Source organism: Chinchilla lanigera, unplaced genomic scaffold, assembly GCF_000276665.1.
Source record: "Chinchilla lanigera isolate Chin_1 unplaced genomic scaffold, ChiLan1.0 scaffold00088, whole genome shotgun sequence".
NCBI classification, from domain to species: domain Eukaryota; kingdom Metazoa; phylum Chordata; class Mammalia; order Rodentia; family Chinchillidae; genus Chinchilla; species Chinchilla lanigera.
In genome coordinates this window covers 8,948,030-9,020,118 of record NW_004955489.1, presented here as the reverse complement: position 1 = coordinate 9,020,118, position 72,089 = coordinate 8,948,030, and the positions used below count along the sequence as shown (strand labels likewise).

The 72,089-nt window shown below is 40.5% G+C and overlaps 1 long non-coding RNA gene across 1 annotated transcript; it reads right to left on the bottom strand.

Annotated features, from left to right (window-relative positions):
* Positions 1-21,386: 21,386 nt before the first annotated feature.
* On the bottom strand, positions 21,387-53,287 carry LOC102015854. Its single transcript, XR_264026.1, has 4 exons — positions 53,219-53,287; positions 34,466-34,565; positions 33,168-33,267; positions 21,387-22,252 (listed from the first exon to the last, which is right to left on the bottom strand). It is a non-coding gene; the product is annotated as an uncharacterized LOC102015854 (long non-coding RNA).
* Positions 53,288-72,089: the final 18,802 nt, after the last annotated feature.

Genomic DNA, 72,089 nt, shown 5'->3' with positions numbered 1-72,089 from the left:
ACTTTATGAAACTGGCTGTAAATACTTAGCATGACAAATTCTGTAACTCTTCTGTTTCAGCATGCATTAGGAAAACTGATAAAGCTTGAGTCCACTAAATCTGCCTTTAGTACTTTATCAAAGGGGAACCAAGCCTGCTGTGCTTATAGCAGCATCTGGAAGATTCTCTTCTGCTCAAATCAATGTACACATTTCCGTGCAAAGAAGAGAAAACCATCTCTGCTCAGACACCTATCCGATTGAGACACCTGAATGAACTTTGATGAAGTACAGCCTGAGTTACCATCCTGCACAAGTAGAACTGCTCTTGGACCTGTTTTCTGTTGATTGCAGAACCTACATGTTTGATTGACTTGAATGTTGCATCTTTTGAGGTTATTTTTAAGGTCTCTTGGCCTTTATCCTAGTTGTCTGTGTTTGACAATGTGCTGTTGAAGTAATAGACTTTTAATCTTTATGTATTTTTTGTTTTTCCTTGGAGTACTTGGACAGATGTTATAGTGGTTTCTTTTAGGAAAAGCTGTCATTAAAATTATAGCCTTGCAAATAACCACTCACCATACTGAGTCTCAGCTTATTCTAGACACACATAAAGAGCGCTGACTTCATTTATTTTTCTACCTGTATACCTACTGGAAAAGGGGAAGGCTGATGTTTTATAAAGAAACAGAAACCTCACAGAAATGAACTTATGGGGTGGCAAAGTTTTGCTGCTTATAGGCAAGGTTGGATATATTTACTTAGGGTCACAATTGGACCATTTAAGAAATATAGGTAAAAGCAGTTGAATTCCATTACATTGATTTGTAGCCTGTTAGCTCAGAAGCAGAGAATGTCATGAACATGTTAATTCCATTATATGGGTGACTCTGGTTCTGTACCCAGTTTGAGAGACAGGTCAATGTGTGCTTGAAAGCAAGCATGATTGCCCAAATAATCCTTCCTCCGAGTTAAAGGTACATCTCCCTTTTTGTACATGAGATGTTCTGTAGGTTAATTTGGTGACAGGAACTTTCTCTAGTCCGGTTAATGGCACCAGCCAATCTCTGTGTTCTGTTTTGTCACCATCCACTCCAGCATCCTTACCCACAGCCCAGGGAGAGCCACAGGTGGGAGCGTATATGCAGCAGGCTCTTTGCTTGAACTAACTCAGATTTTCTCACCACACAAAGCCCTACCTTAGATTGGAGTGAGCGCATTAGTTAACCTGACACAGTGCCGGAATGCAGGGACGCGAAAGTATAGTTGTTCTTTTGACTTTTAGCTGAAGGCTCTTGGCAAGAAGTACACCATCAAGAGAATGCAAGGCAAGGCTTCGAGATGAATTGGAAATGATAACAATGGTTCCCCCTCCCTTTTCTTTTCAGTGCTAGGGATTGAACCCAAGCCTTGCACACTGAACTACATCCCCAGGCCCTTTTTTATTTCAAGACAGGGTCAGGCTAAATTGCCCAGGTTGGGCATGAATTTGTGATCTTCCTACCTCAGCCTGTCAGAGCACTGGGATTATAGGTGTGCACCATCACACCATGCTTTGCTTCCCATGTTTGAGCCCCTCTTAGGTTCAGGCAATGTGTATAGAAGGTATTTTTTAATGTATGTTTTAATTCAGTCTTAACCGTGCCAGGAGAGTACATTCTATTTTCCTTTCACAGAGGAAGAAACAGGTTCAGAGGTACTGTCACGTGTAGTTAGTCACAGAGCCAAGACCCAAACCCAGTCTGAATCCGAAGTACAGATTCCCCACCTCCTACCCAATACTAAGGGTTGAACCTAGGACCTTTGTCCTGAGCTGCACGCCAGCCTTTTTTATTTTATATCTTAAATTTTGAGACAGGGTCTCACTAAGTCACTAAGTTGCCAAGGCTGGACTCCAACTTGCAGTCCAGCTGCCTCAGCCTCCCAGAGTGCTGGGATTGCAAGTGGGAGCCACCATGCCCAGCCAAAGCCCAAATTCTTAACCTGTTACTCTGCCATCTCTACCGGCAGGCTCCATACTCAGTAATCCGTCTGGACAACAACCAGGACAGCGAAGGGAATTGCAGATGTCAAGCCTGCTTGTCTTTTTTTTTTTTTTTAATTTTTGAGACAGGGTCTCACTATGTAGTTCAGCTTGAGCACACTTTATAGCCCAGGCTGGTCTCAAACTTGCAATCCTCCTGCCTCAGCCTCCTGAGTGCTGAAACTACAGGCATGTGCCACCACACCTGGCCAAGCCTGCTTGTCATCAGGACAGGGTAAGGCACAAAGTCTCAGCTCTGTCCCTCCATTAGGTACCCTGTTGGCTGCGGGACAAGGGTTCCCCTGGTTAGGAAGGTTCTCACATTCTCAGCCAACGGTCTGGACCATGGGTAAGGCAACCTGGCTAACAGCATTCCTTCACACTCTACCTCCCAACCTTTCCACCAACAGGGCCGTCTCCTATGGCAGAGTTTGCAATCGTGAACAATGGATTTATATCTGCATCATTTAGTAAAAAACCCTAGACTTTGGAGTTACACAGTCAGGAGTTCAAACCCGGGCTGTGCTGCTTGCTTATTGTGCAGCGCTGGCCAGTGACTTGACTTTAGCCTCTAGGCTTAAGCCCATCCAAGAGCTACCTGAGAACTTACTTTGTGTTAACACAGTGCAGATAGCAGCACACAACTGCACGACGGTCCTGGCTCACTGGGAGAGTATTCCATAGGAGTTCAGACAGCCATTCCATGGGGTTCTTGGGAGTCATTCAGCCAAAGAGGACCAACTGTCTTCTGATAGGACAACCGATCTTAAGTAGTCAAGTAACCTCAAATACAGTAATCATAGCTCCTTTGATGGAAAAGTCTAGGGCTTTTCTAGGAGAGAATACTGTAATCTGGTGGTACAAGAACTGGAGGTGATTTTCCTGATAAAGTGATATTTAAGCTTAGATTTCAGGATAAGTCAAAGGGAAGAGAAATGATGAGGAGCATTCGGAGTAGAGAGGACAGTGACCTATAGTTAATGTTCCATGCGGCAGTCCCTCAGTCAGGTTAGCTATGGAGTGACAAAAGCCATGTGCTGTGCTACACACATATATGACGAATGAAATCGACGTGCGACCTCACTCACAGCATCTGTATATGAGCATGGAAGGCAGTAATTATAATGGTATGAGCATACTGAGTACCTTGAACAAAATCTGCTCCCTGAAGTTCCCTCCCCTTGCCCTCCTCCTGCTGGATCACCAAGAGGACAAGTCCACCTCTCTGTGTTGTCGCCATCTGACATTTGAAAAGGGGAGCTGGTGCGTCTGCCCTCGGTCTTTCTGCCCCCAGGATAAACAACCCCGTTCCTTTATATCTTCCAAACATCCTTGCCAAAACTCCACTCTTCTGTGTCTCTCAACACACTGAGACCATTCTGGCTTGGTGTCACAGCTGCACCACCACACCCTCATCTTGCAGTCAGCACAAAGTCGGGGCCAGCACCCTGCCATTGGGGAGCTCACATTCCGGTGTGGCCAAGCTGACCGTAACACGCACACCACAGAGGAGAGACAGACAGACAGACACGGAGAGAGAGGCCCACGCAAAGTAGTGTAAAATGCAAATGGGAAGACATTCGGAATGGGAACTGTGGCAGTGGGTAACGGGCATGAGGAGGTGGGGCAGGTTTGGACGTGGCAGTCAAGAGTTCTTGCCTAGGAGGGCCCACTGAAGCCAAGGCTTGAAAGAGCCAGATGCCGGGCAGAGAGCAGAAGAGAGGTGGAAGGTTCTGGTTTAGGGTATATGCTCAGTGAATGCTTGTTGACAAGGACAGAAAGGTCCTCCTGACCTTGATTCATCCAGAGCTTGAAGGCCAGCACATCAGAATGGGAGAGTCAACAGGCTAACAGCTGGGAAGCCGGAGTCCTAGCCCTGCCTGCCGCTGGGCACTTTTAGGAAACCACCTAAATTTTTCTGTGCCTGTTTCTTCCTTTATAAAATCATAACAGTTCACAGACTCAGTAAACATTTACTGAGCTATTACCGTGTGCCAGGCACTGTGGTAGGTACTGGATTATGATTTCGGCCCCAAGTAGCTGCCAAGCCTGTTAAGGGATCAGATGATATGATGGCCATTGAAATATTCTGCCTGGGATTCAGAAGACTTTTGAAATCAGGGTTGAGTGTTCCGTATGGTTTTGCTGATGAGGTGCTATTTGAATAAAATGTGGAAAACTCTGCAGACCGTGCAGCTCCTCTGGGCTGCTTTCCTTCAGAATCTCCAGTTCGGCAAGCTGGAGGCGGCCCAAGTGGTTGTCACAGTGAAGAGGGAACTCAGAACTGGCTTAGCTGTAGCTGTCATGGTGGAGCCTGAACTGGCTTAGCTGTAGCTGTCATGGTGGAGCCTGAACTCCATGAGACCTGAAAATTTCTGGCCAATTCTGCCGAGTGAAAGAACTCTCCTTTCCTGTGAACCCATACTGTGATTGCAGTGTGGGAGAGTCCTGCTTTCTGTGTCCTGCTTAGGCACTGGGTCTGCTCCTTTTCTACTCGGTGCTGTGCGGCGGGCACTGGGTCTCACCACAGAGACGCAGTTATTTGGTTGTGCAAGTTATTTCTTTGCAGTGATGGGAGAATCTATCTAAAGCTCTGTGAGCACTTCTCAGAAACAAGGTTTAATTTCTCCAGATTTGTTGGAACTGAAGTGGTTCTCTGTGTGTTTCAATACCAACCCTAGAAAAATTACTTGAGAAGGTTCAATTCTTGTTTGCTTTGAGAGTCACGAGGTTTTATTGCGTGATTTTGTTTTATTGTTCATTTGAATTTCCTATACAGCTGTGTTCCCATGTGGACTAGACCGAAAGCATATGAGCTGTTTTGTTCATCTGAAAAATCTGGAAGACTTCTGTTTCAGATAATGGAAATTGCCTGTTTTTTTCCATCTCAGAGCTGCTTTAGTGTAAGAAAGGAAGATAATAGCAATTGGACCCCCCAATTGGGCTACAAAATTGGTTTTTTAACACTTTCTCAAAACTCAACAAAATCTCATTTTCTAAGATGAACCAGAAGGTTGATACTTAAAACCTTCTGCCAACTATTATATTATTTACTGACTTGCAGTTAATAGGCACTGGGCCCCTCACCTGGGCTGACTCCCGGGCCAGCCCCTGGGGACAGGGAGGTGACTAAGTCATGATTTCAGTGTAAGGAGAATGCAGCTGGCTACCACGCTTCCTTGAAAATAAGACCTAACCAGAAAATAGGTCTCGCATGATTTTAGAAGAGACATGCCCTGAAAATGAACACTATTGCATCTTTTGGAGCAAAACTTATTACATTTTATGAGTTTAATTAGCAATAGGGCTCATTTTTGAGGGGATTTCTGAATTGTAAGAAGTTACAAAATATGACAATTGTGTGGGCAGCATTAGAATGGGCTGCTATGTGAAATTCAGTTCCCTCACGTTGCTGCCCATGGTAGGCCAAATATGGTCCTCCAATAATGCCCACACCTTCGACCCTGGAACTCATGAATATGTTAGGTTACACGGCAAAGAGAATTGAGTTATTAAGACTGCTAATCAGATTATCTTAAAGTGGGGAGTGTGTCCTAATCATCCAGACGGGCCCAATCTAATCACACAGGGCTTTAAAACTGGAGGCCCTGGGGCTGGGGATTTAGCTCAGCAGCACAGCACCTGCCTGGTAAGCGCGAGGTCGTGAGTTCGATTCCTGGTACCGGAAAAAAAACCAAAAACCAAAAAAAAAAACCCCAAACCCCCCCCCCAAAACTGGAGGCCCTTTCTTGGCTGCAGTCAGAGGAGAACTGACAACACAAGCAAAGTGAGAGAGATGCCACAGTTCTGGTTTTCAAGCCTGCTAGAAGCTGGAAGAGGCAAGGGGAATACATTCAGCGCTAGATCCTCCAAAAGGAATGCAGCCCTGCAGATACATATAATTACCCCTCGGAGATCCTTGTCAGACTCTTGTTCTACAGAGCTGTCAGATGACAAGTAGGTGTTGTTTCAAGTTATTGGGTTTGTGGTAATTTGTTATGGCAGCAATAGAAAATGAACACTTGGCCTTCGAGGGAGAGGGTCGTGGCTCTGTCACTATGCAGTCTGCCAAAAAAAAAAAAAAAAAAGTATACATCAGGAAAAGAAAAGCATAAATATTTTTATACTCAACTTATTGAGACACCATGAGATCAATACAAGTAACCTTTGGCCTCTCCAATCCCAAGAGGTGCTCAAAGTGGTGGCCACTAGTTTCCAGACATTTATTAGCATGGTAAAGGGCTGAAGTGTGTATTCATTTTTCTGGCAGACTGTATTTCGTTCAGAATGACCGTTTTGCAACAGGCACTGTGTATGGTGCCTTGCATAAAGAACTGAGAAAGTCCCACAGTTCCCAGCCTGGTGGGGAGACTAGCAAGTATACCGACAACTGTGATAGGCACCGTGATGTGAAAGGTGCCATGATGGAGAAAAGTCCAGGAAATACGTCCCCAGCCCGGCGAAGGATGGGGAAGCTGGAGAGGGCCGGGCTGTTTCTCTGACACGAACGTAGCTTTAGCTAGCACTTACACATTAATCACTCGTGTAAGGAGTTCCTCCAGGCTGCCGCCATACACACTACATTAGCAGGCAGTGGCAATGCACGGGAGACATGATCAGATCCGGGTTTTAGAAAGATCACTGTCATTATGGCTGTAGTGCAAAGGACGGATTATTTGTGTAGGCGCAAGAGTGGATGCCAAGATGATGATTAGAAAACTTAGTCAAGTGAGACTGTGGTGACGTGGAGAAATGTCAGTGGAGACAAAGAGGAGAGAATATTTCATAGAGGGCCTCAACAGGCCTTGGAGACAATGTAGTGAATGAATGGGAAACTGAGGGGTTTCCAGTGATTCTCAGCAGTCTGGATTGGGTACGTGGGTAAAAATATAATTTTAGAAAATCCTATTAAGACCAAGAGGTTAAGAGATGTAGCGGCAAAGGCACAAATCTAAATGTGCTTCTAAGCCAGACACACACAGACAAATACCCCATATTCTCTATCATAGGTAAAAGCTGAGAAAAATGATCTCAAAGCAGAAGAGACTAGAATAATAATTGCTAGAGGCTAGGAAGGAGAGGGAGATAGGAGAAAAGGGAGGTTGGCCCACAGGTATGAAAACACAGTTAGATGGGGGAACAAACGCTTGTGCTCCGCAGCACAGTGGGAGGACTATAGTTTGCAGTAACCTGTTGTACATTTTATGAAGATCTAGAAAAGAGGAACTTGCTGCAAAGATGGCTCAGTGGCACAGCACCTGCCTGGCAAGCACAAGGTCCTGAGTTCAATTCCCGGTACCCCCCCCAAAAAAAGAAAAGAAGAACTTGAAGGCTCTGACACAAAGAAGTGATTAGAACATAGAAATGCTAATTAACCTGATTTGGTCAGTGTACATTATATACATGCAATGAAATATTGCACTGTATCACATAAACAGGTACAATTATTATGTGCTAATTAAATTTTAAAATATTTCTTTTTATTTCATGGTAAAATAAAACAAAATTTTATAATCAAATAATAAGAATAACAATAATCACTACACTGTATCATTATCTTCAAAGTAGTAACTCAGATTACAAAACATAGACCAAAAGATTCTTACAAAGAAGAAACAGATAACATAAATCTTTATTTTCAATGAACTAACTTAAACTAGGAGTATAAATGAAACTAAGAAGCATATATATATTAAAATATTTTTAAAACAATGAAATTTGCAATTTGGGGAAATAACTGAACTTCTATTTCATACTTATTTCATATATACAGTGTTTCTCATATAAGAGGAACTATGTAATTTTGTATGTATGTATATACAGGATAGATAACATGGTTGTTCTTCTATCTGCTGTTTCTATGCTGAAAGAAACTGTCAATGAGTCTTTGGTTGACCAGTATTGCATGTCTATATCTGTTTTCATGAGAAGCCACTTTGAAGATATCAATATGTAATACAACCACCATTGTTAATTCCCTACCACTTTGTTTGTAACTCTGTATTGTCTGTATTGTGCTTGTGATATGTTGTAAAATGTTGTATGTCTGTTAATGTTTCCCTCCTTTTATCCTTAAAATAAAAAAAAAAAGAGGAACTATGTGATATTTGAGCTGTGTATCTGACTTATTTCACTTAACATACATTCTCCATTGCATCCATGTACCTATGAATGCCTCAGGTTTCTCTTTCTTCATGGTAGCATAGTACTCCATTTTATATAAATACCACATTTTCCTCATTCATTCATCTAGGCTGTTTCCAAGATCTAACTATTACAAATTGTGCTGCTGTAAACATGGGTATCCACGTATCCCTGTAATATGATGATTTTAGCTCCTTTGAGAAGATACCTAGAAGGGGGACAGTTGGGTCAAATAGAATTTCTATTTTTAGTTTTTTGAGGAATCTCCACACTGATTTCCATAGTGGCTGTACCAGCTTACTTTCCCATTAACACTGTAATAGAATTCCTTTTTCCTCACATCCTCGCCAGCATTTGCTGTTATTAGATTTTTTTTGATGATGGCCATTCTTTCTGGGGTAAGATGGTATCTCAATGCAGTTTTAATTTGCATTTCCCTAATGGCCAGAAATGATAAACATTTTTTCCATGTATTTATTGGCCACTTATATTTCTTCTTTTGAGAAATTTCTACTCATTCTAGTTGCCAATTTTGTGGGTGGGTCTTTTATTTTGGGGATCTAATTTTTTTTATCTCTTTATATATTCTTGATGATAGTCCTCTGTCTGTGAAAAAGATGGCAAAAGTTTTTCCCCTTCTGTAGATTGTCTCTTCACTCTGTTGGTTGTCCCTTTGCTGTGCAGAAGCTTTTTAATGTAATATGACCCCATTTGTTGATTTTTGATATTATTTCTTATGCCCTTGGGATTCTGTTCAGAGAGTTCTTGCTTATGCCTATGTCTTTAAGAGCTGTACCTAGTTTACCTCCTTGTAAATTGTTTCTGTTTTAACGCCTAGATGTTTGATCTATTTTGATTTTAGTTTAGTGAATGGTGAGTTATATGGGTCTAGACTCAATCTTCTGCATATGATATCCAATTTTCCAAGCACCATTTATTAAAGGGTCTATCTTTTCTCTAATGTATGTTTTTCATCCTTTTGTCAAAGATCAAATAGCTGTATGTGCCTGGGGATGTTTCTGCTTCTTCTATTCCATTCCATTGAGCCATATGCTTGTTTTTGTGTCACTACCATGCTGTTTTAATCACTGTAGCTTTATAATATAACTCCAAGTCTGGGATTGTGATGTCACCTGCTTTACTTTGGGCAGGATTGCTTTTGGCATTCTGTGTCTCTTCTGATTCCATATACATTTTAGGATTGTTTTCTTTAACTTTGTGAGAAATGACATTGGTATTTCAATTAGGGTTGCACTAATCTCTGTATCAGTTTTGGAAGCATAGCCATTTTTATTATATTAGTTCTGTCTAACTAGAAACATGGGGGCATTTTTCCATTTTCTGATGGCTTCTTCAATTTCCTTTTTTGGTCTGATGTAATTTTCATTGTAGAGGTCTTTCACTTCCTTAATTAAGTTAATGTTTAATTATTTAATTATTTGAATAGCATTGCTTGCCTCTTTTTTTTTAGCGAGTTTATTATTAGTGTATTGGAATGTGATTGGTGTGGTGAATTACATTTGTTGATTTACACGTTTTGAGCCATCCTTACATCCCTGGGTTGAAGCCTACTTAAGGTATATGATCTTTTAGAAGATTGTCACATACTGTTTTTCAGTATCTTGTTAAATATTTTTGCATCTGTGCTCATTAGAGAAATTGGCCTATAGTTGTCTTTTTTGGTTGGAACCCTTCTCTGGTTTTGGGATCATGATAATGTTAGCTTCTGAGAATGATTTTGAAAGTACTCCTTCCCTCTTAATTTCATTAAAAAGTTTGAGGATTATTAGTGTTAGATCTTCCCTGAAGTTCTTGTAGAATTTGGCTGTGAATCCATTTGGCTTTTCTTAGTTGGTAGTTTTTACTTTTCAATTATTGCTTCACTTTCATTGCCTGTTATTGGATTGCTCAAGATTTTTAAGTTTTCTTAGTTCAAATTTGGCAATTCATATGTATCTAGAAATTTTTCCATTTCTTCTGAGTTCTCCAATTTTTTGGCATATATGTTTGTGAAGTAGTTGCTAATAATTTTCTGGATTTTTGCAGTGTCCATTGTGATTTCACCTTTTTCATTTATAATTGCATTAACTTGTGTCTCTTCTTTCCTTTTTTGGTAAGATTGGCTTAGAATTTTTCTATTTTATTTATTCTTTCAAAGAACCAGTTCCTCGATTCATTGATTCTTTGAATTGATTTTTTTTTAGTCTCCATTTTGCTAATTTCTGTTCTGATATTTATAATTTTCTTCTGTATACAAGTTTTGGGTTTGGATTGTTCTTGTTTTTCTAAGACATTGAGATGCATCATTAGGTTATTTACTTGGGCTTGTTCTATGTTTCTAAGGTGGGCATTCACCACTATCAACTTCCCTCAGGACTGCTTGCATTGTGTCCCACAAATCCTGGTATATTGTACTGGCATTATCATATAATTCTAGGAGCTGTCTTATTTCTTCCTTAATTTCCCCTGTGACTCATGGATTATTCAAACGTGTGTTGTTTAATTTCCATATGTTTGCATAGCTTCTGTGCTTTCTTTTGCTATTGATTTCTAGTTTTATTGCACTGTGTTTTGGTAATCTGCATGGTAAAATTTTGATTCTTTTGTATTTACTTTGGCACACTTTATTAACTAGTGTGTGGTCTATTATGGAGAAAGTACCAAGTGTGCCTGAAAATAATATATATTCTGTTGTTGTTGCATGGAACACTCTGTATATATATTTTCTTTGGAGGGTGGTTCAATTCTGATATTTCTTTTTTCTGTTTGTTGTTTAGTTGATCTGTATATTTGTGATAGTGGGCTTTTGAGGTCCCCTATTATAAATATATTAATGTTTATCTGATCTTTTATGTCCTTCAGAGTTTGTATTTTGAAACTTGATGCACCATAGTTTGGTGCATATATGTTTGTAATTGTTATCTCTTCCTGTTGAATACTTCTATTAATCAATATATAATGTTCTTCTCTGCCTCTTTTGATCAGCTTTGGCTTGAAATCCATTTTGTCTGAAAATAGGATAGCTAGTTTTCTTGTTTTCAGGTTCCTTTTGTGTGGAATATTGTTTTCCATCCTTTGATTTCTAGTCTATGAATTTCTTTTGGCATTAAATATGTTTCTTGTATAAAGCATAACATTGGATTTTGTTTCTTGATCCATTATGCTAATTTGTGTCTTTTGATTGGTGAGTTAAGTCTATTGAAATTGATAGTTATAATTGATGGGTATTGATTTATACCTATCCTTGTACTTCTTGTTGCTATTTTGATTTCTTTCCCTTCTACTTAATTACTATCATTACCTGATATATTCATTTTATTGGACCTTTTGACATTGTTAGCTTCATTGTTTCCTTCTAGGATATCCTTGAGAATTTTTTGGAGTGTTAGTTTTGTGGTCATGGGTTTCTTTAGGTTTTCTTTATCATGGAAGTATCTTATTTCTCCATCAACTCTGAAAAATAATTTTGCAAGATGTAACAGTCTCGGTTAGAAGTTGTTTTCTTTAAGAGCTTGAAACATTCACTCCATGCTCTCCTTGCCTTTAATGTTTGTGTTGAGAAATCTGTTGTAATTCTGATGCATGTCCCTTTATAGATGATTCATTGCTTTCTACTGGCAGCCATTAAAATTCTGTTCTTGTGTTGCATTTCTAGTATTTTAATTATTATGTGGCGTGGAGCATTTTTTTCTAATAATGGCTATTTGAGGTTCTACCATGCTTTCCTTAACTATATGTTAAATTCTTTTTCTATGTCTGGAAAATTTTGTGCTATTACTTGTGCAAGCAGATTTTTTATGCCCTTTGCACTGTCTTCTGCTTTTTCACTAATTCCAATCACAGAGGTAACTCAGTTCATGAACACTTTTGTTTGTGAACAATTTGGTTTGCAAACAGAAGCATTTGGCAAAATTTAGTTGTTGTTTGTGAATTCTGCATCAGGTGACAAACACAGCCACAGCTGTCTTGCCTGCATGAACACGAATGTGGCCATCTTTTCCAGAATCACGGAAAAAATTAAGTTCACGAGCTGAAGTATCACTGTATTCTTATATTAGAACTATTTGAGTCATTTAGAAGCTATTGAATCCATTTCTCATGTTCACTTGTTATTGTTAAGGTATCTGTCATTCACTGATCATTGATTACAGCCTTGTCCTCTAGATCTGGCACTCTATCTTCACGTTGGTCACTTCTGCTACCCAGGATTTTAATCCCCTGGATTTGTTTGGAACTGTCTTATAGACTCCCATTCTTTTCTATGCTGGGAACTATGTTTTGCGTCTCTTTCTTTAGCTCCACTAGCTGGTTATTAGTGTCTTCTCTAGTCCCACTGATCATTTGTCTTATTACAGTCACTGTGTGATTAGTTATAGCTCTTTTATATTGACAAAACACCTTATAGAACTGTTTTACCTCCACTGGTTACCTTTCAGAACTGTCTGCTATTTATCTTATGATTTCCCCCTCATTGCCCCCCATACCAATTTTGGGGGAAGTGGGGAGTTTTTGGAGATATTTTATTGCCGTGTCTTTTCTGCTTTTTGTTTGTTTGTTTTTGCTGAGGCTTGTAATTTCTTTGGCCCAGTGCCCTCTTCTTTGGGAGTGAGCCACAGTATTGTTTATGAGCCCCAGGCAAGCCAGGCATTGACGTAGAGAGAAAACCATTGTAACCCTGTCTGTGGTAGTAAATTCAGTGACAACAATGGCATCAAATGTCAACTGGATATTGACAGACTCTAAGAAGCACTCATGAACAGCCCTTTGCCAAAACAAAGAGGACTCTGCTTTCAGTGAAAACAATTAGCTCTCTCCCTTATATTGACCTATAATAATTCAGAGCACTGATTTCTGCTGGATGTTGGCAGGAGTATCAAAGCTCAAATATACCACTGGGTTAAATACAGCACTAGGTCCTTCTTCAGGACTGCCCCCGCTGATGACTACTCTCACCAACCCTGGCCTCCCACAGCGGAATACAGGCCCTGTGATCTTCCTGTTCTGAGGCCAGTCTTCCCAGGGGATCCCAGGCCTTCCCTATTTAGCTGTCACCCTCTCCGAACCTATTTCCCAAGGATGTCTCTCACCCACTCTCTGTAGAAGTGCATCACTTCAGGCCTAAAGTGAGCCCCTCCTCTGCGTGTTGGTCTCTTCTCCAGTTAGATTGGTCTATTGGAAACCTCAGGCTGGAGAACCCAGGAACTCGGGCAGGACACTTGGTTCTGGAGTTCTCCGGGCTTCAGTGCAAGCCCCTGGTGGGCCATGGTGCTGGTTGGGGTCATGCAGGTGCTTCCAAGGTCCTCTGGGCTTCAACACAGGTCCCCAGTGGACCACAGTATCAGTAGGGAGTGGGGCAGGTGCTTCCCCTTCAAAAAGGATTTTCCTAAAAATAAATGAGCTTTATTTAGGTCAGAGAAGTTGGAGCTGAAATGGCAGAAGAGTGGTAGAAGAACAGGACAAAGGGTCCCAAACAAAAACATTGGAAAGAACACAAGTTTGACAAACACCAGGGTTTGTAAGCCAATTTCCCATTATAACCTAGGAACATCTGGAGCTTTTTGCTCTGGATAGTGTCTAGGGGAAATAATTGCTTTAACCAAAGTACAATGGATGAAGGAAAAATACAGTCTTTTCCTCTCCTTACAAAATAAACCTTACAGCTTCAGAAGTTTTCAGGGAATGATGGATGGTGTTATTAGAAAACTTAAAAGTGTGTCACTCTGGATTTTAGCATATCCACCACTGGTCTAGTCAGAAGCATGAAGATAGATGTTGTGGGCTCTCTAAAACGCACTCCTTAGCATTTTCCAGGTGGGTCAAGGGCCAGGGAATGGATATTGGATGTGGAAAGGAAGCCACGTCTGGTTGGCCAGACCCTTTCTGATCCTGTGGAGGTTTTAGTGCAAGCAGAGATAGCTTCACTTTTTGCCTTTGCCCAAAGGCTATTGCGAGAGTTCCCAGCACACTCAGCTGGGCGTCCAAAGCCCTGTGGTGTGTGCTGCTCTGAGGGTGTGCCATTTGCTGGCTAAATTCACTGGTGCCTGAGGTGCAGTCTTGGTGAAAATCTGAGCCAAACAGCAAGTGGTAGGGCAAATTTCCTCACATATGCCTGGATACCAACATTTTAAAATTGGTTTCTGCCTCAATAGAAGGAAATCAGAAAGTGACAGTATAACTTATAAAAGAAAGCATACAGGCCTACATTAAGATGAAGGAAACATCTGGTTTTTGTTTTCTCAATTTTTATTAATTCATCTGAGGTGTGAGTCACCAGCTCACCCAGCCAATATTTCCAAAATGAAGTCTTCCTTGCCTCCACAGCAGTTGGGTAAAGCCGCTTCAGGACTACCCTAAGGGAACGCTGCTCCACAAAGTGGTGCCGTTTTTAAAAGGTATTTCCTTAAATTGCTTCTACGTTAAACCGTGACTCCATTCCTTCCTCAGCTGGATTTTATTCCTCCGCCCAGAAACTGGAGGACTGATGTGCTGACCCCAAATACGTGTATTAACCCACGACCTCACAAAATACACTCTTCACCTATAAAGACATTTTTATTGGGTCGCTGCAGTCTTTCCCAGGACAGGGTGGGATTGAATGTGTAGCACACCCCTCCCTGGTCAATAAGGAAGGAAAAGTTTCCCCTCTCTCTGCTCGTGTTTTCTTAGACCAATACCAGTCTTAACCTAGAAAGTGCACTCAGGCGTAGACGCCAAGGAGAGGAGGAAGCTCTTTGTTTGCCATCATCTGGGCTAGCTATTCTGCATCCTCACCCACTCCTCTGGATGTCCAGTGCTGCATTTCCAAGATGGCTGCTCCGAGCTAGCAGTGGGATAAAGGCCAGAACAAAGCTGGCTGCTCCATGCAGTCGTGGAGCCAGCCACTTGCTCTCATGACACTGTACTCAGTGCAGCCCTGCTCTTTCTGACTCGTGGGGAGGGATGTCAGTGGTGGCATTCAAATCTTTACCTTTTATAGGAGACTAATGACTTGATTACTGTTCTTCCCTCCCTCTTTCCTTCCTTCAACAGACTTTGTTTGAGTGTCTCCCCACCCTAGGTACTAAAAATCAAAGGCACGTAAGACTGGCTCCTGCCCTCAAGAAATTCAGTCTAGTGGAGGAAACAGAGCTGTAATTAGATGTAATTGGATATATAGTTTCGGAGCTCAAAATTCCTAGTTTGTAAATATACTAGACTGGGATGGTTAGTTTTTTTTTCTGTAGAGAACTCCATGCCATCTTTTCCTTATGCCCTTCATCATGATCAATAGCTTAAATGTTAGACATTCTCTATCTGTGTTGAACCTGCTGTCCACCTTCCTTCCATAACCCTGATGTATTATAGAACTTTCTCTTGTTGTTAACGTAAGGGTGAAATGAAAGGGTAGCTTCAGAGTCCACGCCAACTGTAAAATGTCTTACGGACCATGATCCAATTCTCTATGAAATAAAACACAAAGCAGGTCTCAAATATTTAAATGACATGACTCAATTTGGAAAATCATTTCTACCCTGATAATTCAGACAGAAATTGCCAGCTTCAGGCTTGTTACTCTCAGTCTTTAGGTGATGTTCCTGGTAGTAAATGAAAACCCCAATTTTCATGAAGAACATGATATCATTGGTATGCCCTTTCCTCTACTCCCCATCAGATTGGATTTAGATGTAATATTGGCATGAGCAACAGGGTACATAATCAATTAGTGATGTGTTTGGGCCAAAGGGAATTATTTTGACAGGCTGTTCTAACCATACAAGCACTGTTTCCAATAAAAAATTTTATTAGGTGTTGTCACAGATGTAAATGTTTCATAAAGATATCACTCGAGTTGTAAATCATATACTTGAATTCATGCTAAAGTCACCTCATTAAGTACTAAGGAAAACTATGTCTCTCACATAAATCTCAGTCTCGAGTGACTATAAAATGCAACAAAGAATAAAATACTGAGATCAAGCCTCAGCCTTCTATGGCTGAACTTTAAGAGACTGACAGGACTATGAAATTTTCCCTTACCTCTTTCTATAATCTTACTCTCTAGATCATACCTTTTAAAAGTTTCATTATCTTTCTAGGTCCATCAGATTCTCCAGAGATATTAGAACTGGAGAAATAAGCCAGACTTAAAAAAGAACAAACTAACTTTGGCTTATTGAAGTATGATTGACAAACTGTAAATTTTATCTCTTCTAGTATACCTGTGTTTGAGTTTTTAAAAATGCGTACAGACATGTAACCATCACCACAATCAAGATATGGAACATTTCCATCTTCTCAAAACATTCCCCATGTCCTTTTGTGATTTAACCCATTCATCAGCCCCAGGCTTCTGGCCAACATTGACTTGTTTTGTTTTCTGTGCCTGTAGTTTTGCTTTTTCTAGAATGTCATGGAAACAGAATCATACCTCATGGAGCTCTTTGCAGACTCTTTCGCTTTTGAAATTAATCACATTATTTGTCAGATAAGAAGATAATGTGTATGCATTGTGAGAAATTTAACATATTTAAGAAAGAAGGAAACACAAAAACGTTTCCCTGCAGTGAACATGGGCGAGCAGGTGTCTGTTGGACATCCGATTTCATTTCCTTTGGGTATATACCCAGAAGTGGGGTGGCTAGGTTATGAGGGAGTTCCATCTTTAAGTTTTTGAGGAACTGCCATACTGTTCTCCACGTTGGCTGGTCTAATTCACCTCCCCGCTAACAGTATGAAATGGTTCTCTTCTTCCTATCCTCACAGCAGTAACCAGAACAGAGGACTTTGAATGTTTCACCTCAAAGAAATGATAAATGCTTGAGGTGGTGGGGATTCTAATCATCCTGATTTGATCGCTAAACAAGATATCCATGCATCCTAACTTCACACTGTATCCCATGCATTTATACCATTATCATGTTCAATTAAAATAATTAAAATAATAAAAGTGCTTCCTACAAATAATCATTGTTAATGTCTTGATGTGTTTCAGTGCTTGCTTCAGCAGCACATATACTAAAATTAATGTGTTTCAGTCTTTTATTTCACTCTGTATGCACCTGCACTCACCCGTATGGAAACAAAGTATAGAAAAGTTTGATCTATATAGGGTGAATGTGTGACTGTGGAAGCCATAGATAGAAATGGTGAATTACTAAGAATGGAATAAATGAATGAATGAATGAACCATCCAACAAACAAACCGAGGTCAACCATTCCCTTCACCAGCCTGGTAAGTGCCTCTCATTCTTTCTTTTTTGCTCTACCGTCAGAAGAAGTAGAAAAATGCCTTTTGGAGCATTATTGCAAGAGCCACCACAGAGGGGGTGAAACTTGCTTTCAAATGCCTTGGCATTTCTGACTCACGCCTGTACTGCCTGGCAAGACCACCGAGTAACTGCTTTTCCCGTCTCTAGGGCAGGCCGCACACATCGCCCTGCGGAGCCGGGCCCACGTGATACCAAGGAGACGTGAAGAGTGCAGAGAAGGGAGCTGGCAGAGAGAGGCGGGAGCCGTCTGCTCAGAGCTGTTGATGCGCCCGCAGGCCCGTGATTGGTGTGTGCTTGGCGATGGCAGGCCGGTGAACCTGGGCCCTACCTGCTCTTTTGCAGCGTTGGCAGAGAACTGAGAGTCTGTGTCTAAGACCCAAGGTGAGGGTGAGCAAAGGGAGACGGAAATGGAGCTAAGACCACGCTTGCTTTCCCCTTTGCTCCTAATCTTTGCTACTACAGGTAGTCATAACAACAGCAGTTATCACTTGTTGAAGTCTCTAACCTGGGTCAGGCACAGGGTTAAGCCCTTCATATAAGCTGTCTCACTGAACCACAGCAACCACCGTTTGAGCTAAGCATCATTATTGCCCCCTCTCTTACAAGCAAGGAAGAAGCCAAGGCTCAGAGAGGTTCAGTGAATGCACAAAGCCACACAGCAACTTCGCACAGTGCCTGGGCTACAGTGAACACCCTATCAACGGTAGCTGTTATGGTTAGTGTGACTGTTACTCATTATAAGACATGATAGATGACACAGTTGGCTCAAAGCAGACCCTGGGCTCCAACGCTTGAAGCAGCCCGGGAGACGCAGATTCCCAGAGGTATCCTGGAGCTTACTGGGACCTCCTTGACAGGACATGAGGACCCTGATTTCCTCTTCTGCTTCTTCAAGACTTGTGAAGGTGGCTCCTTGGGTGGTGAGGAAAATGATGCCGAGCTTGGGTTTGGCTCCTTCTGGGTTCCCACAAATGTCCTTAACATTTTCCATTTTCTGAGCGCTTTTGTGAAACAGCTCTGATGTGGTTGACAGGATTTGTAGCGAGAGCCAAGTCAAGCCTTCCTCTGGAGGAAAGCTGGAAGCCTTGAAGGGTCTTGTCAGTGCTCACATAGCCCACAGCGTCTTGCTCCCTGTGGCCCAAGGCCGAGGCTTCCCGGCGTCAGCAGCTGAGCACAGTGCACTCATTGATTCCCAGGCCATTTCTCGGGGTGAGAAGCCAACACCCTATAGCCCTGCCTTGGACTCGCAGGAAGCTTTCTCCTGGGAGAGCTTGGCTGGAGCCTCTGACCCGCCTGTGAAGCTCTCTGTGGATCAAGGATCGCTGTGGCCTGCTCGAGATAGTTTCCCTTTCTATGTTTTCTGCAGTTTTGTTTCCAGAATCTTGGAGAAACTTTGAAACTTAAAATTACCAGTGTGCCAGGAATCCCTACAGCCTCCTTGTGTGGGGTAGATGACCACCATATGCTGTTTATATGAAAATGAATGTCTTCCCCCATGGAGAATGTGAGCCTGAATTCCTGGCTAACCCCTCTTTTACCTTAGCAGCTGGAGCAATGGCTCTCTGGGCGAGGGCGGATGTGTGTGCAGATAGAAATTTGGCTCTCAAAAGCCCCAAACATTTGTTAATGCAAGAGATTCATCTTCCAGTGAGGCAGGTGGTGGGTAGGCCCACACGCCCCTGTGGGACTGGTTGAGGAAGTCAGGAGAAGAAGACAAAGAGGTAGTGCTGGAGGATTACCTTCTGCTTCCCTAGGCCGACTTTCAGAGAGGTCCCCTCATCCTGATGAACCCCCAACATCATGAACCCTAGAGACAGGGGCAGGGCAGACTCTTTTTTCTTAGACTTCAAATACATGTGCTCCTCAACTTATGGTGGGTTTCCATCCCAGTAAACGCATTGTAAGTTGAAAATGTAGTGAATCAAAAATCCAGTAATACATCTGACTTATTGGACATGATTGCTTGACCTAACCTACCTTGACTGTGCTCAGAACACTTACATTAGCCTGCGGTTTGGTAAAACTGTCTCACATAAAGCTTATCTATGGTAAAGTGTTGAATACCTCATGTAGTTTATTGAGTATGGTAACAAAAATGAACAACTCAGAATTGCTACATGGATATGCTTTGGCTGTAAAGCAGAAAAATCGTAAGTCAAATGAGAATAAGTCAGGGACTTACTGGAGCTATCGCTTGGCATAAGCAATAGCTATTTTCCATTTATTCATTCATCACCAAATTAGTGAGCTCTTACTACATTACACGCATGCCTGAAATTGCCATAAAGTCGGCCCTTAACCGTTTGCCCCCTTTGATGTCCTTACCAGGGTGTTGGCCCATAACTTAAAAGGTTAGAAGTGAGGAAAACTGAAAATCTACAGGCTAGGGTGCCCTGTAAGCCTGTTACTTGCTGCAATTCAATGATGTTTATTAATTAATTTCTTCCTTCAGCCAACAGTTCCTGAGTGTCTACTGTGTGCTAGACAGCGTGCTGAGCAATGGGGCTTTGAAAAGGAAGAACTGCAGCTGTAATGATAGGGAACTTCAGATAACAGCAGCAAACAATGATGAGGTGCTTACAATGTGTGATAAGTGCTGCACTGAAAGCTTCCCGTGCCCTTTCTCTTTGAATTCCCATTTCGTCACTGTCAGGGAAGGTCATGCAGGTGGGAACACTGACGAGCACAGGATCTACTGACTTGCTCAGGGCCACCGCTATGATCTGGATCTGGTCTGAGTGTGTTTCCCAGTGGTACACGTCTTGGAGGCTCAGTCCTCAGTGTGGCGGTATCAGGATGTGGGAAATTTAAAAGCCTTCTGTATTTTTGAGCCTGAAGTACAAGACAGAGAGAGTAGTGGGTGCTGAGCAGAGGGGAAGGCTCTGGGAGAGCTTTGGGAGTGAGTGTTGCAGATTTGAGTTGCACTAAAATATGTAAACACAGGAAAAGTGATCTCCCTGTTAAGTTGCCTTGCTAATGCCCCTCGTGTTACTTAATCCAACTGATTTTGACTCCATTTCCTAGGAAGCTATGGTATTTCAAAGAAACTGCCGGATCCTTTTCTAGACAAATTTCATGCCTTTGGAAGTGGTTTTTTCCCCCCGAAGTACTTTATACTTTTCATACAACTTTTCAAAGCACCTACCATATGGTAGTGCTCCCACGTGAGAGATGATAGCCCCTTTACTTAGGAGGGAGTTGAAATGAAGTCATCTGTCCACCAAAGTGACAGCTGCAAGGAGAGACATTCTCTCCAGGGCAGCAGGCCCACCATCTGAGCCTGGCCCAGGGAGCCTTCTCCAAGTGTGCCTGTCTCCTCTCAGCTTCCTATCTCTGCCTTCCCTTTGCCGCTGCTTCCCATTATGTAAGCGCATTTTTGCAGAGCCAAGATCTGAGCTGGTGCTGAATATTTTAGGTGTCAAACATCCTGTTTTCCTGTGAGTAATGTGACCCCACCAGTGACCCATTGCATTTCTGAATGACATCATGGGATTAAGCTGAAAATGGTTGAAGAGAAGTGATTATGGGAGCCCAGGGACCTCTGCTTGCCCCTTTATCTTCCAGCAAGTTGTTTGGAGATGACGAACAAAAAGTCTGCAAAGCAGTATCTGCTTTACACAAAAGCAAGTGTCAGCACTCTAGGGCCAGAGGACCAAATCTGGCCCATGGAGCAAATCTAATCCTCGCTGATTTTACAAATAAAGTTTTATTGGCACACAGCCATGCTCACTTGTTTCAGTATTGTCTCCAGCCACTTTTGCACCACCTGTACGACAGAGTTCGTGTGACAAGAGCCCATATTGCCCATATGTGGCCCTTACACAAAAGGTTGGCTGAACCTTGCACTGAAGCCTTCTCCTACCACATAGGAAGAGGCATGTGAACGTAGTGACATCCCATGACTCTGAGTTCTGCAGCCCATTCCCATCCTTTCCTCCTCAAACACATGGTTCAACAAGAAAGCAGATCGAATTTTAACACGCATATCAGAGTTTCATATTTATTCAATGACATCAGAACTTGCACATTTATTAAATGACTGTTACCCTTCCAGGAAGGTCCTTTGGGAGATTGCACACTTATTCCAAAGTGGCTGCCAAAATGCTAGACATCACAGAAGCTGCTCTTAATGGCCAAGCTACGTGATACCTGAGCAAACCCACTTCACTTTCTCTCTAGATGCACATCTACCTAGTTGCCATGGTCAATGTGGGTCTAATAAAAAATTCAAATCAAGCACCAAGGATATTCCAAAGAATTGGCAGTGTGTTCTGAAAGTAATATCTTCAGGGCCAAGGTGGCCTCATTCAATGAACTGAGAGTCAAGGTTAGCTTTGGAAATATCTTCTGGGATGTGGGTGCATGTTTTCAGCATGTGTGCCATTGTTTTCTTCACTTAATAAAATGCTTGGTGGTGATGCTGTCCTCTCTATTCAGGAAATGCTTCCATAATCAAAGGCCTTTATCATCTGCCCCATAATTCCCCTTCTCTTCCCAGCTGCTGTCGGTGGATTTTGCTGAAGCTTGGTTCATTGTACCCATTCAGCTAAGAATGGCTGAAGGACAAGGAAAGCCTCTGTTCAGGTTTGTTTCTCACAGCCAAGGTCAGATGGGAAAGAGTCCCCTGGGACCTGAAATACGGTGTGCTGTCGGTGGGCCTGGTGTTGCTGGGAAAGGCCGGCGGCAGCGGCGTATGAGCGTGTGCTGGTCCCTCTTGTGCACTCGGGACTGCTCTGGTGGAAGGCGTATGGAGTTTAGTGGTTTCAGAAAACCACGAAATGCCTACTTACTGCTCCACATTTTTGCTTTCTCATTTTCCTTCATCTTGTTCTGCAAAGGGAGCATTGTGTGGCCAGTCCTGTAGAAAAAAGATGAACTCATTAACAAATTGTGTTTTTGGTCCTTTCTTCTGTTCCTGTCCTTTCCTTTTCCATTTCCCCTCCTCTCCACTTCCTCCTGCTCCTTCCTCCACTCCAACTTCTTCCACTCCTCTCTTCCCTTCCTTCTCCTCTTTCTTCTCCTCCTGCTCTTATCATCATCCTCTCCTTCCACACCTCCCCGCCTCCTTCTCCTCTCCCTCTCCCCCTCTCCTCTCTCTTCTCTCTTCTCTCTTCTCTCTCTGCTTTTCTATTTACGAAAAGGCATTGCCACTCACACAGAATGTCTGTTTCATAACATTACTTCCCTGAGTTCTGCTCTGCCAGAGTCTCAGACACAGGACTCTGGGAGAGAGTTGCTCTAATCCAGATTTGGATATATACTTCCTATGAAACTAAATGTGCTTGCGAGTTTAAGAATGATCAAATGGATTGCTAAGATTCACGAAGGATTTTGTTGAAATCAAAAGTGTAAATTCCTCCCCAGTGCTCCCGGATTTGTACCCGCCCCACCCCCAGCTCTGAACTGATTAAGGGATAGTTTGGGTTGGGAGGCTTTCCTTTTTCCATGCTGGGGATTGAGCCCAGGGTCTCACACTGAGTGCATCTCCCAGCCCTTTTAAAATTTTATTTTGAGATGGATTCTCACTAGTTTGTCCAGACTGAAGTGGCAATCCTCCTGTCCCAGTCTCCAACTCCACCCAGCTTGTTTCGACGTTTTCTTGCTCCAGAGACCAGAAATTAAACTTGAATTTCTATCTCTGGTCCCAGGTGTGAAGTAGAATCTGGTCTTGATGTTATGGGGTCAAGTCATTGTGTCTTGGTGCCCAAAGGTGTTGCAGAGAGGGGTTCCTGGTTACACTGCATGTGTCTGTACTATATACTTTTTCATCAACACATATTTTTTGCATATATGGTGGCCCAGTGCCCCTGGAACCTTTCATGAGTTAGAATTAATTGTTCTATTGTTTTTTTTTTTTTTTTTTTTGGTACCGGAATTGAACTCAGGACCTTGTGATTGCTAGGCAGGCGCTTGTGCCTCTGAGCTACATCCCCTGCCTGTTATGTTGTTTATGCACCACACCAGAACGATATGTGAAAGGCCAAGCGAGCAAGACTTTGGGATGTTTGCTTTCATATTTTGGGCTTAGTGTCTATTTTGGTAATACTTAATATTTAACCAAGTAGCTTTGGGGTGTGAATCCTCCAAAGGTTGAATCCCACAGGACTTCTATCAATCAGTCAGTATGTGAAGGAACTTGTGCTTTGTTTATAAAAGCTCTGGCATCACAGTTCCTTGGGTGATTTCCAAGCTGGCATGGCTTGCCACCAGAGGAAGTGGTAAGGAGGGGGACTTTTTGCTTGAGAGCTCTTTAGTTTGCAGGTTTTTCTTTAAAGAAAAGAGGTGGCTTGAGAAATGTTTGCTGGAAAGCTCAGTACCTCAACTTTGCTGCTGAGAGAAGAAGCACTTGTCAAGGGCTCCATTTAGGTTCACTTCTTAGGATTCACAGGCACGAAGGGCTCGGTTTAATAGGTGGGGCATGTTTCTCCAGGCAGACCTACTGGAGGTGGAATGATGGCTCTGTTCCTGCCATTGGTAGTGACTCTGTTCTTGCCATAAGGAGTAGGGAGGTAGCAGGCTGAAGACAGAGAGCAGAGCAGAGATGGAATGCGGAGGATGTCAGCCAATGTGCGCCTTCCCTGCCCTCCAGAAAAGCTGAACCCCTTCAAAAGGGCTGTAGACATCTGGACAGTCATTCCTGCCCTGGGCCGCATCATTAGTCCGAGGTACGCTTGTTGTGTGAGTGCTCGTGTGACCTCTGTGCCTCACGCCTTACCTGTCAGTGATTACCCGGTCTCCATCACCCAACAACGGTTCTGAGAAGCTACCCTCTGCTAGCCTGTCCCTTCAGCCCACCGTGGAGTGGGAATGTTTGCTCTCATTTCAAAGGTCTGTGCCATTTGGCAATATTTTAAGAAGAACCTTTCCCTGTATCCTCCTTTAGTGAGTCCCAGAGTTGACTCAGGCTGAAAGAATGCAGGAAATAGCCCTTTGGGAATCAGTGATGACCCGTCTTAAGCCCCAGTTAACTTCTCAGTCTACTCGGTTGGTTTACCACTTCCTGCATGAAGACTTGCTCTCTGTGGAGAGTCACTTTTGACTGACTGATTGATGATTTATTAGTTCACTCATTCAACCCATCCAATACACATTCGTTTAACATTTTTTTTTTTTTTTTTTGGTTTTTCTCTGGTATCGGGAACCGAACTCACGACCTTGCGCTTGCCAGGCAGGCGCTTTGCCGCTGAGCTAAATCCCCAGCCCCCTCATTTAACATTAATGTGCCAAATTTTAATCTACATGCTGTGCTACAGCGTGGGACAAAATCAAACAAGGGTCCTGCTCCTATGGAGCATACTTCCCTGCCAGGAAGACAGGCAGTACACAGGCAACAAAGAAACACACAGATAAGGATAACAACTTTGAGCGGCAAATGCAGCACAGAGAATGAAAGGAAGGTGGTGTGACAGAGTGACTGGCGGCTACCAGACAATGGTCAAGGATAGTATCCGGGAGGAGATAACCTTTAACCTAAGATGTGGAGGATCCATAGCCCGACTCTTCAGGAAGAGGAAGGTGAGAGTATGCTGGGTATGAGGAGAAACTGATGCAGAGTGCCTACCCTGAGCTAGGCACTTGACAGGAAAAAAAGAGAAAAAGTCCCTGAAGCCAAGAATCTAGATGGGAAGACAGTCACAATACACCTAGAGCAACACTGCGATGGAAAGGGAGTTCTGGCGCATGGAGCAAAGATCCCAAAGGCTGAACAAAAGGGTCAGAGAAGCCCTCCCGCGAGAAGAGGGGAAAACAAATGTGAACAAATGTGCAAATGTGCTCACAGCACAGAAACACATCTGAGGGACCAAGAAATTTCTGTGGAGTTTTCAGGAAAAGGGAGGGCCTGTGGGAGATGAGACTGGGGAGGCAGACACAGACCTGCTATGAGCTTGGGGTTTAAATTCCAACAACAATGAAGGAACCGCTAAACACCGGTAAGTGGGACAGAGACACAGTCCAATTTATTTTTGCAAAGAGCATATCTTAGCTGGGCATAGTGGTATGTGTCTGTAGTCCCAACTGTGTAGGAGTCTGAAGCAGCAGGATCACTTGAACCCACAAATTTGAGACCAGCCTGGGCAACATAGTGAGTCATAGTTCCTTTTCTTGTTGCTGAGACAAAAAATCCAACACCTAAAGTTAAAGGAGGAAAGGGTTATTTGGCTCACAGTTTGTAGAGGTTTCAGTCCATAATTAGCTGGCTCCAAGGCAGGGTGGCATGGCCTGATCATTACCATCGGTTCTACCAAAACATTCAATGTCTCCTTGCAAGGCCCGATGGGAGACTTGCCTCTCCTACTGTCCAGCCTGGTCCCACTAGTGACTCCACCTGTCCTTTGACTGCATGGGACTTCCAATCCATTGAGTCTACTGCGTTTTCACTATCTCTCACTTCCTTGACATCCTCTTTCCCTATCATAGCGAGCTTACCTTCCCCACCCATCACTGAACTTCTCCCTTGCATACACTCCAACTCCTCGCCCTTCTTGGATCTGCACATTTGGCAAAAACTTCAAACATGGTTAAATTCAACTTTCTTGCTGCTAGGCACCTGTAACTGAAATGTAACTAAGGGAAAACACAAACCCACCATGACTGATGGTGGCCTCACTTTAAATTTATGGCCACCAACTACAAGTGGGTCCTTAGATTCATGTGGCAAACTATTCCCCTACCTAGATATTCACTGTCCAATTCTCCTTGAAGATTATCATATTTCTCATCTCTCCTCAAACCTCCCACATCTCTTCCTGCATCTTCACTCTCGGCAGGCTACCTTGCTTCCCCTTTTATTGAAAAGCCAGGTGTAATCAGAAGATAAAAGAACTTCCCAAAGCTCCCACCACCAGCTAGGTTACAGTGGACGTGTCTGCATCTTTCTATCTAAGGGTAACCCTTCCACTTTTTCACTAGATTCCTACTTCCTCTCACCTACTCAGTGAGGCTGTAAAAATTCCGCCCTTTTTCCTGTAAATCATGATTTTTCCTGGGCTATTAGAGCACTTCCGTCAATGAACAAAGCCAGCTCAATCCACCTCTTCCCTTGCAATTGCCCCATTTTCTCTTTCCTTTTCACATTAAAGCCCCTTAAAAGAGCCAGTATTCATATCTTCCAAATTCTCTCCTCTTATTTGTATCTTCTCTCCCTCTTATTAATGTATCAAAGATGCAGAAAGATGGTTAGCAAGGAGTGCAGAGTGCAAGAGGCCAGTGGAAATGGAAATTTTATAACATTAAGACAAAAAAACCCTCCTCCCTTGAGCAGTGGATCTGCTTTCATGTCCAAGAGGAATGGAAAAATATGAAAATAAAACATCCAATCTCAATAATTATTTAGAAACACAATTCTATGAAAATTGCAAGACCTACCAAGGTCTACAGTAAAACTTCTAGTTGTACTGGCAAAAATTTTAGACATCTTAGATACAGAAAAGTATAAGGAAGTACATTAAGATTCTTCCATTGCATTTTAAACTATATGGTTGTTGGGATTTTGTAAGAAATAGTGAAACAATACAAAAAACTGCAGAGAACAGTATAATAAATATGTGTGGTCCCATTATCCCTAATTAACATGACTACTACTTGAAATGGTACATTTGCACCACATATTTTAATGTTTTATTATGAAGAAGTTCAGACATATATAAAAGTAAAATGTTTAATAATGTAGAAAGTAAAAAGAATATTCAACCCTCATGTACCTATAATCTGCTTCAAAATTATTCAGTCATAGCTAACTTTTTTTTTATCTGTCTCACCCATTTCCCTCCCAAATTAATTGGAAGAAAATCCTATATATTGTATAATTGTAACTATACCATATATATAATCCTTAATATCCAGTCAATATTCAAATGTACAACAGTCTCAGAGTGTCCTAACTTTATTTGAGAAAAATTTGTTTAAATTAGGATCCAAATAAGAGTCATATACTGCAATTAACTGATAGAGCACTCAAATAAGTTTTCAGTCCATCTCCTTTTTTCCCTTAAAACTTATTTTTTGGAAAAGTTAGTCATTTCTCCTATAGAATTTCCCTCAGTCTGGAGTTTAAGATATCCCTGTGGTGTTATTTAATGTACTGTTGTATCTTCTGTATTTCCTATATGTTGTTATTAGCTGGATCTAGAACTCTAATATAATTTGTTTTGATTTTTTTTGCAAGACCACTTTGTTGGTGGTGTTGTGTACAGATATTCCTTGGTTAATGACTGACTTACAGTCCTGAGAGTAGGGTGCTGAGTGAAAAGGTTGCTAAATGAGGAATCAATCATATATAGCTAAATGAGGAAACATATATAGTATATACATTCAATATGTATTCAGAACCAAGAAACAGTCAAACTCCAACTTGATGACCTTGCTTTTATCTGCCTAACCTTTACAAGTAGTACTGTAATATATAACAGAATATAAAACTACAGTTCTCTACTATACAGTACAACCAGCAAAAATTACAGTACTATATAAATAAGGTATGCACCAAGAAAACAAAGATGGGTCATAGGTCCAAGAAGCTGGCCATAAATCTGAAGAGTGTACCTCAGTCATAAGTCCAGACAGTCATTGACCAGGTAGGTCATTAAACGAGGAGTAGCTGTACTTCCATTGCTAAGCATGGAATTGTGCGACTATTTCTGTGTGATGTTAGCAGCTGCTGGTGCTCCACTGTTGAGTGTGAAGTGTTGGCATTGGAATCCTATCATCCAATCCTCATTCATTAGGGGGAATATTTCTTTTTTCTTTCTTTTTTTTATTGTCATTTTTTTGAGACAGGGTCTTGCTATGCAGTTCAGGCTGGCCTTGAGCTCACTTTGTAGCCCAGGCTGGTCTCAAACTCACAATGATCCTCCTACCTCAGCCTCCCGAGTGCTGGGATTACAGGCGTGCGCCACCACGCCAGGCTTGGGTAGAATATTCTACAAAGAGAAATATCCTCTCATTTACTCATTTACATTTATATCTATTTTGCTTGTTTGTTTTGGTCAATTTTTACTTCTATTTTTTATTTTTTGCTTTTTTATTTTAAAGAGAAGAAAAATAAACAATAAAACCAATGGTATAAAATTTTATAATAGTACCAGTTCTACAGATAGGAGACATACTTGATTGTTCACCAGTTTTCAAAAGAAGGAATTGACTCCCTAACATTCTCCAACAGTAACCAGAAAGTATTTCTCCCCATCTCACTCCATTGAGGTTGGCACCTCCACCATTCTACCTAAACGACTCTTGTCAAGGACATCAGTGATCTTCATGGCACTAAATCCAATGATGCAGCCTTCGCCCTCCACCTGGGTGAAGTCCTGCAGCATTTGATACACTCCTATTAAACCTTGCTTTCACTTGCCTTCCAGGACAGTCCATTCCTGGTTGTCTTCCCATCTCCCTGACCACTCCTTCTTGGTTTTCTTTAATTCTTCCTCTTCTCCCTGACTTCTTTTTTAAATTGAGGCAAATTCACATACCGCAAAACCTACCCTTTTTGCAATATTTAATTCAATAATTTTTTGTGGACTCACAGAGTTGTGCAATCATCACCACTAATTCCAGAACATTGTCAACATCCCCCCAAAGTAGCTCCTCACCCTGCCTCCACTCTCAGCTCCCAACAACCACAAATCTACTTTCCACCCCAGTACATTTGTTTATCCTCTCCCTTGGAGTGCACCAGGGCTTGCTTCTTTATTCTCTTTATCTATCCTTTCTCTTTTGTGATCTTGTCCAGTTCATGGCTCTATATACAATCCATACAGCGATAACAGCAGCATGGTCCTCTCCCCTGAACTCTAGACTTACACATCCAACTGCCTACTTTGCCTGTCCACATGGATCTGCAATAGATATGTCAAATGTAACACATTTCAAAACTAGCCGCTGATCTCCAGAATCTGCTCCACCTGTGTAGCCTTCATCTGCAATTATAACTAGATATCTTATCCTTCCCACTGCTCAGGCACCAAAACTTTAGTGTCATCATTGACTTCTCTTTATAACTTACACCTAAATAAAGAAATCCTTTTAGTTCTAACTTCAAATATACACAGAGTCTGGCCATGCTATTCAACGTCCCATCACCATCTCTCATCTGGTTGCTTCAGTGTCTTCCTGCTGCAACACTTGTCTCCTCTGTAGTGTATTTTCAACCTGGCAATGGGTGAGCCTTTAAATATCTAAGCCGGAGGTGGTGATGGTGATGTTATAATAACGCTCTTTTACATATTCAGCACTTGCTGCATATCAGCACTACTATATGATCTGGCTTCACGTGATCTGGCCCCATTACTTCTCTGACCGCATTTCCTGTGACTCTCCCTGTCACTCATACCACTCCACATCGGCCACCTGCTTTTCCGAACAGCCCTGCTCTAGCATGCTTCTACTTCAGAATTCCTGGGTTGTTATTCTCGCTGCCTAAGACACTTCCCCTAGATGTCCTCATGATTCCTGGCTCATTCTCATCTGATTGCTTCATCTCAAAGACCTTTAGGTCTTTGCCTGTGCGTGACCATCTTCTGTGACACTCCCTCGAAAGCTGCTACCCCTGTGTCCAATGCCTGCACTCCTGTACTCCTTCCCTGTTACACTGTTCTCCATAGCAGCAATCACCTTCTGACGGACTACCTCTTTTACTTATTTAATTTTGTTTCCCCACAGATTTAAGATCTATAAGTAAAAGGATTCCAGTTATTATATTCACTGCCCTATTCTCAGTCCCTAGAACAGTGTTTGGTAAATAAATTTAGTTAAGTGGTTGATAATAATACCAGACCCCACAGACACAAACTGTGTGGTTAGACCTGTAACATTCATGATATCACCTAGTTCATAACAACCTTAGGATAGTATATTATTATCTACATTTTACATATGAGGAAACTCAAGAGTTAAGTGAATATCCCAAATTCACATGTATCCCCTTGTAGAACTTCAGATCAAACTTCCATGGAATCAAACTATGGCTGCTCTTGTCTCTACTCAGGGTGCCTTGCTCAAAAGATTATTATTCTATGGCTAACCCTGGACTCTCAAAGTAAACATATTCGTGGGACCAAAAGAATAACATTTACATTTTGAAAGGTATGCCAAAAAAGGCAATGTTATGTGGGTTTCTTTTTCTCTAGTGGTTTTGCATCTTTGGAGCAAGAGTTGCAAAGAAAACTTGGTCCTGCTCAGACTCCAGAGATAACAGAATGGGCGCACACATCAGTAAGGAGGAATAATGTGATGGGAGCTGGAGATGAATTATATTCTGGAGTTAAATTTGTGTACAGAAGCAATTTGTCATGTCATGTCACCCCTAAAATTATGTCCCAATTGCCTGCTGGCCATCAGAAGCTTTGCTTCTGTGGCTTCCTTAGTGTTCTTTAAGCAAATGAAATATGCTTGCTTCAAGTTTTATTTGTTTATGCAATATTTTTGTGCTGCTTTAGTAAGAGAACATACTTTAAATAACCTTATGTACTTAATTGTCATAGATATTTATGACAGTATTTTTCAACCACAGAATAAAACAAGCATTGAATTCTGGACAGGGTCATATTGACCAACACGTACTTCATAATCTTTTATATTTGATGTCAACTCTACTAAACTAGACACAATTAAACTGAAAGCTTTATCATAAGCATAAAAATTTGGTGAGTTCTCCACATAGCTACATTTCAATTTCGGAGGGGTAAAGAAAGTGTGCTTGAAAGGGATGGGTTTTTAAATTTATTTTTTAGCAGTGTTGGGGATTAAACCCAAGGCCTCATGCATGCTAGGCAAATGTTTTGCTGTTGAACTGTATCCCCCAGCCTGAAAAAAGATTTTTAAAAAGCGTTATAGTAAGGTCTTTTCTATTCACCTTGACAGAGGCAAGATTTTGTAATGGGCAGTCCCATAAATGCACTCAAGAATCTATATAGTACTTGGAGCTGGCCTCTTTCTTCTGAAAACATAACTTTGGGAGTTAGCCCCAGTTCCATTTCAGAGACGGCACCTTGGGAAAGTTGCAGCAACCTTACACATATTTCTTGGCCCACTTCTAGTTAAAAATGAGAAGCATTCCCACTGGCCATATTTAAGAGACTGTAGATAAATAGTCATCATCAAACATCAAGCATGCTTCCTGTCTTGTTCTTTTTGAGATCCCACCTGTTTTCCCGTTGGTGCCATTCTTTATGTCTTCACATCTGGAAAGAGGTACTATCCGGCAGGAGTCTTCTCGGCACTAACTATGTCCATTCAGCAACTGCTTAAACTCTTCCCAGGAGGGTTAGCGCTCTTTCTTTTGCAGGACTCTGGGTATTACAAGTTTTCTTCTTAACACAAAACTCCAATTGAGTTCACCCCCACACCTACTGTAGGTTCAGCTCTGGTTTCATGAGTGCATAAACATGCCCTCTTCCCATATTCACAATAAAATCCCTTCTATGTCCTTCCTTAGTTTTTCGTCTCAAGCTCCTCCATATATGGCAGGGTTACTTTTCTTCTTACCATCTTAGCTCTTGGCCTAAGGATCCTCTTAAATTTCACAACAATTTTTGGAGAATGTTACATCTTGTCTCAAAATCTAAGCCCATTTATTAAGAAAACAACTTATCGGACTTTTGTTTAGTGTTTAAAAATACTGTCTTCATTTAAAGATCCAAAGCTTTATTTTCCTAGCTAAGACTTCTCTCTACAACCCCGTTTCACTCCACATGATGGAATTAAGAGTCAAACAGACTTGAAAATAAGGGGCTGGAGCCAACAAGATGAAATATAACAGAGACTTTGCTAAAACAGCTTAAATTACACAAACTTCTCCAATCTCCATGCCACTCGGCTGACTCACATGGAACTTGTGGTCAACAAAAGCCCCCAAGTTTTTCTCCACACTGTCAAGTCAGGTGTTTCTTGTGCTCGCCTTTAAAATTATTAGACATTACAGATCATTTTTCTGCTTTTAACTCATTCTTCTTGCCTTTTAAAATCTTTGTATTTTTTAAATTTATGAAGATATAGTTTGATGTAAAGTGCATAAATCCGCCCTTCCTGTCTGCCAGCCCCATGGAGAGGGCATTGTGCCTTATTCAGGCTCCTGATTCAAGAGCTAATTTTATCCAGAAAACACTCTCAGGGACATATTCAGAAATAATGTTTAATCTGGACACCCCGTGTCCCGGTCAAGTTGACTCATAAAATTAACCCACATGAATAATATGAAAATACCCTGAAAACCCAGATTCTCCTTAAATGTGAGGGAGTAAGTAATAAATTGTTACTGGTACTCTTTCAGTAGGCACAGTACAGAAGCGCCTGTTAGTTATAGTGGGTAGCATTCTGATGGGGTGCAGGGTCCATTCCGATGGGTTGGTGCCTGCACTAGATCAGTTGTGAAATATTTTGAGTGTCATGCCTGTGGCTATCTGGAGTGAGAGATAAGTGTACACTTGTCTAAATATAAATGTGTTGGATATGCCTTATAATACTTTGGTGTAAGGGTTTATAAATACTAATTTGACTTTCTATTTCTTCTCGGTAGGGACTGAGGCATTTGAGAAAGCCCAGGATTCACAAGAAGAGTTGAGACCCAAATGTGGTCAACACAGTGGTCACGGGAGGACTGTGAATCCCTCGATTTTATGCCACCAACTGCAGTGGGCTGAGTGGTGCCTACTCCTAAAAGATGGGTCCACTTCCTAACCTCCAGAGCCTGTGCGATCTTATTTGGAAAAAGAAAATTAGTCAGTTTATAAGCAAAAACCTGAGACTGAGAGCTTTATAAAGAAAAGAGGTTTATTTACCTTATGATTTTGAAGAATTGATGTCAATATTGTGTGTCCTCATTAATTCGGGTTTTGGTTACAGTATCTTTGGCTGGGTCACATCACAGAAGATGGCATCCTGATCAGAGTGTGTGCAAGAGGGAGAGATCACACTGTGAGAAGGGAAGCCAGAATGGGTAGAGGCCAGTGTGGGCCTGCCACTAGGCCTCACCTCTTAACATTGCAACACTGAGGACCAAGCTCCCAACGCGTGAACCTTTGCAGGCGGGACACACTCAATCCATATCCAGAGCCTAATGGGGATTTTGAAGATATAATTAAGGTCAGGGTCTCAAGATGAAACTATCCTGGGATGCCTGGGTGGACTCTAGATCTGATGACATCCTCATACAAAACAGATGAGAAGACACAGATATAGGGACAAAAGGAGGAGCTCGTTTGATGATGAAGGCAGAGACTGGAATTATGCCAAGCAACATCTGGCACCACCATCAGCTGTAGGAGGCAAGGGTTCTCCCCTAGAACTTTCGGCTCTGCCTGACACCTTGACTTTAAACTACTGGCTTCCCAAAATGGTAGCAAATGAATTCCTGTTGTGTTAAGCAACCCAGTTTGTGGTCATTTATTACAGCAGGCACAGGAAATGATCACAACTATCACTTCTCATCCAGAATGTGTGTTCATGGTAGTCCATGTCCTACTTAAAACACCATGGCACTAGGCTCCTTGTATTCCTTGTATTTCTAATTCTTAAGCAGTATGACTTTTAAAAATATTTAAACCATGACAAAGTCTCATTTCATTCCCCCCAAAAGACCGGCATTTCTCGAGACTATTTTGTAACTCTGGGGACACTTGATGAAATGTAGCAAAAGTGGTGCAGGTTTTGCAGTCCGACAGACCCAAGACCCAGGTTCTCCTCCACCCCTACTACCTTAGTGGCCTTTAGGAAATTATTTAACCCCAGTTGCTTTAGGGGAGTATGACAGAGTCCAGATTAGCTTTTATATGAACATTTTCTGCCCTCTCTCTTAAGAATCAGTTGAGAATAACATCAAGCCTAGATGCAGGGAGACCAGTTAGAAAGACGCTGTGAACATCCAAGTGAGAGATGTTATGGTGACCCAGAGCCTGATTATTCACCTTCTTAGTCCAAATTTGCATCAAAACAAGATCATCAGGTAACTGGTGTTCATATTAAAGCTTGAGAGGACTTGCAGGAGACTAACTGGGGGTAGAGGGAGAGTATAGATATGCAGGGTTATTAAAAGAACCTGATAGGGTTAACCCCAGATATACGGACCTTTTTAAATTACCTTATTTCTCATCTGGTGACTTCTCCATTTTTTTTGTCAGCTGACCTCACACTCTCCCGGGCTGAGTTCACACTGGTCTTCTCTTTGGGTCTGGAGCTGTCTGTAGACAGAAAGTTGGTTTCTTTTCAGGAGCACCAGCAGATGGCCCCTTAAGCAGTTTAAAATCAATAAAATGTAAAATAAAACAGTGCAGGATTAAAAAAACAGTGTAGGATAATTCCACATTTTTTTTTTTTTTTGCTTTTGCCAAAGCAGATTGAGACTCCAGCTGTTCTAATAATTTCTTTAAGTCTCTTCAAAGACAGCAGTTGACTTTCATTTAAAAGCACTAAAGGGGAGGGAGGAATTGAATTACCTTCAGAAGTTTTGAAAAGTGAAACATGAGTTCTTTATTCTAGTAGCAAATGACAAATGCTGTCCTTGTTTTATTGGGAAAGCACATCTTAAAACTAGGAGTTTATGGATTTCTATAACAACTTTTTAAAATAAGGAAAATGGTAGGTGGATTGATGTGGAGCTTCATTAAATATAAGAGAATCTAAAGAAGAATACTTCCTCATGAGTAATAATTCCCATATGCCACTTTTAGAAGGAAACTGACTTAATACTTGAGTCAACATAGTCATTCCAGTTATATTAGAATGACAGTTCAGCCGTCCACATCTTGTTTCTTTGCCTTTCCAAAACTCCAAGAAAAGTTGTCAATTAGCAACAACAACAAAAAGGACTTTCCATTAGACCACGGCATCCGTGGTGGAAACGCATGGCACTTCTTACTGAGCAATTTTAAGTTAGGTGCAGAAGATCAAACACTTATTCAGCAGATATTTACTGCATGCCTACGATTTCAAGGCATTGTATTAACAGGACTTTTAGTTGCAATCGGCAGAAACCAATTCTCCTTAATCTAAGGAGAAAAGAAATTCACTGATGGGCATTGACGGGAAAATTGTCAAACCAGGCTTTGAAAACAGACCTGAAACAGGGTAACCAGGGGTCAGAGTTCCAGAGAAGCTCAAACTACAGAACGACAGTAGTCAGGTATCTTTATCATCCCCGTGGGACACTATGCGCTCTCCCCAGCCCTGGTTACAGATACTGTGCCCGTCGTCACTGCCACAGACCACTAGATGCTACAGCAGTTACCATCAGAATGAATCGGAAACTGTCCCTTGCCTCTTGGCAACACTAGCTCCAAATCCAAGGACAGTCAGGAGTCCCAGGTTGGGTGGGGCTCGATCACATGCCCTTGCCCAGGCTGCCAGATGTCAGGGGCAGTGAATGTTTGACCTGTTCAGTTTCCTCAGAGGAAGACGGCCCTGCCTCTTATCTGTGCTCACGTAATGGGGAATCCCCAACACGCTGTCTGACTAATTGGTCTCATCCTGCTCCATGGCTTTAAATTCTAGGATATACTGATCCTCCCAAGTTTCTATTTAGTCAAACTTCTCTACTGAGCTCCAGGCTGCTATGTTATATGCCTGCATGACATCCCATTTGGATGTCTCAAGTTCTCCTGGCTGACAATAAATTCTGCATTTCTCCTATCTGCACCCCTACAAACCTCCGTCTTCCTCAGAACTCTGGCCTCAGCGAACAGCGCTACCAATCACTTGTATCCATGTTCCAAGGATTGGTCTCCATTTCTCTTTCTCCTCCTCCTCCTCCTCCAAACCGTAAGGATATCCTATGGCTTCCATCTCTAAAATCTATTTCAAAATTACCCTTTTTGAACTACCTCCAACATTGCCACTGTATTCCAAGCCATCATCATCCTTATGCCTGAAGTAGCCACATATACCATCAGGGGACTAGTAGGAAACAGACGGCATATTCCAAATAGATTGACCAAGGAGATGTTAACGGTGCAGTTACTAACCAAAGCGTGGATAGGGCTAGAAAAACAATCAGAAGATCCCCAGGAATAAGTGACAAGAGCTGTAGGTGCAGCAACACAGTCACAGCCAGGACCTGGTCAAGGAAAGTAGGAAACAGCTTAGCAGGGAGTGGTAATGTGCGTACCCTGACCATTCTTCTACCACTTTTTGATCCCCTGCGGGTGCTTCCACTGACTACGTTCAACCAGAAACGGGTCAGCAGAGGAGCTTTGGAGATGCTGTCTAGAGTGGCCAGCCTTCAGGGTCACAGAAAGGCAGAGAATATAACAGGAGAAGAGGTTAAAAGGGGAAGGGGAATAACCAACACTTCCTGACTGGCTACTGCTTCTTGTCTTCCAATCCTCTAAATCCCCAATCTATTCTTCACAGAGCAGTCAGAGTGATCCTTTATAGCAGAAAGTATATCACCGTACTATACACCTGGAAGGGTTTTCCTTCAGTAGCTTCCCATCATGGTTTGCCTAACCCCCATGATCCACCCCTCCCCCTTTGGTATCATCTCTCACCACTTCTCGTAGCTCACTAAGTTCCAGGCACATGCCGCACTCACTTCCATCTTAGTCTTTGCCTTTGCTGTCCCTGTTGGCGTATTCTTTCCACACTACATGGCTCACTGTGTGTCTTGCTAATTACCCCACCTAAATTAGTCTGATGCTCAGACACCCTCAACCACATGACCTTATTTTATTTTCTCCCTTAATTTGAGACTTCTATTTAATCATCCAAGACAACAGTTTAATCACATGAACTCAACAGTTGGAAGTCTTGATGCTGTTGTTTCAGGTTTGGGGGCCTTATTTTATAAAAAAAATTATTGAGTTTTAATTTATATATAACAAAAAATCATAAATATAAGATTTTAACTCAGTAAGCTTAGACAATTATATGTCCCTCTGTAACTCCAGTTAAGCCATTAAGCAGTTCCATTCCCCAGAAAATTCATTCATACCCTTTGCTAGTGATAGCCCAGAAATCTGATTTCTATCCTAGAGTAGTTGTACTTATGTTCTCTCTTTCTCTCCCCTCTCCTTCCTTTCCTTTCTTTTCTTTTCCTGTGTGTGTGTGTGTGTGTGTGTGTGTGTGTGTGTGTGTGTGTGATATTGAGTATTCAGCCTAGGACCTTTGGACTGAACTATATCCCAAGTCCTTTTTAAATTTTAAACCAGGCTTTCACTAAGTTATTAAGTTGCCCAGACTGGGCTTGAACTTGCAATCCTCCTGCCTCAGTATCCTAGAATTCTAGGATTACAGGCATGCACTATCAGGCTTAGTTTTTTCTGTCCTTGAACTTTATATATGGACTCACACAAGGGGTGATCAAAATACACAGTGAATGCTTAAAGCTTCTAAAGATGTGTTACAGCCATAGTGTATGGTGTATGGTGTTTGGTGTATGATACACTATCATGTTTTATGAGCCTGTCTTTCCATCAGATGGCACTCAGTACCAGCATTCATTGCATTTTTTATTACATCTGATAAAGATACTCATGGAAGAGGACTTCCAGAACTGCTTCAGAAAGCGTCAAGGATGATGAGATAAGTATGTTCGAAGTGAGGGTGAGTACTTTGAGGGCACTGATAGCAGTGTGCCTTTTACTATAATAAATCTTTTTAACATTCTCCATATTTTTGATCACACTGAATACATTACAACCTCTTATATCTACTTGTTCGGGTTCAACATCATGCTTTTGAGATTCATCCATGGTGGTCCATGTAACAGTAGTCAGTTCCTTTACTGGTGAGCAATATCCCATTGGATTAATTTATGACAATTAGCCATTTTTCCTGCACTTTTTAGCTCTCCACCTCTCTTTTATTTTAAAGAGAATTCAAAAACAATAAAAATGATACAGAATTTCACAATGAGATGACAAGACGGCAATTGCTATTCCTTTGTGTATGAGTGTGTGGTGGTGGTACTGTAGATTGAAGCCAGGGACTTCAAATTGAGCTACATCCAAGCCATTTTGTTTAAAAAAAATTATATTTTGACATAAGGTCTTTCTAAGTCTCTAAGTTTCTCAGGCTGAGCTTCAACTTGTGCTCGTCTTGCCTCAGCCCAGACTGTTGGAATTACATGCATGTGCGTCTACATCCACCTTGCAATGACTGTCGTGATGTGAGCCCCTTCCTGTAAATATGCTTACATCTTTCTTGAATAAATACCTAGGAATCGAATTGTTAGATCATAGGTGAAAAAATGTTTAACTTTATGAGGATCTACTAAAGAGTTTCCAAAGTAGTTTAACATCTTATATTCCTACCAGCATTGTGTGAGACTTTCCATTACTCGACATCCTTGCTAATACTTATGCTGTCAGTCTTTTGAATTTCAGCCATTCTAGTGGGTGTGAATTGTTATTGCATTTCAGTTATAGTTTATATTTCTCTGATGATTAATAATGTTGAGAATCTTTTTATGTGCTTATAGGCCTTTCACATCTATTCTTTTATGAAGTGTCTATTAAAGTCTTTGGTCAATTTTCTGCACTAGGTTTTGTCCTTTGTCTTTGGCAGTTTCATATATTATGAATAATTTTTCCCTTTAAAAAGTCTCTGCCTTTACTGTTCATTTTCTTATTGGTGTCATTTGATGAAGAGGAATTTTTAATTTTGCTTTCAGTTTCTTTTTTTATTATTATTTTAAAGAGTAAAAGAAGGATAACATAGTAATAGGGGGCTTACCGAATTACAGACAAAGTGGTAGGAAATTATCAATGGTTGTTGTTTCACATATTGTTATCTACAAGACAGTTTCCCAGGAAAACAAATAAACAAATAATAGTGTGTTACAGACAAAAGTGGTAGGTTATTATCAATGGTTGTTGTACTGTACTTTGGTATCTTCAAAGAGGTTTCTAAAGAAAATAAATAGAGCTATACATGAGTGACCAATTGAATATTCATTGACTATTCTCAGTGGTTGTTGTAGGAAACACATAGTAATAAGCATACATCCATTTACGAAATAGCATAGGAACAATACAAACATTACAGAGTTAGGGACAGATTAGTAGGAAAATATCAATGGCTGCTATAATACATGGTGGTATCTTCAATGTGGTTTCTCAGGAAGACAGAGATACACAAGAAGGATCTAACAAGTAGTTACAGCCTAATGGTTGTGAAAAATAGCGTATTACCTCCTCAACAGTGACTCCTTTCACTGAGGTGTGATGGCTGGAAGGAAGGCCAAGATTGAAAAGAAGGACTGAGAGACTTGTACCTGTGTCTAGCAACAGGCTGTTTTCTTTTTCCTCTATAGTCGTGACAACCCGGGGTTCCTCCATGGAGATGACAGTCTGGCCAGAGGGAGAAGGCAGAGTATGCCCCAGGCCCCCTCATTCCTGTTAGACTAACTGGTAGGATGGGTCTGGGCTCCAGGGCCTCCACTCTTTGCATTCAGGGCATGGCCCAGGGGGCTTCTTAGGGCAGTTCCTCTTGAGGTGGCCTGGCTTTTAACAGTGGTAGTGGATGAATGCAGTTGTCGAGTTCTTCTTGGGGCCCCGAAAATCAGACTTAGGGTCTGTTTCTCTTAGTGCTGCAGCAAAAGCAGGTGCTTTTTCTCAGTCTGTTTTCTCTCCTTGGCCTCCTCCTCATCACAGCTGTAGAATACTGAGGAGGCAATTCTTACTAACATCTCAAGTGAGCCATCTGGGGCGAAAAGCATTTTTTGTAGCTTTTTCTCTCCAGCCTCCCAGTAATTTTGTTTTATATTTCATTCATCAATTTTTTTCTTTTATGGTCAGTGCTTTCTGGATCTTGTCAAGGAAACTATTTCCTATCCTCAGGTTATGAGAATATTTGCCTACATAGTCTTTTATAATATTTATAGTTTTGATTTTTGTATTTTTGCACATGATGCAACTCAAACTAATTTTTCAGTAAGCAATGAGGTAGGGGGTTGAGGTTAATTTTTTTCCAGAAGAATATTGAATGTTTACATCTCCATATTTTGAAATGACTATTCTATCCTCATGGAAGGCCTTTACACCTTTGCTGCAAATTAATAGCCATGTATGTGGCTATCCCTGCACTCTGGCTGTTCAGTTGATCTACTTGTCCATGCAAGTACCATGTAGTAGCTTTAGAGTAAATATTCAGTTCAGGTGGTGTGAGTCACCTAAAATTTTTCTTTTGAAAGATTATTTTGTATAGGATCGTTGTATTTTCATATAAATTTTAGAATCAACTTACTGATTTCAACAGAAGGAATCTATTAGGATTATAAATCAGAATGCACTTCGGAGGCTGAGGCTGGAGTATATCAGTGAGTTTGAGGCCAGCCTGGGTTACAAAGTGAGCTCAAGGCCAGCCTAAACTGCATAGAGAGACCCTGTGTCAAAAAGACAAAAAAATTAAATCAGAATGTATTAACACATTCCTGCTGGCTTGAAGTACTGGTGGAATGCATGCAGGACTGTCCCAGCAGGCAGCTTAGAACACTGTTGGTTAGCTACTAACATCAGACGATGGAATTCAAGTCAGAGCTGCCTGGCTGTGTGACAAATGAATTATGGTCCCATCATGAACAATCCATAAATCAGTTTGGGAAGTCTGACATCCTAAAAATATTGATTCTTCCAATCTATCATTATGGTACATCTCTCCTTTCATTTTTTAAAAATTTTTTTAGTTTGGCTTCCAATGTAAATTGTTTTTTAAATTTAAGTAATATTCTTAAAACATTTCTTATTGATTATAAATTCTTAAGTTACAATTACAGGATTAACTTGCTCTTTTCTCTGTTTTCTATGGGTGTTAAAATAAGAGTACTATTTCAAGGTTACTTGAAAGTCTGTTGACAGACAGTCAAATTTAAAACAACCTGAGGTCAAAGGAAAAAGAAGAAAAAAATGAGAGAAGGACACTTTAAAATCCAAGCAGCCCCAGCCAGGTATGTTCTGGAAAACTTTATAGTACATAGGGTAGAGAAAAATATATAAAGAAGGCCATAAAAGATAAACTTTTGATATGAGAGGATTTTATATGATAAAGGGATTGCCCTGCTGGAAAGATAGAGATAGTGGTAGAACTCAAAAGCTCAAGTATGTGAAGGAAAAGCTTAAGTATGTGAAGGAAAAGCTTGTGGAGGATGCAGTTTATAAAAAGAAATATGTATGTTTGCTTGCTGGTTTTGTAGAATCCAGGTTGTTTCTTCTAAAGGGTCCTTATTGCTCAAGGAGATTAGGGGGCTATGACCCCTGGCTCTGTCAGTTACTTCCTTCCACATGTCAGCTCTCCTCTCCATTTGACTTGGTCTTTAATATCTAATGGAAAGTATAACCAAAATTATAAAAAAAGATTTTAAATCAAAATCTGGGCTAAATATAAAAAAGAAACAACTCAGACCCTTTTAACTTTTTTCTGTTGGCTACCCAAAAGGTAAGGAGCTGGAGAGTAGAAGAGCCTAGTGCATCCCACCAAGTTGGGGGGAAAGCGGAGGTGCATGGCCTCTGCTTTCTTTGATATGTGATCTATAGTTAAATTAAAAGTTGATTTTTTTTCCTCCAAATGTAAATTAGAAAATAAAAAAGATAAAACCTTAAGACTCTTCCCCTCCACCCTGAATTTTTCTGGTTATAAGTCTATAGTAAGATGTTTTTCTCTTCTACCTCTTTACTGGTGTTATTTTATTGTAAGAAATGTCTATGCTAATTGACCACCTGAGAAAGTGCTTATTAGTCAGTTTATAATGAACCTACCATAGATTATTATACCTATAATTCAAATTGGCCAGTATTTCTAAGAGTACACTCTAATCTAAGAGTAATTGTTTGTGTGTCTGTCTTTTTTGTTCATTGATTTAAGGTACCTAAAGCAATTTTGTTTTTCCATTTATTTCTCTCTGGCTCTTTTTGTCTCCCACATGAAAACTGGTTATCTAAGGTTTCAGAAGTAGCAAAGTTCATTTAAAAGGTTATAGGATGAGTTTTAAGAGATTTCAAAGTAACATACGACTTACAAATAGAAGTCTTAGAGCTTGAGAACATAAAGGTTATATATGATTTAAACGGAATATATTCCTATATGTGAATCTTAAATTATGTGTTCTACTTAGGTCACCTTATAGATAAGTAGAGCCTCATGATATTAGCTCAAATGCTGTGGTTCACATAGCTTAACAGTAGACTAATTTAAGTCAGTTGATAAGAATAAAAATATTTTAAAGATTGGTAACATGTTTCCAGCCAGAGTGTTAGGTAACCTAGATAATCAAGATAATGTCCAAAATTAATTTCATAAATGAATATTATTATCTGTGTACAATAATTTAAGAATTTTTATTTGGTCAAAGATAATATACAAAATAGTTTAAAATGTTAACTGTTATGATGAGTCAGCCAAAGTAATTGTTAAAGTAACTAAGTGGGAACCCCTTGAACTTGGGGAACCACTGGACAAAATTCCTCTATGTGGTTGAAAGAGCAGCTGCCTAGACCAAAATTTATCCAGTTTCTCCACCAATGGATGGCTTGTCCAGTTTTCCCAGGGTCTTACGGTGCCACAACCCAACAGTTATTAAATAAATTATTATGGTACACTTAAGCTGGTTATAAGTAAAAGGTTAAGCTCTCTGTGCCTAAAATAAGGTTTTCTGAGTCAGATCCTCTTGGTTAAATTTATATCTATTGGCTTTGATTAAATAAACATTTCCTTATTGTATAAATGAGGTACACTTGCATTGGGTCTATATGTGGTCATTAACACAGTTCTCTAAATTTATAAGTGTTCCAAAGCTGTCCTATACAGAATTGACAAGAATTCTGTATAAATCTGTCAAAAAATCTAAATTTTGTCTTAAGACTAAGAAGTAAGTACATATGTGTAAATAAGTCTATATAGCTGTGATACTAATTATTGCTAACCTTATGATATATTAAATAACTTTATGCTTTCCCAAAGTATACAGATCTTTTAAAGATGTAGGACTTGAGAAAGACATCTTATCATACTGGTGACCCCCAAACTACAGTTGTTCATGCTGGGAGACTTTTTCAGTTTTATGTTTATGTGATTGTTATATAATCATGTTATGATAGTTTGATGTGCCTACATCTTATATAGTTAAGACAATGTCCTTATAATGATTAGAGATCTGGCCATTAATAACCTTAATAACACCGAAAGTAGGTCTATAAAACAAACAAGCACATTCTACTTAGGTATCACTCTGGTAACCCAAAATGGTTAAAAGATAACAAATTAGTTAAAAGTTTCTGTATGTCCTTTGATATGTTCTAATTAGATAAAGATAACTGGCTGAAAAGTCATTTTATATTAAGATTAAAATTTAAATGTGTTTTGGAAATAATAATAAAGACCTAATGGTTCTAATATAATGTTGTCATCATGATTGTTGTGATAATGTGTTACATTGTCCTTGATCTCAAGTTGTCTCTGTAAAACTTTATAACTGTTATCTGTTAATATTCAGCAATGATTCAAATTCTAAGACAACCATGATTGGTAAGATACAACAGTACCCTGGTCACCTTATTTATTTCAAGGTGCTTGATATCTAGATAATATCATAAGATTAAACTTACTGCTCTCACCGCAATGCTAGTTTAACTGATCTTCTGGGTTCAACAACTGAGGTTCAGGGATCAAAGCTAAAAAGGTAACTGGGCTAAGAGGACAGCCAATACTTTTGTCCTGGCCCTCCAAGGTCAGTAAGGACCCAGGAGAGGAGGAAACCTATCCTACGAATTCCTACAACTTTGATAAGTCACCCACCCTCTTGAGCACGGAGATTGTTAGACCCCAAAGAACAAGAATCAACAAAGGTACAGTGTGCTAAAAAGGAGGGTCACTAAAGAGAGAAATGTTTTCTATGCTCCCACAGGAAGTTACATGATCCAGCAAGATCATGACCAATCCTGGTAGATAACACTGACAGAAGAGCTGAGGGGCAGTACACATGGTCCCACAAATAACCCCCGAGAAGTTTTAACTGCCCTTGATACTTGGCAAAAAAAGATTAATTTTGATTAATACTGGTCTCACTTTAACGTGATCTTAAACACCCAGCAAACAAGTATAAACAAAGATATAGAAAGTATATTAATGTAGACCACACGTAAACAGGGGGCTCCAATTGCTAACCCTTGCTGGCAGTTTCCAGCCACACCAGGAGACAGGTCTAAGAGCCAGAGGGTTACAGTTGTCCTTTCGTTCTAGTGCTCATGCTTTGGTCATATGTGTTTTAAAGTTTATTTATGCTTGCCTAGAGACTACATTTATCAGACCATCCTCCCCACCTTATCCAGCTAACATGCTCCAGATGAACACAACAGAGAGAACTTCTGGTCACAGAGTTTGAAGAAAAAGAGTATAAAGATATGAGAGGGGGAATTGTAAGAAACTGCAGCCCTGTCTTTTCTATCAAAGAATGTAAATAGGAGTGCCTCCATCTTAAACTTTATGTCACCCTAAACTGCCCTCCTCCACCTGGGCACCAGGGTTGCATTTGCTACAGTTACAAGGAACATCTGCAGGTTAGACTCCAGGTGCATCTCATGCCAAAGATATTCAGTTCCCCGTGACCCCAACCCCCTTTAGCAGTCCTGCCTGGCAACACTTCAGGCTTTCCTCTTTTGAAATTCTCTATGAGTGACCACCTTCTCTTATTAAAGGCATCAGGGGGGATTTAAAGGTGCTTGGAAAACTAATTCTGAGACAACATAAGCAGGTGTTAGGCTCAACCTTAGCCACCTTACACCAATGGATTAAGGAATGATTGCCCATGAGTTTGACCACAGACACTCACTCTTTCAAGCCAGGGGATGCTGTGTGGGTAAAAGAATGGAATGTCCAACTCCTGAAACCCTTCTGAAAGGGCCACTCACTGTTATCCTGTCCACCCCCACTGCAGTAAATGTGGACAAGACAGTCCCCTGGGTTTACTACAACAGAATGCATACGTGACCCATTGGCACTGTATAAACTGATGATCTGGAAGAAGCAGATCACAACCTCAGGAACACTAATGAAAGAAGACAGCCCTGCTCTAGTCACTCCTGAGGCTGACTAGTGTATGCACAGCAGAAGCCTGAGGATGCTGCCAATTCGTGACACAGATGGACTGCATCCTTTTTGTGACTCTGTAATGTTCTGCAACTGCTTGCTCTTAACTGTCTCTGGGTCTCTAGCCCTTCTTTTTGCTATAGCTCTAGCAGAGACTGTAGCTCAGATTCTGGAGGTCTCTTCTTGCTATGTATGTGGGGGAACCAACATGAGAGATCAATGGCCACGGGAAGCCAGAGAGTTAGATCCCTGTGAATATTATACTAGTATAGGGTACCCTAGCTCTACCTCAGGTGTTTGGTGTCTCAAGACTTCAATAATTGGAAGAAACTGTTTTCCCCCAGTGGGGAGGATGGTTCAGTGTCTCTATAGGGAGCCTAATGTGTCTAGGTCAAATGTCCTCAACTCAACCACACAGAAGAAGCAATGGTGGGGGTTTTCTAACTACTTTGAAATAAACCTGTATTCACTGGGCAACTTTTCTCATCTAAGAGTGACCTGGGGTGATGTTGACACAGACATTGAATGGCAGACCACAGGTGGACTGCACTGGGTATGCAGAAGAATTGCATATGCTGTACTTCCACTAAACTGGTCAGGGTCTTGTGCATTAGGGATGATCTGCTCATCTTTCTTTCTACTCCCACTTGCCAAGGGAGAACTGTGCATCCAAGTGTATGGGGTCAGGGAGACCCACAGAAAGTGATATACCCTGCAAGTTGGCAATTGGAAAGATGATGAATGGTCCTTGAATGTGTAATTCAGTATTATCATCCTGCCACCTGGGCAGGGGATGGGTCCTGGGGTTATTGCACCCCATTTATACACTACATTGAATAATTAGACCACAAGCAGTTGTGGAAATTATAGCTAATGAAACTGCCAAAGCTCTTTACTTGTTAGCCAAACAACAGACCAAAATGTGCACTGCTATCTATCAAAGTCACTTGGCCTTAGATTATCTGCTTACTTCCAAAGAAGGGGTTTGAAGGAAATTTAACCTAAGCAACCACTGCCTCCAAAGGGAGGATGCATAGAGATTACAGATTGAATGAAGAGAGTTGTACAGGTTCCCACCCACACCTGGACAGGTTGGGACCCTGGGGAGCTGTTTGGGGGATAGTTTTCAACGCTTAGCGGACTCAAAACCCTCATAGGTATTGCACCCCTATTTTTGGGAACCTGTTTGATCCTGCCTTGCATGGTTCCCTTGGTTGTACGTTTTGTCTCCAGCCTCACTGAGATGATGGTCAAAAGAAAAACAGCAGCACACATGATGATGCTCTTTGACCGAAAGTAGGATGGGGTCCAAGCAGCAAACGGGGGAATGTGGTAGGGCCTCTTCCAACATATGGGGGGAGGACTTTTTACAATGTACTGATATCAGCCTCTGTATGCATGTGTACTTCTGATGTAACTTTGTAACATAAATCATATCCAATCTGACTGTAGAATGTTAATCTATACCCAACCAGACTGTAAAATGTTAGTGTATGCCCATGTAAGGGAGACAAAGACAGAAAAATTGTATACAAGGATGTAACTACGCCATCTTCGGCACTCAGCCTCAGGATACGAATCCTCTGAGTCAGTGCTGGCATGAACAAAGCTTGCTTCCTGGGAAAATGGTCTCAGTGTCCTGTGTCTCTACATGAAAATGCTGCAGCAACAGCAATACTGGAACAATGAAAAAGATGTCACCAGGAGACTAGAAATAATAACAGATAATGTCTTTTGAAGGCTTACATTTACTGTGAATGATTCTTAGCACTTTTCATGTATTATTCTATTTACTCCTGGCATTAGTAGAGGATGATAAGGATCCAGCAGAAGACACTGAAGGAGGAGCTTGAGGATGTGGGGTGTTTCAGAAACAAGAAAAGAGACTGTCTTAAGAATGAGAGAATGACTGATTTCTAGACGTTGCCGACAAGCTAAATAATACAAACAGAAGAGTGTTCCTTTGATTTACCAACATTGAAGCAAGAGACGTTTCAGTAAAGTGGAGTCTGGAGGATATACTGGAGTAGGTGGAGGTGAGGAGGAAGAGGCAGTATAAGGAGATGATCCTTCAGAGATGTTGGATTGTGAAGAGAGCAGGAAAAATGAATATAAGACAGTAAGGGTTGTGGGGTCAATGGAGAAATGTTAATGCCCTCAGAGCTTCTGTAATACTATCCTTGCAGCTCTTCCAAACTTGCCTTTGTCTGCACTGCTCTTGCTGTATGCCAAGCTCTGTTTCCACATTTCTCCTCTTGACAAGCTCTCATTCTTTAAGACCTATCTCAAATGTCCCTCCTCTGTGAAGACTTCACCAACAATCAAGGTAAAATGAGCCACTTACTGTACTGTGTCCCTAGGCACCATTGACATACTTCCTTCAGAGCTCTCAGCACATTATGATGTAGTTGTTTTCTTTATCTTCTGCCTCCCCTACCAAATTATGTCTCCCAGCAAGGCCAAAGGCAGGTCTTACTCATCTTTGCTCATTCCCTTGTTAAAAATCCTCTATTGGGTATAAGGAAAGGAAATGAGGGGTGGATATGATCAAAATATATTATATACATTGAAACACAATACCTTGTAAAATTAATAACAGAAGGAAAAATAATAACAGAAGGAAAAAATAATAACAGATAACTAATAACAGAAGGAAATAATAACACTAATTATTATTACTTCTCTTGCTTCAATTCCACTAATAACAGAAGGAAAAAAGATGTCTATATACATGGGAAGATTTTCTCTAAGGGCACAATACAAATTGTGTTATCAAGGATAACACTTCCTTTTTAAAAAAGGTGACTAGGGGCCCAAAATTCCTCCACTGGAAATGAATAACTGGTAACAGAGGTGTGGTCATATTGTGGAAATTCATCAGGCTATGCACTTACACTTAACGGATTTTTCCAACATACAAAACATAAGAAAATAAAAAACTGTTTTTCATCCCCATTGTCTTCTGGTTAAAAATGCAATTACTGAGGACAGATCAAGTTCCCAGCACTATGATTGGTTCTTCCATGATTCAAGAAAGCACCTTTTGGCCTCTGTCTCTCCAGCTCTTAGTTCATGTTGACTGGAGTCTAGAGAGATCATAAACACATCCTGCTGCAAGACCACGGGCTCTCAAATGGCCAACTCCTTGTTTGGCTTTGTAGGATACTTTCCGAGGAGCTCGAAAATCCTGGATAAACAAGGAGCATGAATTTACAAATCTTTTGGACTTTATGTTTTCCTTCCCTTAATGTACTTCTGGGAAATAGCAAGGTCTTTTGCAATAACACCTGCATATTTCACATTCTGTTCATCAACCATTGTCTATGTATTCCTGTTGAGCCACATGTCATTAAACAATAATCACCCAAGTTTGGAGAAACTGATGTCTGAACCAATGTGATGGAATGTCCTACCTAGTTTTTAAAGGGTTGAAACACATTTTTCATGTGTTTATCTAGAAATGAAGAAGCAAACATTTTATTTCTTCATTTATAGCAGTGGAGTGTATTGCTTACACTTAATCTGTGTTTAGCAATTTGAAATAAGGCCTTGAGAGAGTTTGAATTCCTGGACCCCTTTCACATTTCTGAACTTCTATTGAGTGAGATGAACACACTACAAGAATAGCAACTTGTAAAAAAAAAAGAATAGCAACTTGTAAACAGGGAAAATCAGTCCATATTAAGCAATTGGAATCAGAATATAGTTGGTGTAACGTTCCAGTCTTGAAGTTTAGCCTAGATGAATGTCTGATTTCAGCTAAATTGCTCAACTTTCCTGATCCTTAGGCCCTCCGTCTTATAAAATAGAACTAATTCTACAATCTTTATGAGTAGCAATTAGAAGAAATATAGCACTGTAGACATTTTCGCTAGAAGAAAGTATAATTCCACATATTAGTTATTGTGTTATGTAGCTTTCATCACTGTGACCAAATACCTGAGAAAAACGACTTTAAAGGAGCAAAGATTGACTTTGGTTCACAGTTTCTGAGGTTTCAGTCCATGGTCAGCTGGTCCCATGGCTTTAGGCCTGAGGTGAGGCAGAACATCAAGGTGGAAGGTTATGATGGAGCAGAGCTGCTAAGGTCATGGCATCCAGGAAGAGCAGAGAAGGGGAAAAATCCAGAGAGAAGAGAGCTGGGAAATCACATATAGTCCTAAGGTTATGCCCCCATGTTCCTCTTCCTTCAACTACATCCCACATCCTTCTTTCCCTCACCTTCCAATAATGCCATCAAGTTATGATTAGAATCCTCGTGATCCAATTCTTTCCCCAAAAGCTCATCAGCTGGCAACCTAGTCTTCAGCACATTTGTTTTGTGGTACATTTAAAATCCAAACCATAACAATCACTATCTGTGTGGTTTTTCTTCCAGTGCTGGAGAGCAAATCCAGGACCCTGCACTTGCAAGGCAATTGTTCTACCACTGAGCTACATCCTCAGCCCGTGAGTCATTTTATCTTTCATCTGAAGGAAAGATAATAATTCTGTCCAATTATATAACCCGCTTAGGTGTTCAATCTTTAAGAAGACAAAGGGAATTCTACATTTAGAACAGAAAAATTTTATGGTTTGTGAATATAACCTAATTAACGTGTTTTAAAAAAGGAAATAGGTTCTGTCAAGTACAGTGTCCCCAGTCTAATAGAATCCATGAGGGAAATTTCCATCAGGCTCCTATGCCAGTAAAAGCTATACCTATCTGGAGCAAAACTGTCTTTTTTTTTTTAAACTGTCTTATCTTATAGGCAATACAAATGTAGTCTTTCTTCCTTCTTTGGTCCACCAGGACCAAAAGTATCAAACAGTATCAGTTTGAGATACTGTTTTTTGGGGGTGTGTGGCTGACACAGTGTCTTTCTATGTTGTCCAGTGTTATGGTTGATACATTGTGTCAACTTGGGGAGTCTAGAGGTTTGGCTAAGTGACTCAGCCGTTCTACATCCTGGGGTACAAAGGACATGCCCTTCCTGCTCTAGGATGTTATTCATTGTATCAACGTGAGAAATTTAGAGGGTTAACTATGTGAGTGCTGCTCCCTGGGTGAGGGTAGCCTGCTTACAAGATAAGGGAGGGAAAGAGGCTTGCACGCACTGCCATTCCCCCCTTTGCTCTTGTTGCTTTGTTATCTTCTGCCTTGGAGCCAGCCAAGTATGGGATGAAATGTCCACAAACTGCAAGCTAAATAAACCTTTCCTTCCTTCATTTTGGGCATTGGGTATTTTGTCTCAGCAGCAAGAGAAGAGTAACCAAGACATCCAGGTTGGCCTCAGTGATCCATCCAGGCTGGATCACTCACAGTGATCCTCCTGCCTCAGCTTCCCAAGTGCTGGGATTACAGGCACGTGCCACCAGGCCCTGCCAACACACTATCTTGACTTCAATTTCAGCTTCATTCTATTTCCCTGTCCATGTTTTCCCTTGGTGCTGTAGTGAGCTTTAACTACGGATTAATTTTTACTGTTATATTATGTAGGTTGATGTCACCTATTTTACTTTTTCTTTGGAAGGAGGCAGTTTTTAACTGACCAAACTACTACCTTAGTTATTTACTTAACAAATATTCCTGTTAACAACTTTAGAGAGAGGGAAGGTGGAGTGGACTTAGATTCCACTTGGCTTACTACCTTACATGGTCATAACAATCTACAAGAACACACTTTCATTTAACTACCATATTCAAATATCCATTTGAATATGTTCTTTGAAGTTTTTAAAGGCCAAAGCTCATGTATTATATTTTCAGATATTTCTCATGTCTCACCGACACCCTGCGCCCATTTGTCCTGTGTGAGTGTACAGATGAGCCAGTGCAAAACAGAAGGCCAAAGAATGGAAAACTCAGGGCAGCCTTTTCATTTTCCCAGTGCACTGAGAGTAGGAATTGCAGTCCTCCCTCACTGGCGGTGGGAAGGCCCCAGAGAACCTGGCCCTGTCCGTCTCGCCAACCTCGTTTCCCTCCACTCTTGCTCTGTGGTCCATATGGCTTCTTTCCTGGAAATGTCTAGCTTTTCTCCATGTTAGAAACGTAAGAGCTTTTGTTTCTGCAGCTTGGAAGATTCTTTCCCCCACGTGTGGCCTTGTCCAGTCCCTCCTTGCCCATGAGCCCTCCGCTGAGAAAGCACCTCCAGGGAGAGAATTTTTCTGTTCACCCTTTGTCCCGTTGTTATTTGCTCATAACCCATAGCTAGCTTAGTTATTTGCTTACTTGCATTTAGTCTGTCTCTACTAGACAGCACACTGCTCAGGACAAGGCTGTTTTACTCATATGAAAACGTTCAGTCATTACCCTCCAGTGACTTGTACTATAACAACCTCCATTTCCACAGCTCTAAGCACACCTCAAAATTTTCTTCATGCTCTTGACTCGGGTGTGACTCTCTCTACCAGAATGGGCTTCACGAAGACTGGGACCAGGACTATCTGGTGTGCTTCCTTATCCCCAGTACCCAGTACCCATCTGACACAGGGTGGAATGACAGAGCCTTAGCTTTTATGTGTAAAAGAGGGTGCCACCCTCCCTTCCTTAGGGAACACTGCCTGTTTTCAACTATTTAGTCTAGAATTGCTATGGTATTGGCTGCTGATTCCAGAGAAATAAGAATAATTGAGAAATAATCTTTCCTCTTCCTGTTGTGCACATAAATCATGGAGTATTTAAGCACAACTTTTGAATGGTATCAGAGGAATGCCTAAGTGCATAAGCAAATGTTTAGGAGACCAGAAAACTATTTGTGTTACTTAGCAGCTGCAATGTGGAGAGACATATTTCATGCCTTGTGTGCACTGTTAAAATACAAATGGCCTCTCATTTCTGAGCATTCTCCCAGATTTTAATTTTAAAAATCTTTTTCATATTATGAAAGTAACAACGAAGCCAAACAAATATAACACAGGCTTCATGGACCGGCTTAAAAATTCCAGTGGTTAACAAGAGCTAATAAGGTTAACTGCTGCTACAAGCTGAAGCCAAGTAAAACGTCCAAAAGTTTGAAGGACATATTCTCAGAGGTGAAAGAGCCACAAAGACTTGTAGAGGAGTGGACCTGGATGGGACACTGAAATTGATGTGGGCAAGTGGGGAAGGAGGTATGGGAACTGAGTTGAGCTTCCACTCGATACCCAACTTCTAGCATGATTCTTGCCTCCTTCCCCACAGGTGCTTTCTTGCCTTGGTAACTTGCCTTCATCCAGTTAATGTTATTTTTGATGGATACCACACCATTATATGAATATAATAATGCTCTAGACTAAAACGTCTAAGGAGTACAACCCTTGTGCATGGATAAATTAATTTTGACAGTAATCTGCCTAGCAATTGCTAAGATGGTGGGAGTTATTTTGAAAACATCTCCCTTGTCCCTCACCCTTCGAACATCTGCTTAAAATGCAATCAGAGTTCTAGGAGGGTTTAGGAAGTGAGCTTTCAGACTAAATATATGCTCAGTGGTTTCAGCTAGAGGGTAGCTGATATCTCCTTCTTAATTTTCTGATATATTTATGCAAAGCTTCTTTGGCACTGCTTATAGACATTTGTATAACATAATATATTTCTTCTCAGGCACTTTGCCTCTTGAATTATTGCTTTTTCAAATTCCAACTAAAATTACGGGGATTCTGGACAAAATTCTGTTGAAACGTGTGTGAAAAGTTCAGGTCATGGATTTTTCATCATGAATTTGATCCAGGTCTACTTGGGAAAGTCAAAGAGAATGGAATCTTGGAAACTCTAAACTCAGTCCAAATAAACCAAGGCCTCTTCCATTCCCTCTAACCATTTATCTGGGAAGATGCATGTCAGTGTTACACATCTTACCTGTGTTTTGGAGGTAGGTACTATTGCCTTGCTCTCCACAACATTAAGTGGATCTTACTCTATTCTTCCTTTTCTGTGGGTGGTGGAGGGGGAAGAAGAGACAAAAGTAGCATGGCTATTATTTTGTTGCCATCTAAGGAAGCATTCATCTTATAAATAATCATCACCTTAGAATCCAGAACAAATGCAATTGGGCCTTACAGAAAATGTATCAAAGTTTATTAATTTATTCATTCAACAAATATTCATGGAGTTTCTATAGGTGTCAGACACTCTGCTACATGCTAGGGAAAGAGCAGTGAACAAAATAGACAAGCCGCTACTCTACAGGAGATTACATTCTAATGAGACTTCTGATGGAAAAATGCCTTTCTGAATATGAGTTGAATAAATCTGGTTGAATGTTTGCCTAATTAGCCTCATTCCACCCCTTACTATCTCTGGTCACCACCGTGACACTGTCCGTCCAATTAGGTTTCTACCCGCTCCAGGTCAGCCTTCCCAGCATGCTCAGATTGAGTTTCCTCTTTATAGTTGCAGAATTCAAAATATGTACTAATATTATAAAAACAAATAATTCAGAATTTAAAGTGATATAATGAGAAACAGCGGTTCTGTTGTCCGCCCTTTACTACACCCTGGTTCTGCTCCATAGGAGTAGCCATTGAAATACTGTCAGTTGCTTCTTCTAGTAATAATGGTCATATCCTTTTACAGCATGATTTTATTGGTATTTCTAAACTTGTCAATTTCAGGCATTAGCTATTGATCTCATACTGTGCTAGAAGAGCACTAGACAGATGAAAGTCAGATAATCCTACATTATATAATTGCATTTTAATTATATTTTAAAAGAAAGCAAGTATTTGCACTATTAGAAGTATGTTGATAATGTTGATATCATTCATTACACAATCATATAATAATACTATGATTATTTTTCTTTTCTGGTAATATTTTTGATCCGGAATCACTATCTTTTCCTTTTCCTTACCTATGTTCCACATATCCTAAATTCTTTATAACCTCTTGATAATGTTAGATACTCCACCCAGTCCTCTCCCTGTTTTTCCCCGACATTGCCTTCCTGGGGCCTGCCAGCTTCCTCCACCAACCTTGACTGCATGCCCTTCTTACGTGCTGCACAGACTTGCCCTGAACGTTCCCCACCTACTCCTGTAGGTTGGATCCACTTTCCTAAGTTCCTTTTTTGCTTGTTTTTGCTTTCACAATACTTGGAATTGAACCCAGAGAGCCGTGAGCCACATCCCCAGCCTTTTTTTATTCTTATTTTGAGACAGAGTCTTGCCACGTTGCCCAGGCTGGACTTGAGTTTGCCATCCTCCTGTCTCAGCTACTCACTTGTAGCTAAGATTACGAGTGTGTGTCAACTCACCCAGCTGCTAGTCTTGTTTTATTCCTTCTTTTTGCTACCATATATCCTCCAGTAGTCTCTAAGAAACCTGTCTGAGCCCTCTTTGTCTTGTCTACCACTGTGCTGCCTGGCCTTTACCCTATTCCTTGCCATGTCGACTCACAAGACTTTCAGGATCAAGCAGTTCCTGGCTCAGAAATAAAGGCAAAAGCATAGGAGGGCGTGGTGGTGCATACCTATGATCCCAGCACTCTGGGAAGCTGAAGCAAGGAGGATGACAAGTTTAAGTCCAGTCTGGGCAACTTTAGTGAAGCCCCGTCTCTAAATAAATATTTTTTAAAATGGCTATGGTGTAGCTTAGTATGAAAGCCATGGGTTCAATTCCCAGTACTGCAAAAACTACAACATAGCACAAGTACCCCATTAACCAATGGATTTGGATAAAAACCAGAACAAAATTAGCTATAACTCCAAGGAGACATGGGAGAACAACCTAGCTGGGTCTATAAGAAATTGTATATGAGCTAACACACATATTAATGCTTGGTTAAGGTCACCAGCGTCTACTATAGAAAAAGAAAATGTTTCTTTTTGGGAAAATAGCTTTTCTCTTTGATTTTACGCTCTATACCAGTATCTTGGTTCAGTAATAATTATGTAAGTCCTTTTAAAAACTAAGAAAGATGCATGAGAGAACATTTCTGAGCCTTTGCATTTCTGACAAGATCTTTAACCTCAAGTTGGATTAGTCTTGTGGCCAGGAATAGACTTCTGGGTCAAATATTATTTTCTTTCACATTTTTATGGCATTGCTCAATTATCTTGTAGCATCTAGCAAGGCTCTTGGGAAGACCGAGATTGTGTGGATTCCTGTTTGTTTGCTATGTGACTGGCTTTCTGGAAGATTTTAAGATCCTCTCTTAATCCTAGCTGTGCTTATATTTCAGTCTCTTCTGTGCTTGGTGACTTGACATCAGCCCCTTGTCTCAAATGTCTTGGCTCGAAGAGGAGATGCATAATGGGCCCTGTGTGATTCAGGATGAGGGCGGGCGTGGAGGCAGCATGGAGGGTGAGAATATGCTCTAAAGTACAGCTCTGCTCAAAAGTTTTCATGTTTGTTTCTTACCTAGTGAGGCAAGTCCAAACTTTATTTTTTTTTCGAAGCAAGTCCTTTACCACTGAGCTACATCCCTAGCCCTTTTCAATTTATTTTTAAAATTTTGAGTCAGGGTCTCACTAAGTCTCTAAATTGCCTAGGCTGGACTCAAACCCATGATCCTCCTGTCTCAGCCTCCTAATTGCTGAAATTACAGACGTGTGTCACCAAGCCCTTCTGGCTAAAGCCAAACTCTTGAGCATGACATTCTGTGCCCTAATCTACTTGTGCTCCTTGAAGGGTCACTACTCTCCAGTTCCTACCTGCAGGCTAATTGAGATACTTGACATTTCCCAGTAAGTGTTTCACATTTTCATTGTCCTGCAGGCACTTTGCTACCAGACCACCCTTACCCCTTTAATAGCTAGAATGCCTTTTACACTGAACTGCACCTGTCCAAATCCTGCTACCCTCTGGAGCCCCTCATGTCACCTCTTCCATGGAGGATCGTTCTTACCCTCACCATAACACTTGGTACTTCCTTGGGTTCAGCCTCACTTTCTCCCGTGTGTGGCAGTCACCAATGCACATGTGCTGGGCTATAAACACTGAGCCGGCAGAATTGGAAAATTTAATTTTTTGGCTCCAACAGCACTTAGCACAGTGCACGACATATAAGTATTTTATTAATGTTTGTGATAGAAAGAAACCTTCAGTTTTTATAAGTGTAGAAGAGTCCAATGCATTTTAACAGCTTTATTGAGATATCCACCCATTTGAAGTGTAGCTTTCAATGGTTTTTAGTGTACTCATAACATTGTGCAACCATCACCGATCAATTTTAGTACAGTTTCATTACCCCAAATAGTTTTTTGTTTTTTTTTTTTTAGTTTTTATTTTTTTGGTTTTTTTTTTCCAGTACCAGGAATCGAACTCACGACCTTGCGCTTGCCAGGCAAGCCCTGTGCCGCTGAGCTAAATCCCCAGCCTCCATTACCCCAAATAGGAGTCCTGTAGCCACTGGTAGATGCTCTCCATTTCTCCCCTTTCCCCAGACCCTGACAACAACAAATCTATTTTCTGCTTCTACTGGTCAGTCCATTCTGGACATTTCACATGAATGGCACTGTGGGTATGTAGTAGGTTTTTCCCGACTTCTTTCACTTAACATAATATTTTCAAGGTCATCCATCATGTGGCATGTATCAGTGCTACATTCCTTTCTGGCAAATAATATTCTAATAGTATGAATAGTTAGTTCACACTTTATGGACCCATCAGCTCAATGATATTTGTGTTGTTTCCACTTTTTAGCTATTATGCATAATGACCTATGTACATTTCTATTTTGTTCATAATTTTTTTTTTTTTGGTACTGGGAATTGAACTCAGGACCTCATGCTTGCCAGGCAGGTGCTTGTGCTACTGAGCTATATCCCCCGCCCTTACATTTCTATTTTGGACATGTTTTCATTTCTTTTGGGTAATATACCTGACAGGTAAAATTGATTCCTATGGTAACGCCTTTTAACTTTTGAGGAAACTTTAAACTGCTTTCCAAAGTGGCTGCACCATTTTTCTACATCCATGCCAACAAGTTTTATTGTCTGTCCTTTGTAGTATAGCTATCCTAGTACACATGAAGTAGGATCTCATGGTTCTGATGTACATTTCCCTGGGGCCTAACAATGTTCAGCATCTTTTCATGTGCTTATTTGTTATTTGTATATCTTCTTTTGAGAAATAGCTATTCAGGCACTTTACCAATTAAAACATCTCTACTTAGAGTAAAATACATACAAGATAAAAGTTACAAGCGGGGTATACTGGCACAAACCTGTAATCCCAGCACTCTGAGAGGCTAGGGCAGGAGAATTCAAGTTTGGGCTCATCCTGGGCAACTGAATGACTTAGGGAGAACTTGTCTCAAAGAAATTTTATAAAGGGCTGGGGATATAGCTCAGTGTGGAGTCCCTGAGCTTAATCCCCAGTACCGAAAAAGAATTAAAAAAAATTTAATCACCACATTAACCATTTTAAGTGTGCAGTTTCAGGGCATTATACACACTCGTGTTGCTGTGCAACCATTGTCACCCACCTCCAGGACATTTCATATTTTTCAGTTTTTTTATTTTAAAGAGATTTTAAAAAATAATAAAAAACCATTAGAAACAATACAAAATTTCAAAAAATAAGATGATATGAATTCAGCAATGGTTGTTATATTACATATTGTTGTCTTCAAAGTAGTTGTTCAGATTACCACATACAAGCATGCAAAATTGGTCAAAAAATTAAGCACTAACTGCTCCTTTCAATAAACCAATAGAAATTAGTAGTACAATTATCTTAGCTACCATATGTATATATGTATATTTCTCCCCCTTCCTTCTTTCTTTTCTCCTTTCCCTCATCCCAGTTCAGGACACTTCATCATGTAAAACTGAAACTCTGTAATTATTAAAGAAGAAATGCTCCTGCCCAGCTCTTGGCAACCATTGTTCTCCTTTCTGTCTCTAGGAATTTGGCTACACTAAATACCTCATATAAACAGATTTATATAATATTTGTCTTTTTGACTGGATTATTGTATTTAGTATAATGTCTTCAAGATTCACCCATGATGTAGCATGTGCCAGAATTTCTTCCCTTCCTAGGACTAAATAATATTCCATTGTATGTACATATTACATTTTGCTTATCCATTCATCTGTCTATGACATTTGAGTTGCTTCCACCTTTTTCCTACAGTGAATAATGCTGCTGTAAACACGAGTATACAAGTATCACTCTAAGAGCCTGCTTTCAATTCTTTTGTGTATATTCCAGGAAGTGGAATTGCTGGATAAAATTGTAATTCTATATTTAAGTCTTTGGGAACTATCACACTACTGTCTATAATGACTGTACCATTTTCCGTTATCATGAATGGTGCACATTGTTTCCAATTTCTTTACATCCTTATCAACAATTTTTATTATCTGAATTTGTTTTATTTAATAGCAGCATCCTAATGGGTATGAATTGGCCTCTCCTTGTGTTCTGTAATGTTCACTGATGGTAAGCGTTTTTTTCATGTGCTTATTAGCTACTTATATGTCTTCTTTGGAGAAATGTCTATTCAAGTCCTTTGTCTATTCTTTAGGTGGTTTATTTGCTGTCGGTTATTGAGTTGCAAATATTCTTGGTCTACTTGTACTCTTTCAGATATATGATTTGCAAATTTTTTTTATATTCGCTGGTTGTTTATCAGTTTCATGATGATGCCCTTTGAAGCATAAAAGTCATTTGACTTGATAAAGTCCATATTATCTTTTTCTTTTGTTATGTGTGCCTCGTATCAAATCTAAGAAGGCTTTGTCTAACCCAAGGATATTAAAATTCACTCATATTATCTTTGAAGTTTTACACTTCAGACATGAGTCTCTGGTCTGATTTATAATTTTTGTATACACTGTGAAGTAGACGCTTCATATGAATATCCAGTTGTTCCTACACCATTGTTGAAAAGACTAGTCTTTCCCCCATTACATGAATCTGGCACCCACGGTTTTTGGTTTTGTTTTGTTGTTCTTTTTTGCCTTTTTGAGATGGGGTTTCACTATGCAGTTCAGGCTGGCCTTGAACTCACTTTGCAGCCCAGGTTGGCCTTGAACTGACAGCGACCCTCCTGTCTCAGTTTCCCAAGTGCTGGGATTACAGGCGTGCACCACACACCTGGCTGGCACTCATGTTGAAATCAATAGAATTAGATGTGTATGGGTTCAATTCTTGACTCTCAAGTCTACTCAGTTGAATTATATGTATATGGTTCATTTCTTGACTCAGTTCTATCCTATTGGTTTATATGTCTATCCTTACGTCAATATCACAGTTTGGACTGCTGTCATTTTGTAGTAAACTTTGATAATGAAAAGTGGGAGCCCTCTTTATTTATTTTGCTTTTTCAGTAGTTTTGGTTATTCAGGGCCTCATGTGACCCCATATGAAGTACAGGACTGTTTTTTCTATTTCTGCATAAAATAGGGTGTTGAAATCTTGATCGGGATTACACTGAACTATATGTCAATCTGGGGGTTATTACTGTTTTAATAGTATTAAATTTGCTCCATGAACACAGATATCTTTACATTTATTGATGTTTTCTTTAATTTCTTTATAATATTTTATAGTTTTCAAAGTACAAGTTTTATACTTTTTGTTGAATGTACTCCTTAGCGTAAATAAAACAATAAATATCTCTTATGATGCTATAAATTATTATAAATGGAATTGTTTTCTTAATTTTATTTTCATATTATTAAGTAACACTTTGAATAAAAACTTCAAAAAACAAACACCAGGATCAACATGTAAGTTTAAAATCAAAGCTTGTTACTATTTTTAGGTTGTTTTCAGGGATTTCAAGCTTTTATAATGGACTACACAGTAATAAAGCTTTAAAAAAATGATCTCTTTAGTATGTTTCAGTAATGTGGAAACAATTGATTTCACTAGTGGATTTAACATTGCCATAAAAATTCCAAGCCAACCCCATCATATCAGAGGAAAGTTAATGTGAAACTGCATACTTTGGTAGGCCCAGAAACCTGTCTGCTAATAGTTAAAGTATTTAATATGCTTCTTGGTTACTTTTCTCTCGTTGCTAAGACAAAATACCCAACTCCCAAAATGAAGGAAGGAAAGGTTTATTTAGCTTACAGTTTGTGGAGGCTGCAGTCCATACTTGGCTGGCTCCGAGGCAGAAGATAGCAAAACAACAAGAGCAAAGCAGGGAATGGCAGCCGAACAGCAAAGCAGCCAGAGCAAACGGCAGGACGGCAAGCAGCCTCTTTCCCTGCCTTCCATTGTAAACAGGCCACCCCCACCTAAGGGGTGTGTAGCTCTCACATAATCTCCATGCCCTCCTCTTCCACAGGCTCAGGATGTATACAAAGTAAGCACCCTGGCTTCCTGCTGAGTCTCTTAGCCAAACCTCTGGACTCCCCAAGTTGACACAATGTATCAACCATAACAGTTGGTATATCTATAATTATAGTTCTTTCTGTAAAGGACAGGGAAAATTCCTAGGTTCTGGTATTAATCTCTCCCTTTCTTTAATGAACTGAAAATTGGATCCAGTGAATTAAAATTTTCTCATGGGCCAAGATCAGGACTCTGTTGTTAATATTTTTGATGAATTTTGGGTTTTGAACTAGACATAAATTTATACCAACCTCTCATTTAGAGAAGTTGCTTCTTCAATGTTTTGTTTACCCTGGCCTTAAAACATCATAGCTAGCATACTCTTCTGTTTTTAAATTTCTGACTTGCTTTATGCTTAAATAAATAATAAACAACTCTATTGAAATACATACCTAATATACTGGTCAAAACTCAAGTACATGCCTAGCATGCCTGCAGCCTTCCACACCGCATAAACAAACAAACAAACAAATTTCAAATACTCAGTGAAGATTAATTTATTTTACTTGAAATTTTTATTTTGATCTTTAGGAAAGTTTCTATACTAATCAACATTTAAAAAATATTTACGTAGATTTTGTGTCAACTTTTAAAAAGAAAATTCATAGACTATAAGCATTTGAGAAGTTGGAAGAAAACTTAAGAGAGACCAGGCAGGGGTTTGTGAGCCAAGTTCAGCCTGTAGACATGTTTTATTTGGCTCTTGTGGTATTTTAAAACTATTTAAAGTAGTTGCCAACATTTAAAATTCAGGCAATTTCCCATAAAAATCTAGAGTTCTGAATTTTCTTGAAAATGTAGGTAAACCTTGCCATCGCAGACCCATACTGCAACATGATACAAACTCAGGGCGTGTGCTCCAGTTTGTCAAGGTCATCCTCTGGTGCAGTTCCTGAAGCAGCATGAACTGCTGGCCCCAGGAGGCCTTGAATTCTGTGACTCTTGAACTACTTCGTTAATCTTCTCCCGAGGTCTTGAGAATGAAATTTGGAGAAATCATTACTGTCCCAAACTATTCAACAGCTAATTAATTATCAATTTCTCAATAGCTGTTTGGACTCTTGATGCCAAGAATGTTATTTATAAAACAGATAAAGTTAGGGAATGGCTAATTATTGTACATTTTCAAAGGATATTGTTGCTTGTATGACACCACCATTGCTGTATTTAGCCATTTTTTTTGAGATAGAGTCTTGCTATGTAATGGAGGCTGGCCTTGAACTCACTATGTAGTCCCAGCTGGCCTCAAACTAGTGGCAACCCTCCTGCCTCAGCCTCCTGAGTGCTGGGGTTACAGGTGTACACCACCATGCCCAACTATTTAGCCTTTTTAAATATAATTAACTGACAGAGGACTTAAAGGAGTCACAGCTAATCAAAGCTTGGTCACAGCTAGAAACAATGAATCATCATTATTTTAACCTGGACCTTCCAGTTTAGGTCTGACCTCTTCTTTAAAATTGGTTTTCCATTTCTCTCCTTTTCTTCCAAATCCCCACATCTTACTTGCTTATCCAGGTAACAAGTAAATTAGTACTTAATCATTACCTCAATACCTGTCCAATAAATATGCATTTGACAGAGCTGGGGGTTTAGTTCAGTGGTTGAGCACTTGCTTAGCATGTCCAAGGCACTTGGTTCCTGGGCATCAGGAAGGAAGGGAGGAACGAAGAGAGGGAGGAAGGAAGGAAGGAAGATAGGAAGGAAGAAAGGAAGGAAGGAAGACAGGAAGGAAAGAAGTAAGGAAGGATGGAAGGAAGGAAAGAGGGAGGGAGGGAAGGAAGGAGGGACGGAGGGAGGAAGGAAGCACTGAGTACTTAGGAGACACCAGGTACAGTCCTAGGCACTTGGGATGGCACAGTGAACAAAAAGGAGAAAAGTCCCTAGAGCAGCTGCATCTGAGTGGGAGAAGGAGAGGCTAAGTAAATAAACAGATCCTGTGAAGATGTAAAAGGCTAATGTGACTGTGACCAGGGGTTTGGTGCTATTTAGATAGCGAAGATGAGAAATGAGTCATATAACGTAAGACAAGACAGAGGAAAACAAGTAGAACGGTTCTGAAGTGAAACAAGTGTAACGCGTGTGACAAAAGGCCAGCCCAGTTGTGGCTGGAACAAGGGAGAGTGAGACAGACTAGTAGGAGATGAGATGGGGAAGACAGGCCAGGAGGGGTCCAGGCATGCAGGGCCTTGTAGGCCATGGTCATACGCCTAGATTTTATTGTTTTAGAAGCCGTTGGAGGAAGTTGCATTACTCTGGCCATGTCTTATATTTCTTCTGAATCTTCCACAGCAGACCATATAGCGTTAGATCTCTAGTATTAAATGAATTGCTAATTCTTATTTGCATCAGAGACACTAGACAATATCTTGGAAGCAGGCTGTCACTAGAAGGACCTTGAATATCAGGGCTCTGGAAAGTGTCACGCGCAAGAGACAGGTTTCCTAGGATAAAGCAAGGTGAATGGAAGCAAATGCCAGGAGTCCATGACTCTCCACTCCTACATGGTGTCAGGAGAGCTCTGTAACACTTCTGCAGAGAAGACAGTAATCCTGGGACTCATAGCCTCCAATGAGAGAAGAGAAACTGCCATGGAAAGGCAAGAATATCATCAGTGCCCTTCTTCTAGGGCGCACAAGCTAGAAACAGGCGTCTTCAAAGGGGAAGAGCGGTGACCAGGTGCGGCACCAGAGCAGATAGCACTCTTGTCTGGTTCTCAGAGCACTGTGGGTAGCAGATGGCGTGTGAGTGTGGTTGTGGTTGTGTGTGCACATAGGCCCACAAGTGTGTCTTGGTCTTTGGAACCTCTCAGACCTTTGAAATAGTTCAGCAGTTAAGGCAGAAACCTCTCAGTGGAGGTCAGAGAAGACAGCGTAGATCATCTCTGATGAGCACTAAGTACTAGCTTCAGTAAAAACCACAAGGCATGATGGGAAGATATGATGAGTGTTTAAACTTTTAACAAATGTATTACAGTAAAAGACACATTACCAAGAGCAATAGGATAAGCGTGTCTGAAGTGCAAGGGAATATTTTGAGGGGAACTGATGGCAATGTATCTTTTATCATAATAAGTGTTTACATTTTAATATTCATCAAGTTTTTGATCACTCCTTACAAATAAACTGTTTAGAACAGTTTCTGTCAAATAAAAACATTGCACTGTGTCCTCATCCAGCTTATTCACTGGATCTGGCACCATGCAAATTCTAGCTCTTCCCCAAAGTCAAAATGACCATGAAAGGTATCCACTTTGAATTGATTCAGGACATTGAGACAGCCACAACAGCTCCACCAGAGACACTCAAGAAACAGGACATCCAGGATGGCTTCAGAAAGTGGTAAGAATGATGGTTAAGTGTGTTTCAAGAGAGAAGAGAATTTCACCAATCTATGGTTAAAAGCTCCCCCTGCCAAATGATTGTGTGAGTCAATGGAAAATCATCCAACATCTCAAAAGAAAATTATATGCAGTGGTCAGGAACTGTGTTAGTCACCTTTTTTGTCACTGTGACAAAATACCTGATATAAACAACTTGGGGAAGGCAAGGTTTATTTTGATTCGTGACTTCAGGGATTTCAGTCCATGGTTAGTTGGCTCTATTTCTTTTGGGCTATGGCCAGGCAGACATCATGCATGAAAGGCATGGCAGTGAAAAGCTGCTCACTTCATGAGAGTCAGAAGGCAGAAAGAGAGATCAGTCATGATCTAATTACTTCTCCAAAAGTTCATCCTCTGAACTCATGAGACTTTTGCGGGACACTTTAGATCTAAAGCATAACAGGAACACAAAATTCTGTCTTTTCAAGCCTGGTAGAGTCAAAGTGTCTTGGCCTGAGTTCAAGTAACGCTTTTAATAACTGTATGGCTTTTGGTTAGTTGTTTAACCTCTCTGAGCCTTCAGTTTCCTCATCTATGACATGGGACAATAGACTCCTTCGTTAGGGGTAAATGAGATCATGCATCCATAGCACTTTGCACAGTGCCGGGCACATAAACACGTTTAGCTATTGTTATTTACTTCGTCAGTTTTGACTTGTTTTTTAAAAAAACACAGAATAAGATAATTTACATTTGTATTTAGCAATTAACTGTGCTCTCTGAACTGAGAAATATTGGAGAGAGGGAACAGAATAGAAGCAATACTCCTTAAAGTGATGGAAATTTCAGTTACTATCTTCTACTTCATAGCTGTCTTCTTAACCAGCTTCACAGAGAAGCACCTCTTAATGCTATTCCCAAATATAGTCCTATTTTTGGCCAAAATGGCTCTCACTCCTAAATCATCCCAGCCTAGAAAACAAATGAAGAGGCTGTTTTCCTCCTTTTAAGTTCAATTTTGTCAAAACCATTAATCAATGAACAACAGAAATTATCCAATGCTTCAGAATTTAGCTTCTGCTAATATTCAGCCAACTCGAAGCATGATTTAATCCCAAACTGAGAGGAGTTGTGCATCTTCAGACCATAAACATGTGTAATCGAAATCAGCATGTGGTAACCTGAATTAAGAGAATATCTGTAATAAGATGATTTAACCCCAATCGGAACCAACCTCCAAAGCCTAAGCTGGCTTTTCCTCAATGGATCTGTCTAGGCTCCCTCAGGTCCCATAATTCCAAAACAGAAATAATATTAGCCTATAATGTGTGACCTCATTTTGAAAAAAGTTTGACATTTATCAGTGGCTTTTGGCTATGCAGTAACAAAAAAATGGCTGACTATCACACTAAAATATTGTAAGAATGTATGTGTCTTTTGTTTTGAATTGCTTTTGCTATAGCAATGCTGTTTGCGTTTAAACAGTGAACAAATGAAATATTAATGAATGAAAAATAATGCTTAATTAACAGCCTTTTATCAGACACCATGTCCACTGCTATATTTAGCAACTGAACTAGTGGAGAAAGCTGTTGCAGAATTAGTCAGCACATCAGCCTGTTAAATACCACAGAGCAGAGGAGGCCTTTTGTCTGTGTATCAAACCAGAGAATGAAAATTCACCTTATATTAACATTTCCAGAGAAGAATAAAAGGATATGAAACACAATGATCAGGAAAAATGTCACACACAGCTTAAGTACACATTCGTCAGAGGAAAAATGCCGAGAGGGTGGCAGCCTAAGTTAAGAGGTCTGCCTGGAAGCTAGGATTCATCATCTGCAAGTGAATTCTTTAAAATAATTTGCCACTTAAAAAGCCAAGGCTTCCACCTGTGCAAGAAGAGGTCCTAGGAAGTAATACAGAGCATTAAGTAGGTGGCAGGGATTTTTTCTAGAAGCAGGTCCACGTGGTTTACTTTAACATTTGAGGGCATCATCAATGCAATTGAAAGGAAAGATTAAAGGAATAAAAGAAAAGGTTTCCTTTTGGAATGAGTTTTTATTTCCTTAAAATTATTTTATTTGGGGTCTATAGCCAGGTAGATATAGGTGGATGAGAGGAAGAAAAGGGTAAGATGAACACTCCTTCAAAATAGCCTGGCAATCCTAATATATTTTAAAATATTATGAATAAAATGTGCGTATTCTTACTAAAAAGCATAAAAAGAAAGAAGTGTAACTTTGTTTGACTGTGATAATGTCTTTATTTTGGTATCCAAAGATACTGGATAAACACTTGCCTTATGGTCAGACACAGAAAGTTAAATATTACATCTGTCTCTTATATGAGAACCCTAAAATATAGTAATAAATAAGTAAAATAAAGGAGAGCTAGTAGAAAGAAGGAAGTAGACATTTTGGAGATGTGGAGGAGGGTCGGGGGAGGGAAAGAAGTTAAAGGGATTGAAAATGATCAAGATTATGTTATATGCTACATGCATTGATTCCTCAAAACCGCCATCATCATTATATATTGCAACACACACTGACAAAAGGAATAGAGTAATTATTGTACAAAAAGTTATTATAATGGATTTCAGTTTGGCATAATGAAATTATTTTGATATATAGTAAATACTAATGCTTTAAAACAAAATCGTTATATCACTATTTTGATTCCATGCAATTAAATCTAAATACAATATCTCATTCTTCCCATCAGCCATGTAAATATACATAACTAATTTCTTTAACGGTTGGAAATTTGACATTGTTCCTTTTTTCTCCTTCAGCTCATATCTCTATCAACTTCTCCCACAGAACTATGTGCTAATATATTTTATGTATATCTGTTTTTGATCACTCTACTTAGTTCTCTGCATCAAATTGTGTGTGTGTTTGTGAATTTTTTAAAATTTCCACTAACCTTAAAGCTTTACATGTTTTTAAAAGGCTCTGGATAGAGTTATTTTCAGTACACCATATCAAAATAAATGTTTTAGAAAATTTGAAAAATAGCTTAAATATACAATGTAAAAATGGAAATGTATTTCTTAGAGATGCAAGAAGTATTTGTAGTGAAAAGTATTAATTCATGCATTTGTGGATAAACATCGCTAATTGATAGAATAAGATACTGTTCAGTTTCAATATTATTTTCATTCTTTACTTTTTAAAAATGTAAACATGAAGAGGCTTTGTTCATACAAATAAGTAAAAGGAAATGCAGTTTCTCTCACAGCTTTGTAACATAATCTTTTTGTTTCTTCTAAGTTATATACCAATTATACTATTGTAATGTATCATCAAAAATGAATTTTAAAGATTTATTAGCTGAAGAGTCTATTAGATTGTTCAGCAATTTGGTCAAAAGCAAACACTTGGAAACTACCTGTATTATAAATGGTCTTATTATGCAGTGATTAAGATGATTCATTTTTTTCACATCAACACCCTTATTTTGGCTGGCCCTTTTGTCACCAGGAGATTTCTAACCCACAGGGCCACTTACCAAACCAGATTAGTTACCCTGAAGAGGGTTATCTTTCTTTTTAAAATGTGTTGAGGGCTGTTGAGTAAAAGGAGGTGGGTAGGAAAGGAAATTCCACCTGACTGAGACAGTGTGTCAGGGAGATCAATTTTAAGAGTTCAAGCAAGTGTTTAGTGATTGATTTCTTTACAATGGAATGTGCCCACTGAATCCTAGCAACTTTCCACGTATCTTCAATGATATGTGTACCCTACTATGATTAATTTACTCTTTCTCAGTTTCTACATCCGCAAGTGAGGGCTAACATTATTTAATCACAGGATTATTGGAAGGATGGAGCTAAATTTCATACCACATGTAAAGCACCTAGCACATCTGACTTATAGTAGGTATTCAGGACATGTTAGACTCTTTCTTGCCCGTTCCATAGTGGCATTTCAGTTAACTGCTTTTAGGTGTGATAATATTGTGTTTATATCAAAAAAGAAGACCATCTTTATCTCTTAGCAGTATATATCAAAGTATATTTAATGGAATGATATGATGTCTTGCATTTGATTTACAATAGTTTAGTGTATATGTGCTTTAGAGGGAATAAGTAGGGGAACTATAAATACTGTAAAATTGGTCATGTGTTGATAAATGTTGAGGTTGAGTGTCAGATACATAGAAGTTCATTATATAATTTTTCTATTTTACTATAATAAAAATTTTTAGAAGAATACTTAATTTAATGCCTACCGTGTCCCAAGAAACTAGAGAATAAACAGGAAAGACACATTATATTGCATGTCTTCAAGGAGTCTATGCTCTGCTCAGGAAATACACATGAATCATTACGGGAGTGATAGACTCTGCCTGAGCTGCTTAAGGACAACTTGGAAGAAGGGGTGAGGCTTCATTATTTCAGGCGTAGAATTTATAGGAATTGGTAGCCTATTGGATGTGAAGAAAGAGTCAAAGGTAGTGGCAGTTTTTATGTTGGTCAACGAGGGGTGGCACGCCACTAGAGACAGGAAAGTCATGAAGAGAAATAGGTCAGGATAGGGGTAAGGCTGGGCAGTCTTGGGCTCCACTGGCTTTCTATCTACTGAACTTGAGGTATCCATGAAATGTAAACACGGTCAGGAAGTCACTGAAACTGTGTCAGCTGTGACAAAGGTTTCATGAAGGAAATACACAGGACGTGTTTCAAGATTTTTCTAGACTCCAGGTGGATGGCCTATAAGGTCTGAATGGAAAGGGAATGATAAGCCTGGCCAGACAGGGAGTTCCACTCGCTGGCACAGCCATGTTGGGCTCTGTCACTGCTGCTGTGTGACGGTCATAAATGGATCAACTATTTGAAGCCTTGTGGCAAGGGACACTTAGTGCTCAGAAAGGATAGGGGAAAGTCAGAGGAAGGATTCAACACCACTTTGAAAAGCAAATCGCCCACCTCAGAGAAACAGCCACTTTGTATGACTATAATAAAAGTGACAAACCTCTTTATTTGCTGTTTTGGAAGTATAGTACAGTGGTTTAGCCTATGGGACTTAGTGCTACACTGTTTGGTTTTAATCCTGAACTCAAAATTGCTTAACCTTTGTAGTTATCCTTAGGAATATCTTTTAGGAATCATTAGTTTCCTTATCTGTAAAGTGGAACTAAAAGTATCTAACTTGAGAGTAAACAAAACGATGCACATAAATTGGTACATAATACTTTTTTTTTTACATTTTTGCTCCATGCTTTTATTTTTATTTATTTATTTTATTATTTTAAAGAGTAAAAGAAGGATAACATAGTAATAGGGGGGCTTACCGAATTACAGACAAAGTGGTAGGAAATTATCAATGGCTGTTGTTTTACAACAGGAAAATTATCAATGGTAGGAAATTATCAATGGATATTGTTATCTACAAGATAGTTTCTCAGGAAAACAAACAGACAAATAATAGTGAGTTACAGACAAAAGTGGTAGGTTATTATCAATGGTTGTACTATACTTTGGTATCCTCAAAGAGGTTTCTGAAGAAAATAAATAGAGCTATACATGAGTGACCAATTGAATATTCATTGACTACTCTCAGTGGTTGTTGTAGGAAACACATAGTAATAAATATACATCCATTTATGAAATAGCATAGGAACAATACAAACATTACAGAGTTAGGGACAGATTAGTAGGAAAATATCAATGGCTGCTGTAATACATGGTGGTATCTTCAAAGTGTTTATGCAAGAAGGATCTAACAAGTAGTTACAGCCTAAGGGTTGTGAAAAATAGCGTATTACCTCCTCAACAGTGACTCCTTTCACTGAGGTGTGACAGCTGGAAGGAAGGCCAGGATTGAAAAGAAGGACCGAGAGACTTGCACCTGTGTCTAGCAACAGGCTGTTTTCTTTTTCCTCTATAGTCATGATTACCCAGGACTCCTCCATGGAGATGACAGCCTGGCCAGAGGGAGAAGGCAGAGTATGCCCCAGGCCCCCTCATTCCTGTTAGACTAACTGGTAGGATGGGTCTGAGCTCCGGGGCCTCCCCTTCAGAGGCAGACTGGTCTCCAGTGGTCTCCTTTGCATTCAGGGCATGGCCCAAGGGGCCTCTTAGGGCAGTTCCTCTTGAGGTGGCCTGGCTTTTAATGGTAGTAGTGGATGAATGCAGATGTCGAGTTCTTCTAGGGGCCCCCAAAATCAGATTTAGGGTCTGTTTCTCTTAGTGCTGCAGCAAAAGCAGCTGCTTTTTCTTTGTCTGTTTGTTTTCTCTCCTGGGCCTCCTCCTCATCACAGTTGTAGAATACTGAGGAGGCAATTCTTACTAACATCTCAAGTGAGCCATCTAGGGCAAAAGCCATTTTTTGTAGCTTTTTCTCTCCAGCCTCCCAGTGCATTGGCACCCTGCAACCACTTAGTGTCCTCTCCCCAACCATCAGCACAGGCTGCAGGAATCTCGGTGCAGAACTCTCCAGAGCTCCACGCGCTCTTCCACCACAGCATAATACATTTTTTGATTTAGTTTTTTTTGTGTGTGTGTGTGCCAGGAATTGCACTCAGGACCTTGTGCTTGCCAGGTAGGTGCTGTATCACTCAGCTATATCCCCCATAATACATTTTCAATAGCTTACAGTTACTAGTGCTAATGGTACTGCTTGAAGAGAAGACAAAGGACTTGATGAAGTTGTGTGCTGACAAGGGTTCTGTATTTCCTCTCAAGGATGTTTTAAATTCTGTTGAAGCTGAAAACTCTTTTCCTCATGTCTATTTCCTTACTCAAATAAACAGAAACTAAAATGATCAGATCTGAGATCACATTACTTAATTTCAGTCTATTTCATTTTTTTTTTTTTTTTGTCTTTTTAAAGACAGGGTCTTGCTATGCAGTTCAGGCTGGCCTTGAACTCACTTTGTAGCCCAGGTTGGCTTTGAACTTGCAGAGATCCTCTTGCCTCAGTCTCCCGAGTGCTGGGAATACAGGCGTGAACCACCATACCTAGCTTCTTTTTGTTTCTTAATGCTGAAGACATTATGAAAATGTAGCATACAACTTCAATCTGAGCAACCCCTTTTCTTTTATCTATTTTGCTTATTCAGCAACACACACCACAGTCTCCTACACGCTTTAAGTAGAAATGATGTGTTTCTGTGACCTCCAGAAGTTGAGTTCCAATCCAAGGAGATGAAGTGTTAAGAGGCAGACAGGGCTGGCCTTGAGTGCAGACCAAACTAGGGCCATGTGGGAGGTGGGGCAGCTTGCCTTACTCCTAATGGAAACTTCTCCATCATCTTGAGAAGGGAAGAAGAAGGAAAGAAGAAGGAAGAAAGGGGTGGAGAAGACAGGTGGGGTGAGAGGAGGAAAGAAGAAAGGATGAAAAAGGAGGGGGAGAAAGGAAGGGGACTTTGGAAGAATAAACCACAAGGGACACTGACTGAGGGCTGATGGATGTCCGAAAGTGTCCCTGGGGGAGGGTTCTCCATCTAGAGCCTTCCGTATGGGGTGTTTCTTGGCCATTTTTTGGGGGGCTGGGCTCAGGGTTCATTTTTAGGAGCACTGTCTGATTGTTCAATGCCTTCCCATGATGGGGTAGGGAAGACCAGCTTTCCCTTTTCCTAGGCAATGTGTGGGATGGCTTCTCTTGCCATACAGAAAGGCCTAACATTACTGTTTCTGAGGTCTCCCAGCAGAAAGGAGAAGGCCTAAGACCTGGGTGCTGGGGGGAGAGAAGAGGACTTTGCAGGGGCTTCTTCTGCCAGTTCTCTGGTAAGAGTGGCTACCATCTAGTTAGTGAGCAAGTGGAAAACAAGTCATCAGACTCTGCTGTATTTGCTTCATCTAAATATACTGCTGCCCTGCCTTCCAGCTCCCATCAGCCTTGATGTCCACAGCCTTCCTTACAGTGGAGAAGGCCTTTGTACAGAGTGAGGGTGTTTTGGTTACTTTTCTCTCGTTGCTGAGACAAAACACCCAACACCCATAATGAAGGAAGGAAAGGTTTATTTAGCTCACGGTTTGTGGAGCTTTCAGTCCATACTTGGCAGGCTCCGAGATAGAGTGGCACATGGCAGAGGGCAACAGTCCATGGCAGTGAAAGATAGCAAAGCAACAAGAGCAAAGAGGGGAGCAACAAGCCTCTTTTCCTCC